Source organism: Pleurodeles waltl, chromosome 8, assembly GCF_031143425.1.
Source record: "Pleurodeles waltl isolate 20211129_DDA chromosome 8, aPleWal1.hap1.20221129, whole genome shotgun sequence".
Lineage (NCBI taxonomy): Eukaryota > Metazoa > Chordata > Amphibia > Caudata > Salamandridae > Pleurodeles > Pleurodeles waltl.
This window is the reverse complement of record NC_090447.1, coordinates 294,947,615-295,019,703: the sequence shown is the minus strand read 5'-3', so window position 1 is coordinate 295,019,703 and position 72,089 is coordinate 294,947,615.

Genomic DNA, 72,089 nt, shown 5'->3' with positions numbered 1-72,089 from the left:
CTCATATGCAGAAACGCTTCTAGGTATGTCATCTACCACCATGTAATTGGTCATTAGGTCTGGTGGGATATAGACCCTCATCTCTCCAGTAAACATTAGGGTAACAGTGCCACCATTTCCGCTGGGTTCTATGGTGTGTTTTTGCTATGCATCCAGCTCCTTCAGTTTCCACTCCTTCAGGGCTAGTAGTTTCTCCTGCAGGGCTAAGTCTGTCTCCACCTCCACCCTTGCTATTTGTATATCCAGTTTCAGCTTGGCCAGTTATAATTGGCTCACCCTTCAGCTCTCCAGTTCTCTAGGTCCTTAGTGGACATGGATGGGGAATGCACACTGCTTCACGTGTTGGGCCCAGTGGGAGACCTCATTCCTGGGGGTTTCCCACTCTCTTCTGGTTCTGGGGCCAAGAGAAAAAGAAGCTGCTCTATCTCCAACACTTGAGCTATTGCAAAGTAACCCTCCTTAGCCTCTATTTCGTCCTCTTCATCCAGTACATTTTCTGAATCATCACCGTCCTGTGTTACAGCTTGTATTCAGCAGACCTCCTCCCAAGCTCTAAGGGCTATCTGGTACTCAAAATTTGGAGTGCCCTTAGGTGGTCTCAGTCCCCTGTCCCTGCAAAACCTCTTCAGCTCAGTCATGCTGTAGCTTTCAATTACATTGATATCCAACGCCATCTTGGCAGGCAAGAGTCAGAGGCACAAAAAAATGTGAAGCATGATTCAAACTTGAAGAGAAAAGAAAAATAAGGACAATCAAACATAATTTAAAAAGAGGTCATCTCTGATGTCAGGCCTGTGAGGGTTCAAGGAAGGCTGCGGGCAGCAAAGCAATCCTTTCAAGTGCATCAAAGCAGTCTTCTGGTTTATAAACCAGGCACAACAGCAGGCAGTCCTCTGAGAGTCCTTCTGCAGGTCCAGACATTTAACTGAAGAGTAGGTCTGAGGGCCCTATTTTTATACATGGTGCCCCTTTGAAGTTGGGAGACATTACTAGAGGTTTGTCTTTGAAGTGCATGGAATTCCTGAGTCCCCTGACTCTAAGCTGGCTGCAGCAACAATGTGGAGGTGACAAGCTCTTCGTGGGAAGGCAGAGTACAGCTGATTCAGTTGTAAGTAGGGCTGTGTTCAGCTCTGCCCCCCATCCTGCTAGAGGATGGTCTGATCAGGCACACCTAATGAGAAGATTTTTTATTACAATTTTATAGATAACAAATATGAAATGCTTATCTGCTTTCAATCAAAAGTTATCATTTTGTATTGTAATAAGGCAACCCAATGTTATCCTATGGGACAGGTAGACCTCACATTAGTGAAAAAAGGAATTCAACAGTTTTTCACTATGAGGACATGTAAACCTTAAAAAAAATATGCCCACACAGTTAACTTCACTGAATCCTGCTCTGTGGGCTTTCTTGGGCCTACCTTAGGAGTGACATATGAAATAAATGGGAGTGTAAGGCTCAGAAAGGGGTTTATATTGCAAAGTCATATGGGCAGTTTAATTCTGCATTCAGGTGCACTGGCAGGTCTTGGACATGTTTTAAGTGTCTAATTAAGTGGGCGGCACAATAAGTGCTGCAGGCCCACTAGTAGCATTTAATTTATAGCCTCTGAGTATATGGTATACCACTCTACAAGGGACATATAAGTAAATGCAACATACCAATAAAGTGTAAACTATCTGTACCATGTTTAGCGAACAGAGCACAAGCACTTTATTGCTTGTTAGCAGTGCTAAAGTGCACAGAGTCATAAGGCCAACAAAAACTAATTTCAAAACGTTTGGGGGTGACCCTGCAGAGAGGGTCTGGCCCAACATCCATTAATAGTCCTGTAAACCAGAAAAAAAGAGTGTGAACGTTAATGAGATGTGAGAGAGCATAATATGATTTGAGAGTAAAAATGCAATACTGCAGACTTTCTATCATTAAAACAGTTCAACGTAAGTCAATTGGTTCTTCTGCAAATGGGAAAACACAAGATATCCTCCAATATTTCTCCTTTAAAATTAAATATGTGCTGTAAAAAAAAAATCACTGCAAAATACATTTTTAAACACTGGAAATAAGTTTTTGTCTATTTTGGGGATTAGGCAGCAGAATAAACTTTAATACGTGCTGATTTGAAATGGTTTGGAAAACAGCAAGAAAACACCACTAATATTCACAAAAACATACACAGTACGTTGATCGTCTGTTAAGTGAGGGGGTGGGGGGGTTGTGTGTTGTTTGCGTGCATGGGCGTGTGAGTATGTAGAGGGGGTGTGTGAGTGCGTGTATGCATGCGGGCATGTGTATGGGAAATGTGTGCGTATATGTCTGTGTGTATGTGTGCGGGTATGTGTGCGGGTATGTGTTGTGGTAGTGTATGTGTGCATGTAAGGGTGTGTGTATGTGCATGTTGGGGTGGTGGGGGGAGGGGGTGTGTGCATGTGCATGGTGGAGGTGGGTCCTGCCACCTTTGGGGGTTTCAGGGGGGTGGGAGGTGTGGGGGGAGGGCTTGTGGGTGGTGGAGGGGGGTGGGGGATACCCCTATCAGTGTCAGGGAAGGAATTGCCTCAGTGCCTTACTGAGGCCAAGGGAACGTTTAGGGATAAGACGTGGTGGGCCTGTGGGTTCAAATAGGTCAACACAGGAGAGGAAAAGTTTTCTAGGTGCAGCAGGAGGGGTTTTGGAGACAGGTTTGGGAGTGGAGGTAAAGGGAGTGCTGGTACGAGGTGTAGGTGTTCTGGACATGGATGCTAGTGACTGTTTAGTATGCTTATATGTGGTGGATGTATGTGGAGTGGATGAATGTGAGTTGGTTTTGAAAGGAGGGTGGGTGAACACAGTGGGGGAGGTGGATGTTGGTGTGTCTCTTTGATATGTTGGGTGTGTGCGTGCATGTGGTGGGACGTGTGGTGCTTGTGTTTTTTCTGTGTGCTTCATATGTGTTGATTTGGGTGCATGGCTGTCTGTATGTGTGCTTAGGATGGGTGAAAAGAGTGGAGTGCTGGAAGGGGTAGAGGTGGTGGGAGGGTGGATGGAAAGACCAGGGACACTTGCTGCCGTCAAAGAGGAGGCCAGAGCCTGAAAAGATCTTTGTAGGCCAGACATGGAACCGTGAATGCCTTCCAGGAATGCATTGCATTGCTGCATATGGGATGCCAGCCCCTGGATGGCATTCACAATGGTTGTCTACCCTACATAGATGGTTCTCAGAAGGTCACTAGTCTCCTCAGTGAGGGCAGCAGGGCTGACTAAGGCAGGAGAAGAGGTGCCTGGGGCAAAGAAGATGCCCACCCTCCTGGGTGAGCGGGCACAAGCAACTCGGTGGGGAGCTACTGGGAGGATGGTGATGGTATGGAGGTGGCGGAAGGTGGCAAAGAATGGGTGGGCCCAGTAGGGTCCACCACCACCAAGGAGCTGCCAACGGAGGAGGTGTCGGAGTCTCTACCTTCAGTGGTAGTTGCTTCTCCTGTGGTACTCTCCTCACTCTCCAACCCACTGGTCCCCTTGGCGTTGGTGGATTCTGCCTCCTGGGTGCCATGGGGTGCAGTATCCCCACTCACCAGTGCCACAGCTTCCTCGCCAGATGATGCTAAAGCACACAAGAGCACAGAGGGCAGGGGTGACAAAAGAAGAAAGACGTACACTACATTACCATCCTGGCCCTCCATTCTGCTACACTTTGCAATGGGATACAATGAGAGACAATGCCAAGACTACAAATCTGCAAATCCATGAGGCCACATTAAAACAATAGCCCAAACAGGGGACCCCTCAAAGGCCTACATTCCCAGCCATATGCACCTAAGGACACTATTCCACGGATGTAGAGAGGGGCAGGACTGCATGAACACACCTGTCTATGGGCCTGGCACTACGGTGCATGCACCCCTTAGCACCTAACTACACTCATCATAGTACCATCACAACAGTGTTGTTACTTACCCCATTGTGGCTGCTGTACTGCCTTCAAGTGCCCATCCAAATCCAGACAGGCCACTGCCAGTATGCAGGCCTTTAGGGGGGGTCAGGGTCCGATGGGAACCTCTCGCACGTTGGGAGGTCGTCCCAACCTGGGCCTCTCCGTCTTCTGGGCCAGCGCCGCAGGTCCTCGCACGGCTTCCTGCAGTCGGTGCTCTGCAGGTTGTAGACTTCCAGGGTCCGTACTTCCTTGGCGATGGCTTGCCACAATCATTTCTTCTGATGGGCGCTGACTTGCATGGGACACACAGAGTAAAGAACCAGATGTCAGTTTGGGTACCCCATACACAAATGCCATGTCAGTCCAACCTGACAATAGCCAAGCCCAAAATTGCCAGACACACAGCAGGTAAGCATTCACACAATCAACAAAAATGCCTACAAGCATCTGCCACATTCACACAGTTTCATGGAGGACATATAGTAACTCACCTGTTTCTCTGCTCACCCATATAGCTTTGCATACAAGGGTAGGACCCCATCCACCAGCTTCTCCAGCTCCTCCTTGATGAAGGCCTGGGCCCGTTCCCCTGTACCACGTGCCATCTTAAGGAACAGAGTCAGGACACAGCAGCACACACAGTGGAATTCTTCCCTACTCGAGGTGCAGGAGTAAAGTGGCAAGGGAATGGCAAAATGGCGGTTCATATCATGGCGGTGTGCACTGTCACTGCTAGCGGTGATCATGATTGGCCCTGCTTCCCCATTGTTATCTAATGATAAGGTGCATTGTGGTGTACAACGCCTACCGCCATGACAACCAACACAAGCGGAATGAGGTAACTTCCTACACTACACTACCTGTAGGGCAGAGGGCTGCCATTTTGCATCTACCATGCCTTCATAGTCTGCCCGGGGTCCTAGGCCATGGCTCCATTCCATCTCCCCTTCATCGAGTACTGTTATGATGACTGCTCCTCCTCATGGAATCATGTTGGGAATTGTGCCTACACTGTGATGCAAAAGAAAATACACACTTCCCCACACATTGCCCTGAAAGGATTAAAACGTTCTTTGTGTCAGTGTGAGGGACAATTGTGTTGCATGTCCAACATGACTAGTGGGACCTTGTTCTGGAAGTGTATGGACCAACTCAATGTGTCTCTCTTCCTCCCCCATAAGTACAGACCCATGTGGAGAGGGAGGATCCCATCTGTTTACGGACCCCTGGTAGATCTGGCCACCATGGAGGAACATCACATCATTATCACTTACTGCCTGAATCAAGCCACAATCCTGGAACTCTGTGCACAAATGGAGCCTGTTCTGATCCCAGCGATTAAGAACCCCCATGCCATTCCTACAACTGTGCAGGTACTATCTCTGCTACATTTTTTGCCACAGGCTCATTCCAAGTGACAGTGGACATGGCAGCCTGTGTTTCTGAGCCAATGTTTAGCCACATCCTGTACACATTTTTGAATGCATTTGTGCAACACCTGCAAAGTTATTTCAGTTCCTCCAAAAGGCTGATCTCACCACCATCAAATCATAATTCTATGCACTTGCAAATATCCCCCATGTGATAGGTGTCATTGATGGTACCCACATAGCCCTCAAACCCCCAAGAGTAAATGAACAGGTGTTCAGAGTTCGTAAAAACTTTCACTCCATGAATGTCCAATTGGTGTGTTCTGCTGATCAGTACATTTCTCGTGTCAGTGCAAGGATCCCTGGATTAGTCCATGATTCCTGTGTCCTGAGAAACAGCAGTGTGCCACACATGATGGGACAACTACAGGGGGACAGAGCTTGGCTCATAGGTGAGTGTGTATGACACTGTACTAGTGACATACCTGACAGGCAGGCTGCATGCAAGTAGTAAGTGTGTGTATTAACCCTCTTTCACCCACTTTTCCAGGGGATTGTGGCTACCCAAACGTGTAAAAGCTCCTGACACCTGTGAGAAATCCCAGGACAGATGCTGAACTCAATTACAATGAAGCACATGGTCACACTAGGAGGGTGATAGAGCAGACCATAGGACTCCTGAAGGCAAGATTTTGTTGCCTGCATCTCTCTGGAGGATCCCTGTGCAAGGGCCCTGACAAGGTGTGTCAGATAGTGGTGGCCTGCTGCATGCTACACAACTTGGCTGTGAAGAGAGCTATCCCACTTCTGGAATAGGAGGATGCTGTCCAACCACCCCTGCCACCTCAGAGGATGGATGTGAGTGATGAAGAAGAAGAGGGGGAAGACATCACCTCCCGAACCCAGCTAATCTGGCTATATTTCCAATGACTCTGAGGTACATTTCCTATTCTGCAAGTGGGTTTCCTGCATTGTTTCTGGGAGACTTATGCACTAAGTGCTGTGGTGTCCCTTACCAGTGAATGACTAAACAGATGTGTGTTACAGCAATGGAATGCACAGTATGACATACTTCAAACAAAACAGTCTGTCAGACCCCCTCCTGCAATTAAAGCGGCATTATGATGGAAACTGGCTAATATATACACATTATCATTCAAGGAGGCCAGATTTTTTGTGTGTACAAGTGTATATATTTGAAGATAAAACATACATGAGTAATGGGTCAGTGGAAGGAAGTGGCCACATGGTGAACAATGTCCTCAGGTACATTTCCACAGCTGTTGGTAGCACAGGGGCAAAGTCCATGGGGCCATTGGAAGATGGTGAAATGGCAGTGGCATGTCAACAAGGTAGCTCAGTGGCACACAAGGGAAACAGTTCAGGGCAGAGTCACTTCCTGGCGGTGAGCTTGATTTTGGCTGATGTTTCACTGGTGTGTCTGGTCTGAGGCCATGTTTGTGAGGGGGTACCTGGGCTGCAGGGGAAGGAGTGCTGGTGTCCTGTGAGTCCTCTGGCAGCACCACCACTCCAGTGGCTGCTGCAGATGTTGAAGGCAGGACAATGTCCTGGCTAGTGGAAGGGGCCTGCAGGTGGGTGGAGGACTCAGGCTGGTTGTTGATCTGGTGCTGCAGCACCCTTGCAATGGAGGCCATGGTGGCATTGAGCTGTTTCCATTGTCCAAAGCCTCCTGGTGGTGTGCTACCTACAGCCTCTGATTCTGCTTAAAAGTGTCCAGGATCTGGCCCATCCTGTCCTGGGAATGGTGGTATGCACTCAGGATCTCAACAATGACCTCCTGGCCAGCAGTATCCCTCCTTGGACCACCCCCTGTGCCACTTATACTCTCCGACTGGCCCTATCCCCCAGTGCCTGTGTCTCATGCACAGGACTGGCAGTCCCACTTGCACTGGGCCCTTCATTTTCCTGCCTGGTGGTGGGTGGAGACTCAGGCCTCTGTACATGTGGGCAGCCAGTCTGTGGCCTGGAGACACTGCTGTGGGGGTGTTGGGCCAGACCTGTGGTGGTGGGTGAGTGGTAGTGGTATCAGTGGTGTCCAGGTTGGGGCTTCTGGAAGGTGACTGTCCAGGACTGTGTGATGGGCCATGTCCAGATATCCCTCTGTACTCTCCTGAGTGGGGCCTTTGTCTTCAAGTGGGGGACTGGCACTCTTTGACGTCTCAATCCAGGGTCCATGTGTGGTGGTAACTGTGTGAGAGAACAGAGATGTGGGTGTCCTGCACTTTCTTGTCCCTTGCATCACTGGTCAGCAGTAATTGGTGGTTACATTCCCATGTCATAGCATGCAGGGTCCCTTCGTGTTCTTTTTGATGCATTTAGTGAGGGGGTGGTGGTTCATTTTGGGTTTTGTAGTGCTCCTGACATTACATGCATTGGTTGGTGACTGTGCACATGGGACTCAATAGTGATTTGTATGGGGGGTTGTGGGTATGCTGGAAACATGGATAGGAATGTCTGGGTTTTGTGGGCTGGGTAGGGGATGGGGGCATGGTGGTAGTGAGAGGGATGGGCTAATACATGCATTACAAGTGTGGTGACTGTCAGGGTTTTGTCGTTGACTTACCCGAGTCCAGTTCTCCAGGGAGACCAGTGAGGCCCTCTGGGTGCAGGATAGCCAAGACCTTCTCCTCCCAGTCAGTGTACTTGGGGGGAGAAGGTGAGAGACCACCGCCAGTCTTCTGTACCGCAATGTTGTGTCATGATGCCATGGAGTGCACCTTCCCCCGCAGTTCATTCCATCACCTCCTGATTTCAACCCTTGTACGTGGATGGGTTCCCACTGTGTTTACCTTGTTGAGGATCCTCTGCCACAGCTCCATCTTCCTGGCCCAGGGCGTCTGCTGCATCTGTGCCCCGAATAGCTGTGGCTCGACCCTGAGTATTGTGTCCACCATGGTCCTTAGTTACCCGTTGGGGAAGCGGGGGTGCTTAGGGAGTGCCATGGGTGTTGTGGGTGGTGTGTTGTAGGTGAGTTGGTGACGGTGCTGTTGTGTGGTTTGTGATGGTGATTGTGCAGTGTTTTAGTGGTGAATTTGTGTGTGTGACTTGCGCAATGGTTTGGTCAGTGTATGCGTGCTGGGGTGTCAATATGTGTTGTGCTATTAGCGTAGAAACGGACTGTGGGGTGTGTATGTGTGTTTTATGGTGGTGTGGATGTGTGTCAGGTGTGTGCTTTTCAAATCGGCCAATGTGTTGGCAGTTCCCATTGCTGACCACGGCGGTCGGATCCACCAATGGTCGTTCTGCTTTCACTGTCCGCCAAGCTGATTTGTGCATCAATATTTGGTGGGCGGAGGGTTTGGATCCGTGGCAGTGTGTGGGTGAGGTGTCCTGCGTTTCCGCCATTGTTGTCCTTGGCGTAGGTGGAAGTTGAGAATTGTTTTGCGATTTTCATTTTTGACATCTGTAAATGGCGGTATGCCATTCACCGCCACTGTTGGTCTTTTGTTAGCCATCAGCACGGCGGTCGGTGGTGTTTACCGCCAAGTTCATAATGATGGCCTAAGTCTGGCATATTCAATCTATGATCCCATGTTTGGGTTTAGTCCTGGGTGTTAGTGAGTATAGATCTAGGGCTTGCTGGTTTCCTGGACTCATGCATCCTTCTTATCCCATATATGAAATGGCACATGAGGACCCTGTGTGGACAGTCAGGTCTAAGGGGGCTCACCATCAGGATCAACATCATACTAATCTTACAGGAGAAGGCTCAAAATCCACACACTCGGCAGGCTGACATACATCTGATCTGTGGTCATGCACTATCACCTTCCTACCGCCCAGAGCTCACAGTGATGAAAAATGTCCCACTGCTGGTTTGGGGGTGTATTCTAGGGTGGTAGTGAATATCAATGAATGCTACTTCTATATCAACCTGTTGAAGCTGGGGGTGAGCTATTTGTCTCTAATAGCATTAATGCTGTCTCTCACAAGAAGACTGGTGCATGTTCTCTCAGACAACACCACTGCTGGGTGTAATAAGTAGAGCAGAGTGAGGTCACGGGCCCTGTGCCAGGAGACTCTATGCCTCTGGAAGAGGCTAAAGCAACAAAATGTGCTCATTGTAGCTAACCACTCCATAGTGTTCCTGAATCGTCGAGTGGGCAAACTGAGCAGAACCATCTGGTAGACAACAAATGGTGTTTCCAATCCAAGATGGTGCAAGGCATCTTCAGTGAGTGGGGAGCGCCCTAGTAAGATCGATTCATCACTGCTTAGAATGTACAGTGTTGTCAGTTATGTGTCCTTGAGTTTACACCAAGGTAGTTGCTTGTAGATGCATTCCCACTAGAACTGAAGAAAGGAGTATTTTTAAGACATTCCCACTGCTACCTCTCCTGCATTGAGTAAGAAGGAAAACCACGAAGGACCAGATACAGGTTGGACATTTTGGTTATCCCCCAATGGGTCAGAAGAATGTGATACCCAGAGCTTCTGAGCCTGAACATTTGCCCTTTTATATGACTACCACTTCGGATAGACCTCATGTCACAGCAGCAAGTCACGGTCGGGAAACAGTCATTACTGCGCGGCTTGTCCCCGACTAGCCTTTAACAAGCATGTGTTACCATGCGTGCATCATTACAACGAATAGCCTTTACCACAAATACTATTACAACAATTGTAATGGTATGCAAGATAAGGGCTATGCGCTGTAGTGATGGTGACGGCCATGGACATTGTTAGAGGAAACGGGGAGATTATTTAATTTCCTCAGACCAAGCTGCAACGCACCTTTGGTAGTAAGGTAAGGGGGATTTGGTCTGGGGTGGGGGTACTGTTTTAGGGAGGGGGCAGGGTGTGGGAGGGTTAGGTTCTAGGGTGTGGGTAGGAGTAAGGTAAGGGGGATTCGGCCTGGGGGTGGGGGGCACTTTTATAGGGAGGTGACGGGGTTAGGTTTTAGGGCAGGAGTAGGTTTTCAGTTTTAGGGTGGGGGTGTTGGGCTGGGGTGGGAGTACTGTTTTAAGGAGGGGCAGTGGTTGGAGTCAGGTTTTAGTGTGGGGGTGGTTTTTGGCCTTGTGGGGTATTGGACCTGGGGGGTACTGTTTTAGGGAGGGGCGGAGGGTTATGTTTTAGAGCGGGCGGTTTTCAGGTTAAGTGCAGAGGGTTGGTTGGGCTTGGGGGTGGGGGACTGTTTCAGGGAGGGGGCAGGGAGTTAGGTTTTAGGGCCGGGGGTTTGAGTCTGGGGTGGGAGTACTGTTTTAGGGAGGGGTGGGGGTAGGGGGTAAGGTTTTAGGGAGGGGTGGTCTTCAGGCTTGGGGGTATTGGGCCTGTGGGTGTACTGTTTTATGGGAAGGGCCAGGGTTATGTTTTAGGGCGTGCGGTTTTCAGGTTAAGTGCAGAGGAGGGGTTGGGGTGGGTGGGCTGTTTTAGGGAGGGGGTTTGGGGTGGGGGTTAAGTTTAGGGAAGGGATAAGTTTTTGGGGTTAAAGCGGGATATTGTGTCTAGGGTGAGGGTATTGTTTTAGGTCGGTGTGGAGGGGTTCGGTTTTAGGGCTGGGTGGTAGATTTTGGCCTTGGGTGGGTATTGGGCCCGGGGGGACCTTTACCATGCATATGCCTTTAAAGTACATGCTTTTACAACATCATTTATTGTAAAGGAATGTGTGGTAAGGCATATGCATAGCAATGGCATTCTCATTGTAACACATGTGTGGTAACAATGTGCATTGCAACAGCATGCATGGCTCTGACATGCAACTCTCACAGTCCTATGCCTATATTTCAACAAGTTGAACCTTCAAACTTGGAGATTGCATGGTAGCAGATAAATATGTTTGATTTTCAGAGTGAAAACGTGGATGTCACCCTTGCTGCTAGACTCCCTTTCAGAAAGTCAACTACACTGGGAGCTATTATAAATACTGTTAACTGGTGTGATGTCCAGACTACTGATTTTTTACATTCCAAACTTTACTTTTTGATCTTCCTGTGTTTGTCCTTTAATTGGCCCAGCAAGGCCTTGTGGTTGATACAGTGAAAAACTACTTGTCGACCCACTCAGCCTCTTTGTGTTTATTGGGCCAACCACCCTTGTTTAATTTACCAGCTGTTTGACATGTTTCCTTCCATCCCCGTTTGTGATGCCATAAAGGGGCCACAACTAGGTTCTGACATTTTTTATATGCATGCCTTTGGAGCATATGAACAGCAGATCCGTAGGCTCTAGATGTTGAGAATAGTGTCTGTCATCTCTATTTTGTTAATACGCCTTGTGAGTCTTCTACAGGTGCTATTAGTTCAACCCACTTTGCTTTCATAACTAAGACTCTGAACCAAACTTAAAGGGCACACACCTGAAGGCATTCATTTCAGCAGTTGCAGAATCTCCTTTCAAATATTCCCATTATTTTCTCCACATACCCTCTGAATTTGAGAGTAACCTAAACCTCTTGATATTTCCCTAAATTTGCATTCAGACATTACTCTATGCTTTCAGTCATTGAGCTGACCACAACTGTTCTTGCTGAAGTGATGGTCTAACCACAGCATTCAGGAGGTGATAGTGCTTGGCAAAAGTAACTAAAATAGCACTGTCCCACATTCAAATAATGTTGTTTCTTTATATTGTCTATATACTCATATTTCATGCAGTTTCAAAAAAGTCTCCTCTGTATTCCCATGGAAATTGATCTTGACTTCAAACTTTGAGTTATTGTCTCTCCCTCCTTTTCTTCAAAATGAACATCTCCTTACTGGCCATCCTCTGCTTGCCTTCTTTTATTGGGCACAGCCTACTATAAGTCACATGCATGTTTTCCTTAATCCCTATTACTCATTTAAAAAAATCACTTCTGTTCCTTTAAAGGTCCCATAGGCAAAAGCAGCTGGCAGCGGGACGCGATCCCTTTTTACTGCAAGCTAATCATGGTGTGCATTCCTGCTAATGAAACTACAGCAGCTAAACCTCCACACCAGAGTTGTCAGATTGGGAGGGATAAAAGTACAAAACTCACTTTTTTTCTACTTTTCCCATTTGCTGCTGCTATGAATCCACCAGTACAAGTCCTGGCACTGCTACTGCTACTGCTCCTGGACCAAGATGAAAATCAATCCTTTTATCGCCAGAACAGAAGGTAAGTCACTGTTTCATCTGTCATCCTCCGAATTTTCGGTCTACAGTAGCACTAGACTTGAGCATGTTTAACAAATATTTGTAACCAACACTATAATACCGTGCAATGCATATGTGTGTAATGTAATCCTTGGAAAATTGTACCATAACATACCTTGAGATATTAGTAGCACCGACTAATCTGGTACTAACAGCCTTCATGGCACAATACACCCACACAAAAAGTCATAGCAACCACAAATAGAAATGTGTGTGCAATAATTTCCCAAAAATTTCATATCATAACCATAAACAGGAACACTCAATCCCATGATAATGTAGCAATTTCATAACAACATGCTACAAGAGTGTGCATACAGAATGTACAGACAATCTTACCTCTGAGCTGCAAACATGACAGAGATGTATGAAGGTCACATGTCCCCTCAGTTTGTGCAATATATGACCAACATTAGATGTAATTTAACTGTAAAGGGCCTGGTTTCCTGATGAATGCATACATGCATATTATTTAATCAATCAGGATTTATAAAGTGTGGCTAATCACCTGACAGGTTATTCAGGTAGTTGCAGGTCCCAGAGGCTTATTCGAACAGCCAAGTCTTGAGGACCAGACCTTTGACACATCATATTAAAATAAAAACACATGCATTCTCTAGTTAAAAAAACAGAGACACATATAATTTTATTGTGAGTGGCGATTAACATGATGAATGCTTGCACTAAAATTAACATGTCCATCACAAATGTACAACACTCATGTATGTGTTAAAAAATAACTAAAATATAGAACCAGTGCTTGTCACTGTCACAAATGAGAGTAAGTGCATGAAGAAATTACATCATCAGAAAACAATTAGCATCAATCCAAAAATAAGGCCAGAGTAAAGGTATTCACAAATCAATGTTTTTATTAGTATGAGATAACTCTCTCATATTTCCTGCAAGCTTAACTCTAAAAAAATGTACATCAAAGGCACTAGACCAGAAAATTCAGTAGGGGTTGCATGGCCGTGACTTGCCTCCTATTTACACTGCCAAAATAAACTTCCTCTGGTAGGGGCATCTATGGGTCATAAAGCCGGCACCTCAATTATGTTACTGTAAGTGTCCTTGGGTTAAAGAAGGATGGGTTTTGGATTTAGAAGTGGTGGTTAGGGTTTGGGAAGGGTAGGTGTCTTTTGGAAGGGGATGTTGGGATGTGGAAGGGATGGGTTGTGATGTGGAAGGGGTGGGTTGGGGTATGAAAGGGGTGGCAAGATGTTTGGGTAGGGGGACTTACATTTGGGAGGGATGGTCTGGGATGAAGCAGGGGTCAGAGACAGGGCAACATTAGGTTCCCCTTCTGGAAACAGGTAGGGTGTTCAGAAGGGATTTGGGCTTGGGAGGTAGACGAAGTGGTGGTGTCTGTTGTGCATGTGTCTGTTGGTGCTGTGGGTGCCTGAGGGTCTGGTGTATGTGGTGTATGTTTTCCTTTGTGTTTTTTACTGGGTGTCTGTTGGGAAGGTGAGTATGGGTGTTTGTGTACAGTATGGCTGTGTGTGGATGTGTCTGCTGTGGAGGTGCTGTGTGTGGTGCCTGTGGATGTGCATGTCTGTGTTGTGGTGGGTGAGGTGTCTGTGGGTGGGCTGGTGGTGAGTGTTGGTGCTTGTGTTGTGAAGGGTGTGGTAAATGTGAGTCTGCTGGTGGTGAGTGTGGGTGCTTGTGTTGTGGTGGATATTGTGTCTGTGGGTATGTTTGTCATTGTAGTAGTGGTGTAGTGTGTGGTATATGCATTTGTCTGTCTGTGTTTCTTTCTGTGTCAATGTGCAGCTTGTATGTCTTGGAGTGGGTGCATGTACAGGTGTGCATTTGCTCTGGATAGGGTTCGGACAAGATGATGTGTCACTCATGGCCTCCATCCTACTTCCCTCATCTTCCATGGTACTGGGTCGCTCGTTATCAGTGGTGTCTGTACCAGGACCACAGTGTCCAGCTTTTTCCCTACCAACATGGCCACTGTCACCTTTCTCTTGCCCTGATGATGTTGTAAAAACAGATACAACATTTTTGCTCACAAAAAAATTGGCAAGTCTACATATTAGACTAGCTTCAAGATACTCAAACCTGGCTTCTTAATCATCAGTATCTTATGCCTGTAGGGAAGAATTCCACAAACTATTCACTTATAGTCTAGAAATTCTATGTCTATGCATGACAAATGGCTTGGACAGCTTTAGTAAATGCGTAGGCCTGAATACATTCCAAAACAACTGCAGCACAGAGCAAAACATTTTCAATGTATCAGAAAACATGCTTTGGGCCAAATGTTGATTAATCAAGATGCTATACTCCGACATCTATGTGATGGAACCTTTCATCTCCAATTGTCATTTCTTGTGTCACTTTTCTCTCCATCATTGCTTTCTTATATGGACATAACAAAGAATACTTACATGTCATTTGGAGTACCCTGCCACCAATATGTACACATTCTGTCCGTTTCACCCAATACATTCTGGCATGAAAAGTAATGTTGGTTGACACAGTCTGGCTCACATGCACATTTGAGAAAGACTGAAGATTCATGACAACCTGCTACTGCCTACATGAAATGAACTAATATTTGCCATTGAAACATTTCTCAAACAGTTTTCCCATAAAAATTCATGCCATTGTACATATGTTTCCAGTCCTCTTGATGCAGATGCTAATGATCCTATTTTCAGTGCACAAACTTGCCAATGTAAAGTCTAAAACAGTGACTGTCTCACTAGTGCTTACTATGCCATGCCACTAGTAATATGGCCTACATTGCCTACTCACATCTGTGTCTGAGCATCATGCCTGACCTAATCCTTAAATGGGACATTTTTGGTACAAATGCTCCTCTTTAAATGGAAAAATTGCAGGGACCCCTTTTTACGCATGCTGCCATGTGTCTGCTCTAAACAGTTCTTGGCCTGTATTGAGGAATCTAGGGCCAGATGTATCAAACTTTTTTGCATTCACAAACGGTGCGAATCGCAAGAATCGGCTGTTTGCAAATGAGAAAATGCCTTTTGCGATGTATGAAAGGCATTCGCAGTGCGAAAATAAGGAATTTTTGCGAATGAGACATGAATTTGCGTGTCACAAACAGCGTATCGCAAATAGCGATATGAATTACCGAATCGCTAATTGCGAAATGCAAATTGCGTCACTGATTAGCGAATCGCAGATAGCGATCCACTAAATCGGGACGCTATTTGCGATACACTGATTGTGACACGCAAAAAACGATTCGCAATGTGATGCATCAAAAAATCGCAAATTGTGATTATACGCAGAATGACCTTTTGCACATGCAATTTACCACGAACTGAAACCAGGTGGTAACCAGGTGCAATCCATATAAAAAGGGCCAGAATGCAACAGCTGCTCTTCCACAATGGCTGCACTCTACTTCATGGCGAGGAGAATGAGGATCTTGGCAGGTTTGAGGAGAGGGAGGAAGAGACAGGAGCACATTTTCAGAGTTCGCATTATCCTTTTTGACCAGACTGAGGAGGAAAATGATGAGAAGTACAAGTAAAGCTCAGCCATGATACTTGACCTGACAGCTGAGCTACAACCCATGCTGCAGCGCACAACACACAGGAGCAATAGCACACCCACCCTTGTGCAGGTATCATGCTCCCTGCACCTACTAACCTCAGGGAGCTATCAAGGGGTCATATCAGCAGCTAGAGGGGTATCACAGAGTGCCCTCTATAGATTTTTCAACGCATTCCTCAATGCCATGCTGAGAAGAATACAACTGTACATAAGATTTCCCAACACCCCATAGGCATTACAACAAACTAAAACTAATTTCTACCAGATAGCACAGCTCCCGCATGTCCTAGGTGCCATCGATGGGACACATGTAGCAATCTGTCCATCATTGGCCAGCGAGTATGTGTATCGCAAGCGTAAAAACAATCATTCTATGAACAAACAGGTGATATGCAATGCCTCCTACATCATTACCGATCTTGTGGGCAGATACCCACGGAGCACACATGACTCGTATATCTTTCGCCCACAGAAGACTGCTAGCTGGGGAGTTTGGTGAAGGATATCAACTAGGTAATTTGATAGTTTACAATGTTGCATTGATGTAAGTGTCTCGTCAGATATCACAAGTATTCATTTTAGTCTGCAATTGGGCCCTTAACTGCCCATCAAGCTCCAGGTAGGCCACTGTAAGGATGTGGGCTGGGGGGTCAGGTTGCAGCACACACACTTGCATCATTGGGAGGCCTACATAGCTTGACTTGGGCTTACTTCCTGGTCCAGCGTCAGAGATCCTACCACCTCTCCCTGCACCACTTAAAGACCCCCCGGGTCTGCACATTCTTCACAGTGGCCTTCCACAAATCATGCTTTAGATGCATGTTGATCTCTATGGATGAGAAGAAACAACAAAAGAGTTTTTGAGTGGTGTTGGTAGTTTGTAGTGCAGTCACACAATTTAGTAGCAGCTCTCACAGAATTTCCCAGAACAGACAGTACAGAGTGTCTACAAACATTTAAAAGTTCCTAAGAAATACTAATTTGCAGTAATTTGTGGAGTAGTCATCACATTTCTTTCGCACATGTTAGCCTATGGCAGGGTCTGTTGAGGACTGTTCCACCTACTATGCTGACAACTTATGCCGATGGCTATCGGTTGGCCAGCTAATCCTCCCGATTACTGAAGATCCCTCCACCACCACAACCAACTTTCATAATGCCATGACCACCATAGCCGACTGGATGAAAACTACCTGCCTGAAGCTCAACTCCTACTATATGAAAGTCATGATCTTTGGGAAAAACACCACCCTATGGGATTATAGATGGTGGCCAGCCAAACTCAGACACTCCCATGACTACAGACCACACTCGCAACCTTGCCATCATTCTTGATATTGAGCTGATCATGAAGCAGCAGATCAACACAGTCACCTTCTCCTGCTTTCACACCCTCCACATGTTCTGCAGAATCTTCAGATGGATCCCAGTAAATACCAGGAAAACTGTCACCCAGGCCCTCGTCACCAGTTGCCTTGACTATGGTAACGGTCCCTACACTGGCATGTCCTCCTAGCTCCTAAAGAGACTCCAGACAAAACAGAACATTACCCCCAGACTCAACCTGAACCTTCCCAGGAGAACCCACCTCAGAAACCTCCACAGGCTCCCCGTCCAGAAGAGATGTCATGTCAAGCTCCTCATGGCCACCTATTAAGCCCTACATGGTCTAGGACCAGACTACATCAACAACTGTCTACATTTCCACCAACCCATGAGACACCTGCGCTCTTCCTCTTTGACCCTCCCACACACAGACCCAGAATCTAGCGCAGCTGCAGCTGTGGCTGCTATTTTTTCTACATTGGTGCCGAGGCATGGAACGACATATCCCTCCCCCTCCGAACTGCACCCTCATTGGCAAACTTCAGGAAGAGACTTACCTTAGCACCCAGATACCCCCGGGGTAATAGTGACACGCATTACAAATGACTGACTGGTTGATTGATTGATTGATTGAACATGCTACCAATACAGGACACAAACACCATCTAGACCAGTGATAGGCAACTTGTCATGTAATGACCACCACTGCAGATTGTGTGCTACTAAAGGCTAAATAACCTGTCCATTATTTGGAGATAACCACACGCACAGCTGCATTTTCTTAATGCCTAACCTTCTAAGAGTCAGATACTATGGTTTGCACCACATACAGTGACTAAGGAGAGCATGGAGGGACTGCCCTGTGTCAGTGAGAGCATGGTTTTGGATGATGTATGAACAGCTTATGTTGCCACATGACATGTTTAAAACAAAATTTGATCCAAATCCCAAATGTGGCCTGTACATTCACTTGACAGAAACAGCATCGGACAACTCCATAACTTTGAAGATTCTACTAGGGATTTAGGGGCAGATGTATCATCAAGGCCATTTGTGATTCGGAAATAGCAATTTTTAAGAAATCGTTATTTCCGACTCGCAAAGTGCCATGTATCACATTTGCGAATCGGTGATAGCGATTTCTTAAAAATTGCAAATGCTATTACCGATTCGCAAATTGCGATACCGGCCCCATTCGCACCTATGGGCCTGTTGGCCAATATCTGCAATTTTTTTGCATTTCCAAAATTGCGATTTCTGAACCAGAAATCGCAATTTTGGAAATGCAAAACACCGGGGTGCTGGGGGCCTAAGGCCGCCTCTGCTGCACCCCCCAATTTTTTTGGGGACATGTAAGGTGCACACATGCCAAAAGGGCATGTGTGCTTTACATGCGCAATTTAAAAATGCATTTTAAATGCATTTTTAAATTTTACACATGGTTACCACAAGTTCAACTTGGTGGTAATTAGCGATTCCTAAATGCCAAAATCGCATTTAGGAATTGCTTCATAGATGTGCTAAGGAATCGCAAATAAGGAATCCTTATTTGCGATTTCTAATTTAGAAGTCGCAATTTGCGACTCTCTAAACAGGGTTGCAATTTTAAGGAATCGCTATTTTAACGATTCCTTAAAATTGAGTTCAGAATGTATTTCATACATTTTGAAATGGCATTTTGCATTCACAAATGGGCATTCGCACCGTTTGCGAATGCAAAATGTTTTAATACATCTGGCCCTTAGATTTCTATAATTTCGATCTGGGCTGAACATTTCCACTTAAACTAGTTAAACTAGTTAATGATTCTCCTGACCCTTCTGTGTTGGAAAGTTGACTATTGGTAAGGGCAGGTAACTACCTACACCTAGTAATAGGCCACTAACCCCGACTTAGGTCCCATTAGGTCTCAATAAATTAAACCCAGCTCAACCCTTGGTAGCTTGGCAATGAGCAACAAGGTTTAACTTGTGTGTAAACAAGTGTGTAAAGCATTTAAAAATCACAAAACAGTAAAGAAGTAAAACACAAAACACAATATAACACCAGTTTATAAAAATATATTATATATTCCCCATTAAAATGACACCAAAATGATTACAATCGGATAAGGAGAACCAGAGATATGAATTGTTAAAGAATTAATGTTTTCTAGCGCATAGAAGCAACTAGTGCTCAAAGGGTTAAAAAAGGTCACACTTGAGGGGGACAAAGTCCAGAGTTCAGGCCACCCACGAGGTAACACTGTTAAACTTACTTTCAGAAGTGTTTCTTGATTTAGGAAAGTGGTCCACCGCACCAGCCAAGGGTTCAGAGGCTCTGGTTTGCCTCGTGGGGTCTGGATCTACAACTACCACAATGCACCTTTTCAACCTTTGGAGTTACTCCAAACATCTCTAAACTTCTGGATCTTCTCCTAGAGGTCCTTTTTGGGTTCTTGAAGCGTCCACAACTTGATCCAAGGTTCTAGAAGCCCTGAGTTGCTCCTTGGGAGTTGGGACTACAATTCCCAGAGTTCACCTGGTCAGAATCCTCAAATGGCCACTGGACATTGGTCAGCTGGGTTCTGCTTGCAGGACTTGATGCAGGGGACTCTGGGTAGCTCCTTTATACCTGTAGCAAACAGGGAGTCCTTTCTTGAAGTTATTGAAGCAGTAGCAGACAGGCAAAGTCATTTTAGAGGTGAAGCCCAAGTGTGCAGCTGGTGCAATACTTCAAAGTGCAGTTCTAGGTGCAGGTCAAGGGTCCAGCAGGGCAGTCCATCTTCTATGTCTTGTTCTTTGTAGGGATCTGAGATATGTATGCAACTCTGTCATATTTATCCTTGCTCCTGGGTGAAAAGCAGGGGGTTTCTGGTTGTCCAATCACGAGCAGGCTCCTTCCCCCTTTGATGAGCACTTCCTGGGAAGTGTGGAAAAAACCAATCCCAGGGAGCAGCATTCTTCAAAAATACAACATGGCGGAAAGTGATTTTTGGATGTTACACCTGGCTGAACCCACCCACTGGTGTGGCTAAAAATCCTAAAAACACCCCTCTTGTGTCCTCTCCTAATCTAATCAAGAGGGCACCTAATTTTCCGGGGTTGTAGGAAATAGAGGAGGTCCTGAGCTGCTCCAATTGTCCTGCTCTGCTTTTGAAGACCAGTTGGCTGCTCTCCTCCATCCCTTTTCATCATCTGCTGAGGCAGATCTACTGCCCCAAGAACTTCCTTTGTGTTTAGCCCAGGCCACTTCACACCTCATCAAGGCAGCCTGGCCAGGCTGCCAGAGGCTGGCCAATCAGAGAAAGGCACTACAGAGATGAAGCTGCCAACATTTAGGTAAAGTTTTTAAACTGTTTACCAGCACTAGTTGTATTAAATCAAACAATGGCAAGTTGTGAGATGTATTGTAATTATTAGTTTGATACCAAACTCAGGGTGTCTTATGGGAACATTGTTAATTAAAATAAAGTCTCCCCATGTTAGAATGTGGAGGCCATTCACTACAGTGAGGGAAGAACAAATGTGTCTGTTTTACCTCACCACGACTTATTAAACAATTTTTAGAAGGTCCCTGCTTATAGTTGCATGGCATCCGACCCTAGGGGCACATGGGGCACACCTTCGGGGTGACTTATATGCAAAAATAAGGTAGTTTAAGACTTCAGAAGTATTTTTATTTCCAAGGTCGAATTTGCATACAATTTTAGTTTAAAAGCAGCCAGCAAGGCAGGCCTGTCTTTAAAATGACACTGGGTACCTCAGCAGTGCAATTATGAGTGCACTACCTTTGCTGGGGTCTCTACACCTACATATATACTAGACACTTACACGTAGGTTGATACTGCCAATTATAATTAGGCTACTTTGCATACTCATTTTACACGAAGCACAGGCCCTGAGACAGTTAACATTACCCAGGGCCCTATCAGAATCAGGAAAACACCAGCAAAAAAGTGAAAAATGTTGGCTAAATGTTAGGGGCCTCTGCAATCAGCTTAGTTTTCTCACATCCTGTCACAGCATGTCAATCATGAACAAAAAGGGACCAAATAGCCTGTGGACAAAGAGGGAACAAGTAACTTTGGCAAGCATTTTCTACTATAACATACCTGTCCCTCTGGGGTCCTATACGGCTAGGTGTACTGGGGCAGGACCTCCCTGGTGTAGAGGTCCTACTCCTAAGGGGAGATGGCAGGTGATCTGTCACCTGCTTTGCCCAGCATCCTGACTTCCAGAGGTCGGTAACAGCAGCAAAAAAAGAGGAGTTCCTTTTGGCTGCAATGTTGGGAGGCAAGTGAGCTTAATTTTGATATGCTGCATACAAGTACATAGTGGACGTGATCTGTAATGGAGACTGACATAGCCATTGGCTTTGGTGCACAGCAGTCACACATATTAGCCTATGGCAGGGTACATCACAGACTGTTTCACTGAATACACTGACAACTTCCACCGATGGCTGTGGGATAGCCAATGTCCTGATGGCAAGATCAGACAGCCACCATTTTAGGATGTGAAGCTGAGTACTTTTAAAATGTTAGTGCATCCCCAGCACTCAGAATTGAGGCGACTGTCTATACAAATGTCAGAAATGAATGACACTGTTTTTAGCAAGATATGGCACACTAAAAAGTAAACCGTGACTATGTTTGACATCGATAGTGCCGCAGAAGAAGTAATTCCTCAGTTGATGGTATTAGGATTTTTTTTTAATTATGTGCAAATAATACATGTCAAATATTTTATTCAGACAAAATTAAAAAAACAACTTACAAAAGAGTGATTTTGGAAGAAACAAATAATTTGATAACATTGTTTGTACAGATATGACACAATAAGATTCTTACCAAGAAATGAGATGCGTATTGATTATCAAAGTATGGTGTGACTATTTAAGCTGACATTTTTTTTTTTCATACATGCAGAAATTTGAACCCAGGCATGGGTAGGAGACAATGGCCTCAGGTCTTCAGGCCATTTCCAGGCCTTGACACCATGGAGAAAAGGGATGGTATTAAGAAGTTTTGGTTAAATAGGCAAACAATCCTGGATTTGTTTCACCAACTGGAGCCTGATCTCGTGCCTCGCAATATGAATACAACAGCAATTACACAAATAGTGAAACTCATGGCAGTACTTTATTTTGTGGCCACTGGCTTTTTTCAATACATTGTGCCAGTGTCTGGAGGCATGTCCCAACCAACTTTCAGTGGTGTGCTACAAGAAGTAATTTCTTCAATGCTGAGGCATATCAACAGTTATATCCAGTTCCCACAACAACAGAATTTGGCCATTGTGAAGGAAGAATTTTATACTTTGGGTGGCGTACCTTATGTGGTTGGAGGAATAGATGGCAGTCATTATGCCTTGGTTCCACAACTTGCAAGGGAACAGGTCTACCGCAATCGGAAGAACTTCTATTCCATTATTTTGCAAGTTGTTTGCTTACCCAATTTATACATCTCAATTGTGTGTGCCTGCTCTTTTGGGTCAGCACATGATTCCTTTATACTATAGTTATCTTGGTTTAGGAGGGTACAATGGCTTGATATGATAGAAACCAATGGTCCCTTGTTTGGAATCGACAAGAGCACGAAGATGCAATACATGCCTGTCCCGGGTGGCTCGTGGTGAGAACGCGAGCCGCGATCCCCAACAGCTGCAAAAGGATGCCAGGCGACACACCAGAGGCAGCAGCAGGCAGCTGCAGCAGCTGCGATGCCCAGACAGCCGTGACAGGACGCCCGGCGACACGCCAACGGCAGCAGCTGCAGCAGCGGCAGGAACTGGTGGCAGGAAAGGAGTTGGTGAAGGAGCTGGTGAACCACTGGTAAGCGCCGGCAAGCACTCCGATAAGGAGCGAGGGGGGGGCAAGGGGAAGCACTGCCACCTCTCTCCTCGCTGCATCATCCCCTCCTGCTGTGAACTCTTCACTTAGCACTCGGCTCTGGGCCCAGCTGACCTACCCTGCCCCTACCCCTCTGCCCCCTGCCCCGTGCTCTGCTGCAAATGCATACAGGTGCCGGATATGGGCACCGGGGGCCAGAGAAGAGAGGGATAGAGCCTAGGGAGTGCCCCCAGATGTTGCAGTTATACGTTATAAGTGGGGCTCACAGAAGCATGCAAGGCATATCCAGCTCCCAGGCCTCCAGTCACCTTTAGACCGCAGAGTGCGGAGACCCTGGGGCAAAGAATACAGAACATAGAACAAACATAGGGAAACTCAGAGACTGTGTAGTAAACTGACAAACTAGTGGCAAGCCAGGGAATGCCAACCACTCAGAGCACTTGGCTGTAGGCTGCCTTTGCAGCACAAAAGCACCCAGCAAATAGATCGACGTGACTTGAAAACACACAAGAATTGTACTAACCATCAGCCGAAATACTTAGATTTAGCTTGTCAATTCAGGGCTGGCAGCAAGTATGACACTAACAGGTGGAAGGAAAAGAGCAGCAAAGTGGCAAAGGCAAGGCTCCCCAGGGGAACATTGGCATGAGCCAAAAAGTGAATCCACAGAAAGGAAAATACCCCCAAATCCTGTGCAAACAACAAAATCACCTTATAAATCTCCAAGCCAGGGCAGAAAGGCAGGCTACAAAAATATTGACTTCTTGCTCACTAAGAAGGAGTCAAACTCCACCAGTGCTTTAAAAGGTATAGCTCTTGCCAATGACCCTGAAATAACAGGTGCGGTTGAAGTGAAGATGGCACAGGATGTTGAAAGGACTTGTGTTGACCTGGGAACAACAAACACACTTATCCCTCAGCCCAATAAAACAGGCATAACAATAAATGCAGAAATTCACAGATGTTACCAAAATTATGCTTTTTCCACTTTAATCTCAGTAACTGGAACAACTGGGGGGAGAGTCTGTGCTGCCCCTCATTTTCTAAACAAACCCCGCAAGAAGAGACCAACACTGGCTGTAATATAACAGAGGAATTTCCGCAGATAGATCTTTCAGATACTTGCTCAGACACACCTCAAGGCAATCAGATCACAAATAACAAAACAAAATTGAGATCCATCTGCAGTACAAGCTCACCAAGAAAAGATCGCTCATTTTGCAAAATAATAACCAAAACAACATACGACACGAATGTAACTTCAGCGGCCACAGCAACGGAGCAACTGGAGCAACAAGAGGCACCTGAAGACCCATTGGACCACACAACAGGGGCTGATTTAAATGTAGAACCATTAACATCTGGAGACTCGTAGAAGGCCTTGCTAGCAACAATGGACCTGATGTCAGGAGCAATTCAAGCATATAAGCAAGACACCCAGGTAGACTTTATTAACATCTTGCCATCCACATTGTAAGCTTCGACAACAAGCTACAATCTTTGAACAATCTGATAAAGAGGGCTCAAACCCACTCATACACCGAGCAGGTGACATGTCAGTGCACCACCATCGGCGACAACTCACAAAGAACCCTGGAAATCCTAAACGACATCTTGAAAGAGGTAAAAGTCCAGACCCTTAGAACTCAAGAGCACTTTAGTCGTAGTGGCAAGAAGACCCCCAAAAACCCAGAGAATAAGGAAAGCACACAAAACGTGGAGGAACCCCATCAGGAAAGCAATACTTTCATGGACAGGAAAGGTCTCAGAGCAACATAGAGGGCAGATCATACATTAGCACACAAGAAACAGGCTCTTCCATGGGCAGATCGAAGGAATCAGTTCCCAACAATTCAATAGTAGAGGAATCCTCCCTCGTGAAACAGGAAAAGAAACGACAAAGGAAAGCACAGAAAAAAATCTAAGGGGGTCCAGCAACACAGTATGGAAATAATCAGCTAAATTTAATGACTTGCAGTGTAGGGAACCAGGAAGAACAGAGGAACAGAAAACAGTAAAAAGACAGCAAGATGGGTTAAATCTAGCCAGAGGAGGGAAGAACAGCCAGCCAGTGAGGACAATTCCATGTGTTAACCAAGTGCTTTATGTAATCTATTCAAATCACAGCAACAGTCTCCTAAAACCCCTCTTTCCAGCAACAAGTGGGTGGCAGTCTCTTGCATGGTGAGACGGCCTTAAGAGAATTACAAGGAAAAAGAACAATCATCAGGCACTGCCCAGAACAGGGAACTCAGCAGGTTAGAAACCGCCAAACTCAGGAAATATAACCCTCAATGTGTAAGCTCCGTACACAACACGATCGCAAAAAATCAACCTGTGGGTCAAAACAAACAGATTTTAGATCACGGTTACTATCTGTGGTCAGACAACTGCACAAACAGCGCAGCACAAAAAAGAATTCCAGAACATCAGATATCACAGGATAAGGTGGCTTCAGAGGATAATAACTTACTTTTAATCCCTTGCTGAACTAGCCGAGGCTCTTGCACCTGTGAAACGTCATCCACCAGTATAGCATGGCTACAGTACGCATACGAAATAGTTTTACTCAGCAAAACACCAGTCGGACTGCAGCATAGCATCAACGCATTTCATACATATACAACAATGCAAGGTCTGTATTTGAATTTGAGTAAAACTAAGGTTGTCGCCTAGTAGATAAGAAGTATTAATCTGCTTCATGGTTCAGAAATGGAACCCGAGTGGAGGTTGCCCCCACATACAAATTTTTGGGATTCACCATGGATTGCCTCTTGACCTTCAAGCCACAGCTTGCTGTTGCTCAAGCTAAAGCCCTTCCATTGACCTATGGTTTCAAAGTACTAAAACAAAAACTGAGCTGCCTGTCATATATTCACCTGCTTTCTGTCATGGCAGTACAGCTAATGCCCACCGTCACCTATGGCGCCGAAATCATGCTGGGGAAGGCAACAGTTTTTCACATACCACAGCCAGCATCTCCAGCCCAGGTCCACCTAGAACTGGGACTGGAAAACTACGAATTTAAGAGTAAATGTGCTTTCACTAAATTATGCTGGAGGATGTGTGCAACAGAGATTGAGACCCTAAATAACCTATGTTGGATGGAAGTCGAGGAGCAACAGCGTCACAACGATAAAGGCACCTGGGGTCATCATTTAAACAACTGTATTAAAGTGCTAGGTCTGCCAGAAGCCTGGGAGCGGAACCTGGGCAAAAAGGAGTTTTATCGGAAGGCAAATGCTGTCACTAAGATTAAGGGGCATATTTATACTCCGTTTGCGCCGAATTTGCGTAAAGAGCCTCGAAGGACATGCGTTTTTTTCGACGCAAATTCGACACAAAACTAACTCCATATTTATACTTTGGCGTTAGACGCGTCTAGCGCCAAAGTTCATGGAGTTAGCGTCATTTTTTGGCGTGAACACCTTCCTTGCGTTAATTAGATGCAAGGTAGGCGTTCCCGTCTAAAAAAATGACTCCCAGGCATGTGCGTGGTATTTATACTCCCGGGCAAAAATGACGCCCGGGAGTGGGCGGGGCAAAAAACCCCGCATTTGCGCCTCTTTTTAACGCCTGGGTCAGGGCAGGCGTTAAGGGACCTGTGGGCTCAGAATGAGCCCAGAGGTGCCCTCCCCTGCCCCCAGGGACACCCCCTGCCACCCTTGCCCACCCCAGAAGGACACCCAAGGATGGAGGGACCCATCCAGGGAAGAAAAGGTAAGTTGTGGTAAGTATTTTTTTCAATTTTTTTTGTGGCATAGGGGGGCCTGATTTGTGCCCCCCTACATGCCACTATGCCCAATGACCATGCCCAGGGGACATAAGTCACCTGGGCATGGCCATTGGGCAAGGGGGCATGACTCCTGTCTTTGCTAAGACAGGAGTCATGTTAATGGCGTCTGGGCACCCAAAAAAAATGGCGCAAATCGGGTTAAGACGATTTTTTTGCCTCAGCCTGACTTGCCCCATTTTGGGACGCCCAAACGCCATTTTTCCCTACGCCGGCGCTGCCTGGTGTACGTCATTTTTTTTCACGCACACCTGGCAGCGCCGGTCGGCTAACGCCAGCTAACGCCATTCAATAAATACGGCGCCCGCATGGCGCTTCAGAATGGCGTTAGCCGGCGCTAATTTTTTGGGCGCAAAACTGCGTTAGCGCAGTTTTGCGTCAAAAAGTATAAATATGGCCCTAAGTCTTTAAATTCTGACAAACAAAAATTGGCAAGAAGACAGCATACCTGGATTGTAATAACATCATACAAAACTTTATGGGCACAGGAATATCTAGCAGCATCCTTCATCCAGTCGCTGAAACACCAGTTCAGGCTTTTTCGATTTGGGTTGATGGAAAAAAAAGATATGGTCCGTTCATGGAGACAAAGATCCAACACATCTCTGTTGACTGTGTGGGTACAGACAGGAGTTATTAGAACAATTTTTTTGTGTGTGCCCAGCGTTGCTAGGTCACAGGACATTGTATCTGAAAAAATATTTTTAGAACATTGAATGTACACTTATGCAGGCCGGCCATCATTAGTTGGATCAGCGGACTTTTAGTTCCGTTTTCTTGTCGAGTGACCAAATTTATGGTACAGGCCCAGAAAGAACTAGAGGATAAAGTCTAAGCAGAGTGCGCATGGGTTATCATTTAATTTTCGGAAAGCTCCCAATAGGTTAGCTGCAGCCTGAAATCAGTTTCACATATAACTTAGTGTTAATTACTTTAGGATATTCCCTGATCCTCACTCACCTACAATCACAGTTTTTGTACGGGAGCAAGAAAGTCCTAAATTTAAGATTAAGAGTAAGGTTGGAATCAGTGGAGAACATTTTAGCCATGCACAATTTATTACCATGATAAGTTTTAGTTTAAACAAGCATTATATGTTTTTATGAGTCATTATTTAATACTGTGAGTATGCTAACTATTTAAACAAGTATGTATGCCTGAATTGCGATGGTTTTAATTAACTGTGTCAATAAACTTTAACTTTGGATATTAACCAAATGATATATTGCTTCCCTGTAGTAGACTCAGCTTATCCTAACAGCTCATGGTTGTTAGAACCGCTGAGGAATCCAACAATGCCAGGGGAAGTCTGATTTAATGAGGCCCATGGAAGAACACGGAGGCCAGTGGAGCGGGCTTTTGGGCTCCTCAAGGCCAGGTTTAGGTGCCTGGACAAGACCAGTGGAGCCTTCCTCTACTCACCCGATAAGGTGGTCCAAATCACAGCTTCCTGCTGCATGTTGCACAACATTGCCCTGCAATGGAGCAACCCAATCACTGCAGAGGATGGAGACCTTGAAGAGCCACTGGGAGAAGATGTTGAAATGCCCAATGAAGATGTCAGTGGTGAAGAAAAAGGAATTGAAAAACGTCTAGATGTTATTGACCACTTCTTCACTTGAGTGTAAGTGTACCTTTACAAATTGTAATCTCCATGGTCAGGACAACTTGTGACAAAGGGAACATATCAGTCTGTGATGGTAATTTGGTAGGAATGGTCAGTTCATGAAAGTCCAAGGCAAAGATGTTTGTGAATCAGAGATTCCCTACATTGACACACATCAACTTTACTTGTGCTAAGTATATGTGTCCTCTTAACTTATCATTTGAGTCAAATTATATATGTGAAATCATTAGTTTCCCCTTGTTATTCTGTTTTAGAGACCTTCACCATGTCATCTTCATTTGGACATTTCAAAGTTATGACATTGGCAGCGACATGTTGCTGTTGGTAATACAAAGTGAAAATGCGTTGTCCTGGGACAGACACCCACTTGGGGTGGACAGATCTTGCACAGAGACAACTTGCACTGTGATTGTATGAACGTTCTTGGGATTGTATGAGACCTGTCTTCTGTGTGATGTTGCTATCAAGGAAATATTTGCTGCGTAACTTGCTCAAACCACATGTGTATGCCAAGCCATGTATACTGTTCTTCCTTCACATTGGCTAAATCTTCAATTTGTATTCAGTGCATGTAACTGTTGATGTGTCTCCTCATAGTTGATAGAGGTTCTTTTAGCACACCTCTGAATGGTAGTTGTGACAGTGCAGAAGACACTGCTATGGTATCCTGTAATGGTCATGTGGACTCAAATTGTTTTACTGCTATGATGTAGACTATTGGTGTTATTTGTGTAGGATTCCTATTGTGAGGGCAGGATGTCTGGCTCCAGATGAGGTTATGCATCAATGACAGTTTGCCTCTTTAATTTGATCCCATGCAATATTTCCTTTCTTCCATGGTAGCAAGTTTGTGAAGTGTCTACCTTTAAATGGCACGGCCAATTGTGGTTATGCATGGTTTGTGAAACTCAACTCTGATTTAGTCTAACGCTTGTTATCTACATAGATAGGCTCAAAAGCATTAAGAAAACTGTCATTAAGCTTAATAGAAACACTGGCATTCGTCATCATATGGACAGTCCAAAGAAAATTGTGTATGGATACTACTTCTATTCAGAATGCTACCTTACATGGCAGGAGATCTTGGATTCAACAGGCTGAATTATGTGAGCATTTACATCAATTCAATGCAGCTATGAGAAGGTGTCAACATTCTTGAGGAACACAACAACTTAAATGTGCATACATAGCATTACATGGGGACTGTCAATTGCACAAGTTTGTGAGATTTGTGTCCATATGGAAGTGATAACGCGTCCCTTAATGACTAATTTACTCACTTTGGGACTCGTTTTAGGCCAATGAATCTTTTGACCCTGATTGAAGACACCTTAGGACAAGATAACTAATCAGCATGTCAATCAATATGTCAATGACGTCATCAAGGTTCACAGTAATAAGACAATTCAAATTAGTCAAAGACATTTAATAAAACTCAGAAACCACCATGATTTTGCAGTCATGAATAACCACACCAGTTTAGTACTATTATTTAAAGTTTATTCCCTATTGATTACAATTCTACTAGCAAATTTATTAGTCTCAAAACCAAGAAAGACATTAGCATAGTCACAATATGGCAACTCTGATAAGATGTCATCAAAGCAAGAATCACTAATATTAGAACATAGCACGGCGTCAACATAGGTTATCCTTAGCAGAGCATCATCATCACTGTTATTCAACAAAGCATAGATTCAGCCATTTGTCTATTTGAGTCAGTTTAGTGAACCCCTCACCTCACCTCAAATTAGCATTGGCATGTTGGGCTTCATTCAAAACAATTTAGGTACACCAATTTGGAAAACATCTAACTATGGTCTCTGTCAAAAGAAGCAGTTGGTACCTAGAAAGGAAAAGCAAACATACAACTACAATTTCAATGTCATAGAGTTACCCTCCGTATTGGGTCAGCACTCAGGTTCAGTCTTCGTCCTCAGGACATCAGTTGATTCGCCATCAAGAATTCTGCAATCAGGTAAAAGAGGGAACTTCCCTCATAAGGAGGTAAAGTGTAAATGGGCAATTATAAGGCAAGGATGGTTTTAAGAACCAAGCAGCAAAGTCTCTATGCAGAGGGACAAAGTGTCTGGGTCATAGCAAATCGCATCAGCATCTCCCTAACTCTCTCTCCCATTCTCTCCTGTTCTCTCTAGTTCTAATCTACTTCCTTTTGTCAAGGGTTTTTATCCTTTTTCTGTTGTACAGTCCCCTAATTCTTCATTGGTTGAGGAGTTGCACCCCACTACCTCCCTCCAATAGAGTTTCAATTACTTCATTGAATTTGTCACCCCATAACTGTTCTCACTTAGTTTATTGGTCCTTATGATTGACGTCTTCAGCGGGTAGAATGTCCGGTGTGATTTCATACTCTCCTGGTCTTCTTTGCATCTTTAGTCAGTGGCTCCATTGTCCGTACCGGTTCAGGCGGCCTTGTACCTGCAAGTAGTCTACATTGTTGCGTTCAGCAAGAATGTTTCACTAAGCCAGTTGAATTTCATAGGAACGGATCTACTACAGTTACATTCATCTTCTAGTTTGGAGAAAAACAAGAGTTTATGTCATGTCCTTCAGCAAGTCAGCACACTGCACGTTAGAAAAACACATTTAATATCAAACCGGGCAGCTAGGCCTCGACTCATGCTAACTAAGGCCTAAGTATTTATTAGCAGAACCTTTACATATAACCTTTTATTATTAGCGCAAAATAATATTCTAACATAGCATTTCAACATTATTAATCAGTTTTCATTAGTCATTGTATATATTGGCGGCCACTCCCCGTGGTCACATTTCAAGTGCACGTTTTAGTAAAATACATTAATACATTTTCTATGCAGCATTATTACACGTTAGTTCATAAACATTACATATTAATATAGAATATATAAGCTAAGCTCTCCCAGAAGTAAAGGAAGGTGGAGCAAATTAAATTTCACTTTTGTTTATAGATACAAAAATAGGTAGTTGTAGTCATCTGTTGACACCATAGACAATAGTTGTTGAGAAGTGAGCTACACATATCTATTTCAATAACTATAGAGAAGACAACACACATTTACAATGTGTACACATATATGCATATCATGGGAATAGGTGAAAATGCCACTTACAAGCAGTACACCTTCATGTGCAAATGGATGGAGTTTTCAACCTGTTTTTGAAGAACAACAACATTCATTGATAGAAAGCAAGGGAATAAGCAAATGCAAGGGATGTTCCATGGGAAACAACACACAATCTGAATAAAATTATTGCACATTGTTAAAAACAGAGATACAACAATGATGCTAGTAATTGGGATGAAACAAGCCATATTGTGTAGTAAGGTTTAAGTATATCTGTTTTGGTAAGGGTGTTGAACCATTCTAAATGACTAACTTAAGCGCAGAACTCCATCTGTGATTGTCGAGACATTGATAAGTACAACTTACCACTCTCCACTCCACCATGGATTCCAGCAAAGCCTTCAGGATGTATGACCAGCAAAACCTTTCCCCAGGGAAAGAGTTCTAAAGGGGTACTGGGAGAACCACTACCAGTCCTCTGGACCTCCAGGTAGTGCTTGCAAGCCAGTGAGCACACTCTCCACTGCAGGTTGTTCCACCTCTTCCTAATTTCTTCCTGTGTGTGCAGATTGTTAGATACCTCATTTACTCTGTCCAATATTCTGGACCACATTTGCCTTTTCTGAGAAATGGGTGTGCTTTGTACTTGTGCTTCATATAATTGTGGCTCTACCACCATGACAGACAACTCGCCCTCTGTGAAACGTGGATTTCTCCACCCTGCCATTATGATTATTTGTGAAAAAGATTAGTGCCCAAAAACATGAAGGCTAACCAAAAAAGTACTATTAACAAACACACAGAGGAAGAGAAGCACAGAAAAAACCTGACTCCTGTGTTGCAATTTCTGCCGGAAAATGGTCTGCTGCAGTGTGATGGCAAAGGATCGTGGTTTGAAATGGAGTGTTTAGTAGGTGTTCACAATTGTCCAAAATACAGCAGGTGTGGGCTGCTAGCATCCAATCAAGATCCACAGCCATAGTACTGTACTGAACGGGTTCCGCAAAGGGCTCCCACCGCCATGAGACCAACGTTGATAAACTGCCAGCAAAACTGTGTTATCTAAATAAGTTTGGGAGGCTTCCCGAGTTCAAGACAGTGAGGGTGTGCAAATCATCTGCACTGTAGTGTGCTGCATTGGCTGTGGTATGCAGCTGGCCCAACATAATACACTTCACCATGGAGGTCTGCAGCTCAGCCGTAATACATCTAAATATGGTGGACGGCCCACTGTCGACTTGACAGTCTTTTTGGGTCTTCCCCCGCCGTGGATTAGCAATAAAACCATGAAGATCTAAATCAGGCCCTATATTCTTAATTCATTATTTATGTGGAATATTCTACGATTGTGGATTTGTGCTTGATCATGATAGATTTTCATTGCTTCTTACTGAGACAATTAAGAAGCTTGACCCATGATCAATAATACTTAAAAATTATACAAACCGCCTATAAACGTCTGTTTTACCTGCCTCTTTATTTCCGACTTTGCATTACAGGAAAGTGTGCATCACAGCCCACTAATCATGAATTAATTAGCTTGAATGCCATTATGCAGAGACGCGTCTTTGGATATTTTTAGAAATAGATGTGCATCACAAATAGCAAGAGAAAGAAAATCAGGGATTTGAGACACTCCTCTTTACGTGTGAGTAAGAATTTTTGACTGTGAGGATATGTTTAGTGTACCTTCGTGCACGCCTGTTAGTGTATATATGTTTATAACCGTTTTTGTGTGTTTTTATTTTTGTGTGTACGAATGTCTTTGCTTATGCATATTTTGTGTTTTCGTATTTGATTTTGTGTGCGCATATTTGATTGTTGGGCATGTATGTGTAGTTGTGTGTGGTTGTGGATTGTATTCCTGTGTGCTTGCCTGTATGTTTATGTCTTAGCGCATCGATCTGTGTGTTTTTGTAGACATGCTTGTGTATGTATCTAACGTTCTGTGTGCTGTTTAGGTCTTCGGTATTTAGATTTTGTGTGCATAAATGTGTATGATTTGTGTGCATTTGCTGTGAGTATGCACTCGTACATTTATGTGCGTGTGTGTTTGCATGTGCCAGTGTACATCTCTGTTTGTAATTGTGTTGTGGGTTTGTCTAAATGTGTTGGTGAGTATTCATCGGTGTGCTTGGGAATATATGTTTTGTGTGCATGGGAAGCTCTATGCACTTGTCTGTGTGCGTGCACTGTTTTTCAATTGAATGAGAACTAGGTTTTCAGGGTTGTGACGCCTAGAATTAACCTTATTACAATATAAAGAAAGAACACAATTCAACACACAGAACAAACCAGTCTGAGGCTTTCATTACGTGGCTACAATTTCCTCATCTTTCATTGAGATGTAATATTAATTTCATTCTGAAGAAAATGTTGAAATGCCCCACTTATAACTTCGCGGCTTGTATTTATCCGTTCTTCTATCGCTTTTCGTGTTATTATGGTGTTTAGTATATCAGAATCATGAATTATGCATGCTTTTTTTTATACCAATGCATTTATGGAAAGGCAAAAATATGTATTTTTGTGATTTAGCGAGATATTATGTTACTAATGGAAAACAACATGCAAACGATCATGGTGTTAAACGAAATTATTTCTTGGAAGTCTGTTCCCCTTACGTTGTGCTTTAGTTCAATTTGAAAGGCATCATATCTTAACAAAAAAATAAAGTTTAGACCGTGAGTGAATTTTCATTTCACGGATGTGTTTGTTTAGCGTACGTGCGATGTTCTTGCTGGCCCTCTTACAAAGTGAGTTGATTTTAGTTGTATATACACTACTCCGGACAAACCTGTTTTGTAATGACTAGACTGTTGATGTCTATCCTCTGGGAATTGCTAGCAATTAGGCACAAAAAACGCTCAGCCACAGCTGGTTCCAGCTCCATCAGCTATTTGCCACTCAAATATGTTTCCAAGCATAGCAGCTTTCTCACAAATGTACCCAGAGCGCGCATTGTTCACAAACACAAACAGCTTGGGCATCTTGCCTATCTCTGAAGCAACCAGAACAATTGGTTTTAACAAGTTTAGCATCTTACAGAGAGGGAGGGAGCAGCATAGAGCAAGCAAACTCGAAGAATTTGGTGAAATAAGTCAGAAATATTACAAAGGAACAAGGTAATGCTTCTGTGCATTGCATAACAGTTCAGGATAACTCAAACACATATTGCAAACACCAATAACTTTAAATAAAGAGCCTCGAAGGACATCGGATAGCCCTTGTAATATTGTTGATAATTTTTAGGTACTTACCGGTCTATTTCGTAAGTTATTTTCCTAGCTTTTCATTTAGAGTATTCTATTGGTGGACTTTGTTCAATCAATTGTGAATGATAACGACAACGGAGTTAGGGTTGTTCACCTAGATCACAAAATTAGGTGAGTAGGAGAAACCGACTTCGGAAATCAGTAATTATGGTCCAGGAGAAGGATTTGGTCCTGAAAAGCTCATTGTCTTCACTCCATAATACAGTGACTGGTCAGTGCTTGCAGATCAGAGGTAAGCTTTTGCTTGGATTTGAAGATTAACCCCTTTGCTGCCAGGCCTTTTCCCCGTCAGGTGGCAGGCCTTTTTTTGGCTTTTTTGGGGCAGTTCGGGCTTAGCCCCTCATAGCTTTTTGTACACATAAGCTACCCATGCCAAATGGTGTGTCCCTTTTTTCCAACATCCTAGGGATTGTAGAGGTAGCCAGAGTTTGTGGGTTCCATGAATGAGATCAAGAAATTAGCAAAAATATAGTGAATATTTCCTTTTTTTTTTAAATGTGAAGAAAGGTCTGCAGAAGAAGGCCTGTGATTTTTTCCCTAAAAATGGCATCAACAAGGGTTTGCGGTGCTAAAATCACCATCTTCCCAGCTTTCAGGAATAGTCAGACTTGAATCAGAAAACCACATTTTTCAAAACAAGTTTGGCATTTTGCTGGGACATACCCCATTTTTACTATTTTTGTTGCTTTTAGCCTCCTTCCAGTTAGTGACAGAAATGGTATGAAACCAATGCTGGATCCCAGAGAGCTAAACATTTCTAAAAAAGTAGACAACATTCTGAATTTAGCAAGGGGTCATTTTTGTAGATCCTACAAGGTTGTCCTACAGAAAATAATAGCTGAAATAAAAAATATTTAAATTGAGCTGAAAAAACAACAATTCTTCTCCATGGTTTACTCTGTAATTTGTCCCTGCGATGCCAGATTTGTGAAAGCAATTTACCATTGCATCTGTTGGAATCCTCTGGTTGCGGGTATATATAGGGCTTGTAGGTTTATCAAGAACCCTAGGTTTCCAGTGCCAATAAAGGAGCTGCACCTTGCAATAGGTTTTCCTTGTATACCTGGTATACAGCAATTCATTTGGTGAAATATAAAGACAGAAAAATAGGTATCAAGGAAACTTTTGTATTTCCAAAATGGGCACAAGATAAGGTGTTGAGAAGCAGTGGTTATTTGCACACATCTCTGAATACCAGGGTCTCCATTCTAGCATGTGAATTATAGGGCATTTCTCAAATAGTCTTCTTTTTTACACACTGTCTTACATTTGGAAGGAAAAAATTTAGAGAAAGACAAGGGGCAATACCACTTCTTCTGCTCTTCTTTTTCCCCCAAGTCTCCCGATAACAATGGTACCTCACTTGCATGAGTAGGCCAAATGCCGGCAACAGGAAATGCAACATGGACACATCACATTTTTACATTGAAAACGGACGTGTTTTTTGGAAAGTGCCTAACTATGGATTTTTATCTCTAGCTAAGCTGGCACCTAGGAAAACCTACCAAACCTGTGCATTTTTTAAAACTGGACACCTAGGGGAATCCACGATGGGGTGACCTGTGCGGCTCTCACCAGGTTCTGTTACCCAGAATCCTTTGAAAACCTCAAAATTTGGCCAAACAAATACTTTTCCCCCACATTTCGGTGACAGAAAGTTCTGGAATCTGAGAGGACCAAAAATGTTCTTCCATCCAGCGTTCCCCCAAGTATCCTGATAAAAATGGTACCTCACTTGTGTGGGTAGACCTAGTGCCCTCAACAGGAAATGCCCCAAAACACTACATGGACACATCACATTTTCCCAAAGAAACCAGAGCTGTTTTGTGCAAAGTGCCTAGCTGTGGAGTTTGGCCTCTAGCTTAGCCGGCACCTAGGGAAACCTACCAAGCAGGTGCATTTTAAAAAACTGGACACCTAGAGGAATCCAGGATGGGGTGACTTGTGGGGCTCTCACAAGGTTCTGTTACCCAGAATCCTTTGCAAACCTTGTAATTTGGTCAGAAACACACTTTTTCCTCACATTTCGGTGACAGAAAGTTCTGGAATCTGAGAGGAGCCACAAATTTCCTTCCACCCAGCGTTTCCCCAAGTCTTCCGATAAAAATGGTATCTCACTTGTGTGGGTAGGCCTAGTGCTCACGAAAGAAAATGCCCCAAAACACTATTTGGACACATCAAAATCATCAAATACTAAACTTCCTGTTTTTGTGGGGGGCCCCTGTGTTTTTAGTGCTGGGCTAAACAGCCATATAGGGAAACCTATTAAACCCAAACATTTCTAAAAACTAGACACCTGAGGGAATCCAGGGAGTTGTGACTTGCATGGATCTCCCAGCGTTTTCTTACCCAGAATCCCCAGCAAACCTAAAATTTAGCTAAAAAACACATTTTTCCTTCATTTCTGTGTGGGATTATCGCACCGGGACAAATTTCTTCCACCCAACGTTTCCCTCAGTCTCCCGGTAAAAATGATACCTCACTTGTGTAGGTGGGCCAAGTGCCTGTGACAGGGAAGAGCCAAAAATATATCGAAATTGAGGAGAACCAAAGCGGGTCCAAAAGGGCAGTTTGAAAAAAAAAAAATAATAATTTAGGCTGACAAGTGGGGCATAATTTTTATCAGTATCGATGTGACAATGGTGGGGCAGGAATGTTGTGAATTCCTGCAGATTCTGGAAGGTTCCATCACAAAAATGTGGGGAAAATGTGTGATTTCCAGCAACGTTGGAGGTTTGCAGGGCATTATGGGTAAGAAAATGTTGCTGGGTGCATGTGAAGCACACCACCCTGGGCTCACCCAGATGATTAGTTTTCAGATGTGTCTAGGTCTTGTGTATTTTTCTACATGGCAGCATTCCAAAGTCTGAACTGTGCAGCCCTCACCATTCAAAGTGGGACGATTTTGAGAGTTAGACAAGCTCTCATGGCCCAAATGTAAAGCCAAAATCCAAAATATTTAAGGGGGTCATTACAACCCTGGCGGTCGGTGGTAAAGCGGCGGTAAGACCGCAAACAGGCCAGCGGAAAAAAAATGGAATTATGAACGCAGCGGTCACCGCTGCGGTTATCCGCCACTTCACCATTCCGACCGCCATGGCAGTGATGACCACTGGGCTGGAGATTTCGGTCTCCAGCCCGGCGGCCATCACTAGACCGCCAACGGTATCAGGACCCTGCATACCGCCAGGGATTTCAGGTGATTTGGAACCGCCATGAGATCCATGGCGGTAGGCACTATCAGTGCCAGGGAACTCCTTCCCTGGCACTGAAAGGGGTCTCCCCCACCCCCAGCTCCTCCTCACCAGTCCTCCCCCCACACCCCTGCCCCCCTGCCACCCCCCAAAGGTGGCACAACCCCCCTCCCCACCCTCACCCCAACATGCACATATACACACCTACACGCACACACCCCCAACATGCACATACATGCACCCCTACACGCACACATACATCACAACAACACATACCCGCACACATACAAACAGACATGCACACCGACCGACCTGGACACATTTCCCATACACACAGCACCCCGCACACGCATACACGCACTCACACACCCCCTCTACACACTCACACGCATACCCCCATGCACGCACACAACACACATCATCCCCCCCACCGCCCTCCCCTAATGGACGATCAACTTACCTTGTCCGTTGGCCCTCCGGGAGGGGACGGGATCCATGGGGGCAGCTCCGCCACCAGCACACCGTCACCAGAACAACACCACACCGAATCATGGGAGCTGATTCTGTTGGCGGTGTTCTGTTGACATGGTGGTGGAGGTTGAGCAACCTCCACTTCCCCGCAGACCGCCAGTATGGCTGCTGGAGGCTTTCCGTACGGAGACAGACGGAGGGCTGCCAGCGGTCATAATACGCGGCGCGGAAGACCGCCACCACTGGCGGTCTTCAGCACGGCGGTACCTCGGGGTTCTTGCGTAAAGACCGCCGAGGTCATAATGAGGGCCTAAATGTCCTCTTGCTTGCCATGGGATAAGATGTCTTAGTTTGCGTAGAGAGCTGAAAGACTATTACCCCGTTCAGTTGGGGTGGGGCATAATCATTCCCATAAAGGTTGGGAGCCACAAGCCCACTATTTTTATTTTTATTCCCTGACATCTAGTAGTCTTTCTGCCCCGCCGGGAGTGGGTTGGGGGTAATTGCCCTATCTGCCCATTGCTGGGCAGAACAACTTTGGCCCCATTTATTTGGGGTGGGGGTATGGCCATACCCCTACCCTCTTTTAAAAAAAAAAAAAAAAAAATCTTCCCTGGTCTCTGGTGGGCTTTCTGCCCCCCAGGGAGACAGATGGCCCTTCCAAAAATAGGCTGATCTGCTTTCATGGCCAACATTAATGTGCCCCCATGGGGAGCGACCATTGCCCAAGGGGCCCTGGTGTCTGGTGGGCTTTCTGCCCCCCCGGGGGACAGATGGACCTTTCAAAAATAGCCTGATCTGCCTTTATGGTGAACATTAATGTGCCCCCATGGTGAGCGACCATTGCCCAAGGGGCTGCCCCCCCAAACAAAACACATACATATACACACACCAATCCCTGGTGCCTAACTGGTTTCTGCCCCCACCCCGGGCCCATCGGCCTATTAGAAATAGGCCAATCTGCCCCCAAAGGGGGGGTACAAATGGCCTAAAACAAATCCTGCCCCCCCCCCCAGAGGAGCGACCCTTGCCTAAGGGGTCACTCCCCTCATGTGAAACTGACAAAAAAAAATCCCTGGTGTCTAGTTGGCATTTCTTCTGCCTGATCGGAAATGCTGAGAGAGACATGAAAGGAGAGGAAAGGTCTTTCGTCTCCTTTCATGCCTCTCTCGACCCCTCCATGTGATCGGAAGAGAAATGCTTTTGCATTTGTCCTCCGATCCGTGCTGGAGGGTAGGTCTCTGATGAGGTCATCAGACACCACAGGGGGTCAGGGGGTGGCAGGTCCTTGGGGGAGTGTTAGCGCTCCCCCGAGGGCCCTTAGCAGGACGAGCTGGTCTTGTCCATGGCACTGGAGCGCCATGGTCGAGGGTGAGCCCAGCTCGTCCTGGGCACCTGAGGGGTTAAATGGACAGCACGTCCCTTTTGTCCTATGGGTGAGATCTATATGTTCATGTATGACCCGGTGGGGGTGGATGACACGGGGGTCCATACAGAAAGGAGATGTATTTACCAGGAGTAAAGTCCATGATCAGTTAGATTCAGCCTATCACTGTATCAGTTTTTAACCAGCAATTATGAAACTTGGAACAGCATTCTTTTGGGCGCAGCATGAGTTTGTTGAGATGTTTGTCTTTTTTATATATGTTTGTAAACTACAGATTGTTTATTATATAGAACCATAAGTTAATAGTGCTCTAGCCAAAGCCCACACTTGACAGAAAATGGCTTAATATTTTGGGGGTTGGTAATGCCAACTTAACATACACTATCCGATCAGGCAAAAACTGAGCTCTAAGAGAAAATCTGCTCCATCCCTGGTAGCTATGGCACAAATAGAAGGCCATCCTTAGAAATATGTACATTATGGCCCGTATTTATACTTTTTGACGCTAAACTGCGCTAACGCAGTTTAGCGTCAAAAAATTTTGCGCCGGCTAACGTCATTCTGAAGCGCCATGCGGGCGCCGTATTTATTGAATGGCGTTAGCCGGCGCAAGCAGACCGGCGCTGCCTGGTGTGCGTGGAAAAAAAACACGGACACCAGGCAGCGCCGGCGTTGGGAAAAGTGGCGCTAGGGCGTCTTAAAAATGGTGCAAGTCAGGTTGACGCAAAAAATCGCCTCCACCCGATTTGCGCCATTTTTAACGACGCCCAGACACCATTAACATGACTCCTGTCTTAGTAAAGACAGGAGTCATGCCCCCTTGCCCAATGGCCATGCCCAGGGGACTTATGTCCCCTGGGCATGGTCATTGGGCATAGTGGCATGTAGGGGGGCACAAATAAGGCCCCCCTATGCCACCCAAAAAAAAAAATTTATACTTACCTGAACTTACCTGAATGTCCCTGGGATGGGTCCCTCCATCCTTGGGTGTCCTCCTGGGGTGGTCAAGGGTGGCAGGGGGGGTCCCTGGGGGCAGGGGAGGGCACCTGTGGGCTCATTTTGAGCCCACAGGCCCCTTAACGCCTACCCTGACCCAGGCGTTAAAAAGTGGCGCAAATGCTGGGTTTTTTGCCCCGCCCACTCCCGGGCGTGATTTTTGCCCGGGAGTATAAATACGACGCATTTGCGTCGCCGTCATTTTTTTAGACGGGAACGCCTTCCTTGCATCTCATTAACGCAAGGAAGGCGTTCACGCAAAAAAATGATGCTATTTGCCCATACTTTGGCGCTAGACGCGTCTAACGCCAAAGTATAAATATGGCGTTAGTTTTGCACCGAATTTGCGTCGAAAAAAACGACGCACATTCGGCGCAAACGGAATATAAATATGCCCCTATGTTTTAAAATTGTAGGGTGAAAAGCACAATAAAATTAAGAAATCACTTTAGAAACATAGAGAAAACAATGAGCAAAAAGACAACTAGATCATTGAAACAAAATAAAGGAAACAACAGATATGAATTTTTAATTTGTGAATGACAAAGTTCTTGGAAAAAGTAAAGTCTCATTGAAAAACAACAGTTCATGGTTGACCAGGACCTAAGCATGATTTCAGGCCAACTGCTACAGAGAAGGGGTCAAACACACAAGAGGGGTACTCCTGAGAAAAATGTTTTTTCTTCTGTGAGAAAACAGGTCTGATTGCAGAGGCCCCCTAACTTTTTGCCCCCATTTTCCACTTTTTGCTGGTGTTTTCCTGACTCTGATGGTACTCTGGGTACTGCTAACCAGTCCCAGGGCCTGTGCTCTGTGTAAAATGGATATGCAAATTAGGCTAATAATAATTGGCTAAGATAACCTACCTATAAGTCCCTAGTATATGGTAGGGCATGTAGGTTTAGGGACCACAGCATAGGTGGTGCACCCATAGGTCCACTGCTGAGGTGCCCAGTGTCATTGTAAAGGCAGGCCTGCCTTGCTGGATGCTTTTAAATTAAAGTTATGTGCAATTTCGACTTTGGAATTAAAAATAGTTCCAAAGTCTCAAACTGCCTTATTTTTACATATAAGTCACCCCTAAGATGTGCCCTATGTGCCCCTAGGGCTGGGTGCCATGTAACTATAAGCAGGGACTTTATAAAAAAAAAAATTATAAGCCCTGGTGAGGTAAAAACAGCCACATTTGTTTTTCCCTCATTGTAGTAAATGGCCTTCATAGGCTAGAATGGGGAGACTTTATTTTAATTTTTCAAGTCTCCTTAAATGATGCATACCAAGAATTTGGTATCAAATTAATTGTTGTAATACATCCCACAACTTCCAGTTGTGGGATTTAATATAACTTGTTCAGGTAAAGAGTTTTAAACTTTACCTGAAAAGTTGCCCATTTCAGCCCTGCATTGTTTTTGCTGCTGTGCTCTGATTGGCCAGCTCTAGTAGCTTGGCCAAGCTGCCTTGATGAGGTGTGCAGTGGCCTGGCTTCACACAAAGGAATGTGCCTGTGGGAGGGAATCTCCCCTCAGCAGATGGTGAGGCAGGAAGGGGGAGGGCTGCCAAACTGGTCTTCAAATGCTGAGGAGGACATTTGGAGCATCCAGCAACACCCCCACATCCTGCAACCCCAGACAACTAGGTGCCCCCTTGATTAGATTAGGAGAGGGCAGGAGAGGGGTGTGTTTATGATTTTTAGCCATACCAGTGGGTGGGCTCAGCCAGATGTAACCTCCAAAAATCAGATTCAGCTATGATGGATTTTTAGAGAATGTTGCCTCCTGGGATTGATTTTTGCCACACTTCCCAGGAAGTGGACATCACAGGGGGAAGGACCCTGCACCTGATTGGAGAACCAGGACCCCCCCGCTTTTCACCCAGGAGCAAGGATAAAACTGGCAGACCTGCACCCACACCTCAGTTCCCTACCACATCCAACAAGGAAGAACAACAGAAGAAGAAGGACTGCCCTGCTGGACCCCTAGCCTGCACCTGGAACCTGCTCTCAGAAGGACTGCACCAGCTGCACACTTGGGCTTCACCACAAGAAGGACTTTGCCTGGCTTCAACTGGTTCAAGGAGGGACTCCCTGTTTGCTACAGGTGAAAAATTGCTAACCAGAGTCCCCTGCACCAACTCCTGAAGAAAGCGACCAGCTGACCACTGGCCAGTGGCCAAAAAGGAGTTTGCGCCCGGTGCATTCTGGGAGTTGTAGTCTGCACCCTCCAAGGACCATCTCAGAACTTCTGGACCCTTGGGGTGAGCTGTGGACCCCAAAAGAACCTTAAAAGGACATCTGGGAAAAGCCCCAGAAGTTTGGAGAAGTTTGGACAACTTTTGAAAAAAAGCTCCATAGAGGGACCGACCAGCCGCGGCAACTCTAGCCGGCTTGCCTCAACCGCGACCCGGCCTGATTTGCTGGTTCGTCCCGGTAAAGAAAAATCTCCGAAAAAGAGACTAAGTCCGAAAGTAAAAAGTTAACCGGGACCTCCCAGCCAGCGTATCCGAGGAGGGCTCCATGGACGTCGGATCAAGATCCAGGTTTACCCCGGTCGAAGGATTTTCACCTAAAAAAAAAGACTAAGTCCGAAGGTAAAAATCTTCACAGAGGATTCCAGCATTGCGTATCCGGAGAAGGGCTCCAGGAGGTCGGATTGGACTGGCAGGTTCGTCCCGCTGAAGAAAATCTTCGAAAAAAGACTAAAGGGCATATTTATACTCTGTTTGCGCCGGATTTGCGTCGTTTTTTTTTTACACAAATCCGACACAAAACTAACTCCATATTTATATTTTGGCGTTAGACCCGTCTAGCGCCAAAGATCTTGGAGTTTGCGTCATTTTTTAGCGTGGACACCTTCCTTGCGTTAATGATATGCAAGGTAGGCATTCCCTTCTAAAAAATGACTCCGAGGCATGTGCGCCGTATTTACACCCGGGAGTGGGCGGATAAAAAAAAAAGACATCCAGCCGCTTTAGCGTCATTTTTTAACGCCTGGTCAGGGCAGGCGTTAAGGGACCTGTGGGCTCGGAAGGAGCCCAGAGGTGCCCTCCCATGCCCCCAGGGACACCCCCTGCCACCCTTTCCCATCCCAGGAGGACGCCCAAGGATGGAGGGACCCATCCCAGGGAACTTAAGGTGAGTTCAGGTAAGTATTTTTTTTTTTTGGGTGGCAAAGAGGGGCCTGATTTGTGCCCCCCTACATGCCACTATGCCCAATGACCATGCTCAGGGGACATAAGTCCCCTGGGCATGGCCATTGGGCAAGGGGGCATGACTCCTGTCTTTGCTAAGACAGGAGTCATTTAAATGGGGGTTGGGAGTAAAAAAAAATGGCGCAAATCAGGTTGAGGCGAAAATTTTGCCTCAGCCTGACTTGCCCCATTTTTTGACGCCCAAGCTCCATTTTCCCCTACGCCGGCGCTGCCTGGTGTAAGTCATGTTTTTGACGCACACCAGGCAGCTCTGCCGGCTAATGTCATTCCATAAATAAGGCGCCCGCATGGCGCTTTGGAATGGCGTTAGCCGGCGTTAAATTTTTTGACGCACAACTGCGTTGGCGCAGTTGTGCGCCAAAAAGTATAAATACGGCCCTAAGTGTGAAGGTAAACTTTTAACCGAGGCCTCCCGCGGCCTGTAGCCGAGCAGGGCTCCATCGCGGTCGGCCTTAAACTTTGACTTTGCCCCGGTCGAGGTGCAACCAGATGACCCGATTGGTGCTTTTTGTTTCTAGGCGCTAAAAAAAAAAATCTTTAAAAATTCATATCTCCGGTTCCCCTTATCCGATTATATTCGTTTTGGTGTCATTTTAAAGATAAAAATGTAATCTATTTTATACATTGGTTTTGGATTTTTAAACTGTTTCCTGTGTTTTATTTAATTACTGTTTTGTGATATTTGAATGCTTTACACTCTGTCTCTTAAGTTAAGCCTTGACGCTCGTTGCCAAGCTACCAAGAGTTGAGCTGGGTTTAATTTACTGAGACCTAACTGGACCTTAGTGGAGGTTAGTGGCCTATTGCTAAGTGTAGGTACCTACCTGCCCTTACCAATAACCCATTTTCCAACATCTTCCTTATTCTCTAAAGTTAAAACCCTACAGTAAGGGAAAGATTTAAACTTGAGGTCGGTGAGGGCCCCTAAAAGTCAGATAGGTCATCATCAAACCAGCAGTTCATGATGGACTGTTCCAGTGGGGAGCAGAGTCAAGACTGATTTGCATATGGCTCGTTCCAAACTGGGTGACGTGGTGAGCAAAATAACCATGGATTAAACAGAAATTTGTGAATTACGGTGAGTGTTAATAAAGTTTCAGTACTCCATCCATCATTTTATTTTGTGGTATTGCTCTGTGCGCGCTACTTGTGTATGGTATGCCCAAACGTGGGTCCCTTGCTCACTGTGCCACTGGGATTCAAGCTGGCCTGGCTGACGAGGGGTGATACCCTGAAACCAGTCCCAGGATGCTTGTTTCTACTCCAGGAAGGACCTGGCTTTGTAGTTCAGGATAGACTGATCCCATGGGGAGCAGAGTTGTAGGAGGCTGGCCTGACTTATAGTGGGTACCCGATGGTACTTACGCCTTGTTCCAGGTCCAGTTATCCCTTATTAGTAGATTAGTAGTGTTCTAGAAGCTTAGGCTGATAGAGTTAGCTATAGCATAGCAGCTTAGGCTGAACTAGGAGACATGCAAAGCTCCCAATATACCACTTATATCATATAGGTACTATATAATATGAAACATAATACTCAAGGTTTACTAAAAATAAAGGTACTTTATTTTATTGACAATGTGTCAAAACTATCTCAGAGGATATACTCCCTTAGGAGGTAAGTAAAATACACAAAATATACACACAAACCAAAATCAGGTAAGTAACACAGTTAGAAAATAGTGCAAACACTGTAGAATACAATAAGATGCAATAGGCCTGGGGCAACACAAACCATATACTATGAAAGTGGAATGCAAACCACGAATGGACCCCTAGGCTAGTATAGTGTGTAGAGTTTCACTGGGAGGGTAAGAAAACACTAAGGGTGTCCAAGATACCCCTCCCCAAGACCATGGAAAGGAGGAGTGAAGTACTACTATTTCCCCAGAAACACACTGGAGTTGTGATAGAGGATTTTGCAAAGACCACAACAGACTGCAAAGCACTGAAGACGGATTCCTGGACCTCAGGACCTGCAAAGGAAGGGGTCCAAGTCCAAGAGTCGCGAAAGTGTCCAGGGGGGCCGCAGCCCACTAAACCCCAGATGAAGGTGCAAAATGGCTGCCTCTGGATGTTAGAAGCTGAAGATTCTGCAACAATGGAAGGTGCTAGGAACTTCTCCTTCGTACACAAGATGTCCCACGGAGTGCTGAAGGATACAAAGTTGTTTCTTTCACAAAAAAACACAACCAAGTCTTGCTAGCTGCAAGAGTTGCAGTTGAAGAAAAAGGGTGCTGTCTTGGCCCAGGAAGGACCAGGATGTCGCCACTTGGGAGAGGAGACAGAGGGGGCACTCAGCAATGTAGAGACACCACACACAAGAAGGTAGCACCCGCAGAATTCCTTGAACAAGGGTTCAAGAATTCTGAACATGGTTGTTGTCTCTACACTGCAAAAGAGGGTCCCACGAAGCTGGAGATCAACTCTGGGAGCTGAGCATTGCAGGACAGAGTGCAGGGGACCTAGGCTTGGCTATACATGAAGAATTTCATGGAAATATGCATAGAAGACCTAGCAGCTTCAGTTCACACGGTGCACAGGATTACTGTCTGGAGAGGGGAGGCAAGGACTTACCTCCTACAAATTTGGACAGTTGGACCACTGGGCAGTCTGGGTCACTTGGGTCCACCACCTGTGTTCCAGAGACCACGCTCATTAGGATGAGAGGGGTCCCAGAGTACTGGTGACGCTGAAGTTTGGTGCCTGCTGAAGCAGGGGGAAGATTCCGTCGACCCACTGGAGATTTCTTTGTGGCTTCAAGTGCAGGATGAAGGCAGGCAACCCCCAAAGCATGCACCGCCAGGAAACAGTCGAGAAAGCCGGCAGGATTAGGTGCTACAATGTCGCTGGTAGTCTTCTTGCTACTTTGTTGCAGTTTTGCAGACGTCCTGGAGCAGTCAGCACTCAGTCCTTGGCAGAAGTTGAAGAGAGAGGTGCAGAGGAACTCTGGTGAATTCTTTCAAATCGTTATCTGTGGAAAGACCCACTGGAGAGACCCTAAATAGCCCCCAGAGGAGGATTGGCCACCTAGTCAGGTAAGCACCTATCAGGAGGGGTCTCTGACGTCACCTGCTGGCAATGGCCACTCAGAGGCCTCCAGAGTGCCTTCACACCTCTGGATCCAATATGGCAAAGGTCTGGGACACACTGGAGGAACTCTGGGCACAACAACTGGGGTGGTGATGGACAGGGGAGTGGTCACTCCCCTTTCCTTTGTCCAGTTTCACACCAGAGCAGGGACTGGGGGTTCCCTGAACCGGTATAGACTGGCTTATGCAAGGATGGCACCAGCTGTGCCCTTCAAAGCATTTACCGAGGCTGGGAGACGCTACCCCTCCCCAGCCATTAACACCTATTTCCAGAGGGAAAGGGTGTAACATCCTCTCTCAGAGGAAATGCTTTGTTCTGCCTTCCTGGGACTGGGCTGCCCGGACCCCAGGAGGGGAGAACCCTGTCTGTGGGGTGGCAGCAGTGGTAGCTGCAGAGAAAACCCCAGAGAGCTGGTTTGGCTGTACCCGGGGTCCATAGTGGAGCCTCGGGGATGCATGGGATTGGCACCCCAATACCAGATTTGGCATGGGGGGACAATTCCATGATCTTAGACACGTTACATGGCCATAATCGGAGTTACCATTGTGAAGCTACATATAGGTATTGACCTATATGTAGTACACACGTGTAGTGGCGTCTCCGCACTCACAAAGTCCGGGGAAATTTCCCTGAACTATGTAGGGGCACCTTTGCTAGTGCAAGTGTGCCTTCACACTTAGTAACTTTGCACCTAACCTTCAGCAAGTGAAGGTTAGACATTTAGGTGACTTATAAGTTACTGAAGTGCAGTGAAAATGGCTGTGAAATAACGTGTGCGTTATTTCACTAAGGCTGCAGTTGGAGTCATGTGTAAAAGTTTGTCTGAGCTCCCTATGGGTGGCAAAAGAAATGCTGCAGCCCATAGGGATATCCTGGAACCCCAATACCCTGGGTACCTAGGTACCATATACCAGGGAATTAAAAGGGTGTTCTAGTGTGCCAATTGTAATTGGTAAAAGTGGTCACTAGCCTATAGTGACAAATTTAAAGGCAGAGAGAGCATAAGCACAGAGGTTCTGGTTAGCAGAGCCTCAGTGACACAGTTAGTCACTACACAGGAACACACATTCAGGCCACAAACTATGAGCATTGGGGTCCTGGCTAGCAGGATCCCAGTGAGAAAGGCAAACAAACTTACATACATGTAAAAATGCGGGTAACATGCCAGGCAAGATGGTACTGTCCTACAAGGGTCAAGACTGATTTGCACACGGCTGGGTTCGAACTGGGGTGATGTGGCGAGCAAAATAGCAATGGATTATACCCAGAACTGAGATGGAGGTGAGTTTTTGAAAAGTTTCAGCAATCTGTCCGTCATGTTATTTTGTGATTTTGCTCTGTGCACATTAAATGGCTAGAAAATGCCCAAACGTGGTCCCTTGCTTGCTGTGCCACATGGATTCAAGCTAGCCTGGCTAATGAGGTGTGATACCCTGAAACCGGTCCCGGGTTCCTCATTTCTGGTTGAGGGAGTACCTGTTTTGGCAGTTAGGAATGGACTGTTCCCAAGGGGAGCAAGGTCAAGACGGATTTGCATTTGGCTGGGTACAAACTGTGGTGGCGTGGCAAACAAAATAACCAAGGATTAAACCCAGATCTGTGACTGTGGGTGAGTGTTTGAAAAGTTTTGACACTCCGTCCATCATTTTATTTTGTGGTGTTGCTATGTGGCTCCTGAGTGGCTAGATGAGCCCAGACGTTGGTCCCTTGATGGCTTCGTGACTTGGATTCAAGAGGTGATACCCCAAAACCGGTCCCAGGATGCTGGTTTCCGGTCCATGGAGAACCTGGCTTAGCTGTTCGGGATGGACTGTTACCATGGGGATCAGGGTCAAGACTAATTTGCATATGGCTGGGTCGAAACTGAGGTGATATGAATGGATTAAACCAAGATCTGTGACTAGAGCTGAGTGTTTGAATTGTTTCAACACTCTATCCATCATTTTATTTTTTTATTTTTGCTATGCGTCCCATAAGTGGCTAGTGTTTCCCAGATGTGGGTCCCTTGCTCGCTGCACCATTTGGATTCAAGTTAGACTGGCTGATGAGGGAAGATACCTCAATACTGGATAGCTGTTTCGTCCAGCGAGGGTCGGTATTGGCAATTTAGGATGGACTGTTCCTATAGGGAGCAGGATCAAAACTTATTTGCATATGGCTGGGCCAAACTGGGGTGACGTGGATGGATTAAACCCAGATCTGTGATTGGGGGTGAGTGTTTGAAAAGCTTCAACACTCTGTCCATCATTTTATTTGTGTTCCCTTAGTGGCTAGGGTATTTCCAGATATGGGTTCCTTGCTCGCCTTGCCACTTAGATTCAGGCTAACCTAGCTGATGAGGGGTGATAACCTGAAACCAGTCCCAGGATGCTTTTTTCCAGTCCAGGAAGAACCTGGCTTTGCAGTTCAGGATAGACTGTTCCCACGGGGAGCAGGATCAAGACTGATTTCCAGAGGACTTGGTCCAAACTGGGGTGATGGGAGAGCAAAATAATGAGGTATTAAACCCAGATCTGTGACTGTGGATTAGTATTTGATAAGTTTCAACATTCTGTTCATCATTTTAGTTTGTGGTGTTGCTATGTGTGCCCTTATTGGCTAGGGTATGCCAAAACATGGTTTCCCTCCTCTCTGCCCCACCTGGATTCAAGCTAATCTGGCTGATGAGGGGTGATATCCTGATGCCAATTCCAGGATGCTTGTTTCTGGGCCAGAGAGGACCTGGCTTGGCTGTTTGGGATGGAATGTTCCCATGGGAAGGAATGTCAAAACTGATTTGTATATGGCTGGGCCAAAACTGGGATGATGTGGCAAGCAAAATAATGAGGAAATATACCCAAAACTGTGACTGGGGGTGAGTGTTTGAAAATGTTTCAACACTCTGTCCATCATCTTATTTTGTGGTGCTGCTGCTGAGGGTACATCACCAGTTTGATATATTTTCAGCCTTACCACAGTCTAAGGTTTTACCTTCAGACATAGTCACTTTTTTGGAGGTCTATGTCCTGCAGCAGGGCAAGGTTGGATGTTGTAGCCAGACAGGACTCCAATAGGCCCTTAACTTTTACTGTGAGATCCAATTAAACTTATTTGAAGCAGCGTAAAAGGGTCTGAGTAAAACAAATTTGTTTTCTTTGCCCCCATGAGTGTATCCTCTAAGGCTAGCCCCAGCACCCTGTCCTAATCCTTCACAGGTGGAAAAAAGTGCTGTGGTCCCCTTTTCCCCACCTTCTGATCAGTCTTTCAGGCCAACGCCCCTCTGGGCAGACTTCGATTCACAAGGTGTCTACCCAGGCAGGACTTTTGCAGGATCTCATCCTTTGTGGTCAGTTGGGTCATTTTGGAGTCTTGAGCCCTTCTGTTTTTTTTGTAGCCCTGAAGAAAGAAAACAAGAGAACAACAACGTGACTCTTTAAGAGCAGTCTTGGTTTGCCAGACAGACATGTAAATTCTTCAGTGAGTCCCCTTCTTCAAACAGGCATCAGGAGTATGTTTTCAGCAGGACCTTCTTCTTCAGATGAAGTCATTGCATGGCAAGAAATCTTCTGAGGAGGTGTTTGTTGAGGTATCAGATTTATCTTGTGCACTACCCACTGAATGAAGATTTTCTGCTTCCCATTACTAACTAGTTTCTAGCTGTTAGTCACCTCTTTCTGCAGCATGTTCTCTTTGACCTAAAGTGAAATTACCCAGGAGTGTCTATTTCAATATCGGAGAACCCTTCTGCCAATGAGACAGGTCTATATTCAGCTTCTTAACCACTCCCCTATTTTGATACGTTCACCTGTGTGGGTTTTAAAATGGTTCTCGCTGAGGGTCTTTGGAATGAATAGTAGAAAGCTCCCTGGCGTCTCCAGTCATAAAGTCAACAGGAATAGTGCTAAGGTAACCCTTTAATCTCCTAGCAGCTCATGACTTCCTCTAAATGGCTAATCCCTTCTAAGTGGCCAGAGTTTTAAAACCTTCATATCTATCATAATCTCAGAAGCAGTTTCTCATCTTCTGAGCCAGGGTTGCTTACTGTTAGACCTAACATCCTTGGCATGGTTTTCTATCAGATTTTGCTTTCAATCCTCCTGTTTTTGCTAATTTCATTTTTCCTGGTTCTAGAACTCTCTACACTTTACCAATGCTAATCAGTGCTAAAGTGATTGTACTCTCTCCTTTAAACATGATAAAATTGTCTTACTCCCAATTTGCTTATTTAATTTACCTGCAAACCCCTAGTAAAGTGGTACCAAATGTACCCATGATATGTAAATTAAATGCTACCAGTGGACCTGCAGAACTGATTGTGCCACACACTTAAATAGTCTTTTAAACATTTCTCAGACCTGCCATTGTAGCCCGTATGTTCAGGTTTACACTGACATTTTGGACTGGCAAGATAAACCTCTTGTCATGCCTAAATGTCAATTTTTAACACATTAGAGATACCCCTACGCATCCCAGGGGGTGGGGAGCAGTGTATTAAAAAAGTTAGACTTGTACTTTTAAGTTTTACATGTTCTAGTAGTGAAAAAATCCTGTATTCATTTTTTTTCCTACTGTGAGACCTACCCAGGGGCGGCTCCTTTACAATGGCAAAAGAGCGTCACCCCACTGGCTAAGAACCAACAGCTGCAAAATAAAACAATATCTTACTATTGTTTTGTTTTTCAGCTGCTGGCTCAGTCAGCATGTGCAGGGAGGGGTGGGGCTGGGCCATGGGAGAGGGGAGGAGGAGTGAAGTGAGTGCACTAAGTGCACATGTCAATCACAACCTTTTAATTCTGGGAATGTTTAAAAATCCCTGGGTATAGCATGGGAACACCCATGCAATACCCATGAAAACGCCTCTGCAACGCAAAGTAAGACTACATAGCGACTTGCACTGCGTTGCCTTACTCCATATCTACAAGGCTATGTAAAGCCACGCAAAGTGGCTTTGCGTGGCCTTGTAGATGTGGGTCAGCAGCCTGTGCTGCTAATGCTTCAAAAAAAGTGATGAAACGGTGGCGCAAGCCACTTGTAAATCTGGGCCTTTGTCTTGTATGCGTCCCACTCTCTGTCACAGTTGTCCTGAACTTGTGACTTAGACGTACTCTACCATGAACATATAACCGTGTTTGGCATTTTCTGCATCTTAGAGCTTGATTTTCACAAAACCTTTAAAATTGCATATATCTGGTTCTACTAATTTAATTTGGGTTGTTTTAGTCTCAATGTATTACGCTGTAATCTATGTTTGCAAACTGGTGTGGGATTTTTCTTGTATAGTGTTTTCACTTTACAACTGTTTGAGTGCAGCATAAATACTTTACACATTACCGCTAAGTTAAGCCTGACTGCTTTTCTGTCAAGCTACCAGAGGTTAATTTGAGGTTTACTTGTGTTTCACACCAACAAATATTTTAGATGCTGCTTGAATAGGTTTCACCCCCTCAACCAGTAACCCAATTTACTACATTTGCTTCCAAGACAAGGATGTGTATTCCAGCTCTGTGAATGTGATGAGTAGAAGACCTTGTTTTATGCCAGTTCTGGCTCAGGCAGCTCAAAGTATAATTTTACAAAGGTACTTTTTATTTACATTTTCAAAAGTTTGATGTTATCATTAAATCTGATTTGTAGCTTTGAGGGACTATGCTAGCATTTTTCCTTATGAAGATAGAAAATTGAATATTTTAGCCAGGCCTGTACTATAGCATTAAATAGAGCAGAACTAGCTTTTAAGCCTCCAGTCACTGTGGACTGTGCATATATTTCTATATTAAACGTCCTACCTTGTTGCTTATAAGGTACACTTTAGGGGTGATTTATTAATATATAGAATTAGGTTTTCCTATATATAGATACTTTTGCTTTACACCTATGTGCAAGTTTACGTCTATGGCCTTCTATAATACACAAGCAATCCCCAGAATACATATTGAAAGTTATGTCAGACACAAATTTCATACATATCCTGGGAAAGTCATTTGGCATTCTTAGCAGGAGAAATTAAAAGGTAGAAGTACCACAGCCTGCTACAACAAGCAGTTGTGTCTGATTTAGGAGCTGTCTGGTAACAGCTATAGGTGCTGCAGCAAAACTTGTGTTTGACTTGTGGTCCTTTAGCAATCGTTTAAGGTACTGCAGGGTCCATCAAGAGAGTGCTGATTGCAAATAATGCAATGGCATGCAAATATGCTCTTTGAATCTGGCTTTGACAGTGCTTGCTTGTTCTTGTGTTATTAGCTGTTTTAATTCTGCTCCAAAATCAGCCTTAATAAGATTCAAAGGTTTCACACTAGGATTAACCAAGATTTGCAAATATTAGCATTGATGTGCATTAATATGGGTATAATGCCATATTTATTTTGCTTCACCTGCTGGTGTCAACTGTCAAGTCTAAATTAAATATGCTTTATTTAAACAATGCAAAATATGATTTAACTTTGCACCACGATGAAAAGGTGTCTTTAGTGAGAGTTGCACTTGATACACTTCCTCTAGAACAAATCTCTGTGAAATCCAGCCATGGATGAATTATGCATTATATGTCATTTTGAAGTGTCACATATCAAACATAGAAATACCATGTGAGTTATATTTTTGCCCAATTTCTGGGGCTGTTTCCTTCTACATAACTTAAGATTCCGTTAGGTGGTCTAACATCAGCTCATTTGGAATAATAGGGTTGTTCACACTGTTGCTGCACATATACAGACACACTGCATAGATTTTTAGGGCATTTGCAGTGTATGTCACAATGCTGTTTCTTTGCTGTGGTCACTTTAACCTTTGGTGCAAAAATCCTTTACATGCAAAAGATGAATGACACCTTTGAAGCAATTCATTGCACACAGGAGAGCTACTGGTTGTAGAAGCCTGGTTTAGTCAGTCTGGGACGTCAGCTCCTATTTGAGTAGCACCGTGGGTTAAGACATTATTTGCTTAGTTTGTGTTGAATAACTATTCTAGTGACTTTGGCCCCTGCCAGTGGTGCACTAGAATAAATTGGTTCTTGAAAGAATTTACAAGCACACATTTCTAAAACTTCTTACCTTGTATGAGTCACATCTACGCCTCTATCCATTCTGTGAACAACAGTCTAGTGAATCCAGAACATACCCAACATTTTGAGATAAGTACAAATTTATGTGGCATATTTGTGAAAAGTGGTGCTGCATCTAGTTCAGCGCTACTTTTCTAGAGCTCCCCTATTGCCAAAATGTGTGTGCCATATTTGATATATGGTGCACTGTAGCGGTAGTTTGGGAACTAGCATCATAACTTTTGACGCTAGTTCGGTGCTTTGCAGGATTAGAGTAAAAAATGTCATTGCTAATCCTGCAAAACACCCAGAGGCCCATTGTAAAAGATGGGTGCTTCCTTTTAATACCTGCTCAGAGAAGGCATTAAAAGTGCCAAAAACAATGGCACAAAGAAATCTCTTTGATTTCTTTGCGTCAATTTGTAGGCTTCCTGGCCAGGCATAATGTAGCACAAAGGGTTACAAAGTGGCGCAAAGCATGCATTGCACCACGTTGTCAATATGACACTGCGTTTTTTGGCATTCTAATGCCACATTAGCATAAAAAAAGGATGCTATTGTGTCATTAGAGTGGCGCGAGGCTCTCTTCAATGTGGACCTTAGTCCCTTAGGTTCACTTAGGTTCACTTCTGCATTTTTAATACATTTCAGATAGTTTTCAAACACAAAAAATGCATGAGTGCTCCCGATATTATTTAAGGGAGTCTTGATTAAACATGAACATTTTAATCATTGAGGATTTCTTCCCACAGAATTGTAAGAGATAAACAGTTCTGTATGCGCACAAATGATGCATACATGCATTTGGAATTACATTTTTTTTCTCCATTAAGATAATATGTTTTTGTCAATAAAAACACCTACTCAAGCATCCATAAATTTCAACATTTGAGAATTTTCCCTCTCTTTTTGAACAACAGAAACTTACCAAGTCCTGTCTTTGACAGAGATGGGTGGCCCTTTGTGCACAAAAACAATTCTAGGAGCCATATTCCTCTTTCTATGCATGTTCCAGAATGCAGCCCATATAGAAAGATTAAGAAACAAGGAGAAATATAAATATGTTTCCTTGTTATGCCTCCCATGGGAAGTTGGAAGATTTTGGTGCATTCCCAGGAATACAAGTTCTTGTAAATATAAGAATGCATCAAAAACAATTGGAGTTCTATGGGAACACGCATGCAACACCCATGGAATGCCTTCGAAGTGCAGAGTAATGCAGCACAGTGCTACATTGCTTTACTCCAGATTTTTGGAACCTCTTAGGCCCATATTTATACTTTTTTAGCGCCGCATTTGCACCGCTTTTTGATGCAAAAGCGGCGCAAACTTACAAAATAGAATTGTATTTTGTAAGTTTACGCCATTTTTGCGTCATAAAGAGGCGCAAATGCGGTGCTAAAAAAGTATAAATATGGGCCTTAAAGTCTTGCAAAGAAGACTTGCGTGACTTGAAAATTCTGACTTAAGGTTTGTGTCACTCTTGCTCCATGTTGTGTGGTGCAAGAGCGACACAAACACTCAGTTCACTGACCTAGGTAGGTCAGAAGATTGCATTTGATATGTGAATATTCAAACTGATGACCTCCAGAATACAGCATTTTTAGTGGTGAAGTTCAACTTACTGAACCATCCTGTTTTTAGTGGCAAAAGTTCAGCTCACTGAAACATCCTTCTGGATAATTCAAGACCAGATTTACACACAAAATGAGGGTGCAATAAAGATATTTTCATCAACAAAATATATTTAGTAGGGGGTAAAATCTGTCAGTACGTTGGCCTTTCTGAAACAGCACTTTTATGATTTATGTTGGATATATGGATATTCAATAACATATCTTTCATAACCATGAAGTTGTAAATTTGCAGGTAAACAGGAGAAATGTGACATTACCACCTGGGAAACACACATATATGTATTCCTACTACATGAACAAGACTGTTTACAAAGTTGGAAAGGTTAAACTATGCCCTCATACTTGATGGAATGTTTTGCAGTATGTTCGCCTGTGGGCGATCCGCAGAAATCTAAGTGTAGGTCAATAGGCCATGCATGGCATTCAATGGATTATGAATATATGCATGTGTAATCCTGATGAATTGCGATGCATGAGTCTCCAATATGATAAGGCATATTTTAAATGGGTAACTCGGTAGAAGGACTAGAGAAACTAGTGGTAGGATCAACTTAACAAATATAGTCAAAGTTACTTTCTACATTAGAAGTACACATCGGACTACTGTAGAAATTACAAAGTATACCGTAGTTATTTTGTGGGAATCTAGGACAGTTGTAGTTTACCAAAGCAGATGTGACATTATTTTGTTTTTTAATGCTCATGCAGAGTCTTTCTCCCTACGTACAACAGCACATATTAAAGTAATATTCCATCCAGTATCCACGTCGGATACTCAGTGATAAGTGTAAGGCTACCATCATATATAGAGTAGGGAGTGCTTTGAAAGTATTTGTAAATACAGAGCGCAGGGTGAAAAAACTACGAGTCGTACCTATACTGTAGCAGTGTTTAGAATCAGACAAACCTACTCCCAGAAACGAATAAGGGCCTTGCGCCAAAATCTAATAATCAGTGCAAACTTTTGTATTTTTACAGCAATCAGTACTCATTGTGTGTCATTGTTCTATAAATCATCTGAGTAAGAATCACAAAAAAAGATAAAAAGGTGAATTAAAGATGAGCAAAACTTTGTCTACCACAAATCTCTAACCGTTTAGAGGAAAGCTCCCAATTCCAATTAACATTATTTTGATCCTGCATCATATAGTCGCCCCAGATACCTGTGAGGGATAAGGTCTTCAGCTTTTCAATTGGCAGCATGTTTCCTGGAAACACATATCTTTGCCCTTTTTAATTCGAAAGAGTGTGAATACCTTTTCCTTCTTTATATTTCAATGGAGCAGGCCAGTGTCCAGTGCTTAATTGAAAGTATTGGGGAAAAATTCGTTCATTAAATGTACACTATTAGAGATGGGAACTGAAACCTGTTACAAGGTCATCCTGCAAGGTGCAGCTACTGGTCATTTTTAGTTAATACATATGTGTTTTTCCTTTAGCTGAAACAGTGCAATTTAGAAGAGGCAGCCATTTTGTACTACACTAATGCCAACACCTTGACCGAAGTGTAGCAAAACTGTTTTTTTTATTCTGAAGCCCGAGTTTCGGCCTACTACAGGTAGGGTGAGCGAACACACAGAAAATGCACGGTGTGATCATGCATTTGGGTCGGTGAAACATACTTAATGTTGCTAACATAAATGAAAGAGTGCTGCAAGCACAGGATGTTCGCCAACACTTAAATACATCAATACTGAGTAATTTACCTTTCCTCTCCTGCGAACAGATACGGAAACATCCTTTTTTACGAATTTTTTATTACGAAAGTCGTGGTTAACGAAAGCGTAACAACGCTTTTTTTAACCACGACTTCGTATTTTTGTGCCTTAACTACGTATGTTCTGAACAACAAACATGCGTGGTTAAGGTACAAAGAAGGGAGTTGGCGAAGGTAAGTGGTGGGTTTAGGTTTTGGGGTGGGGGGTCAGGGGGTTTTAGGTTTTGGTGTGGGGTTGGGGGGGGTGGGGCGTTTTTGGTTTCGGGGAGGGGGTGGGGTTTAGGGAGTTTTAGGTTTTGGGGTGGGGTTGGGGGTGGGGCGTTTTTGGTTTTGGGGAGGGGGTGGGGGGTTTTAGGTTTTAGGGTGGGGTTGAGGGGGTGGGGCATTTTTGGTTTTGGGGAGGGGGTGGGGGTTTGGGGGTTTTAGGTTTTGGGGTGGGGCGTTTTTGGTTTTGGGGAGGGGTGGGGGGTTAGGGGGTTTTAGGTTTTGGGGTGGGGTTGGGGGGTGGGGCGTTTTTGGTTTTGGGGAGGGGGGTCAGGGGTTTTTAGGTTTTGGGGTGGGGTTGGGGGGGTGGGGCATTTTTGGTTTTGGGGAGTGGGTGGGGGTCAGGGGGTTTTAGGTTTTGGGGTGGGGTTGGGGGGGTGGGGCGTTTTTGGTTTTGGGGAGTGGGTGGGGGGTCAGGGGGTTTTAGGTTTTAGGGTGGGGTAGGGGGGGTGGGGCGTTTTTGGTTTTGTAGAGTGGGTGGGTGGTCCGGGGGTTTTAGGTTTTAGGGTGGGGTTGGGGGGTGGGGCGTTTTTGGTTTTGGGGAGTGGGTGGGGGGTCAGCGGGTTTTAGGTTTTGGGGTGGGGTTGAGGGGGTGGGGTGAGGTGAGGGATGTAGGGTGAATGGTGCCTATTGCTAATGATTTTATCAGGAATGCCTTTACAACGAAATTTTGTTGTTAAGGCATTCGTGGTAAAATCATTAGTAGTAAGGACGAGGTCGGTGTTCCGACCTCGTTGTTAAGGTTAGTAGTTGTTTTTAATTCGGTGTTCCGTAATATAATCGAACAGATAAGCTCCCTAATCAAATTACACTATACTTGTTTAAGAGTACTGTTAGTACATTTCGTTGAAAGAGAAAAATCAAGTTTTGCCTAAGTTCGGTGTGTAAATTGCTTTAGGATTCTGGTCCCTAGATAATTTGGGGCTTGTTTACAGAATCTTGGTGCAGGGCAGCACCACAAGACTTTTTGCTGTGCTGCCCTGCGTCAAAAGAAAAGGGCAGGAATGAGCCATATACATGTGCTCTTCCACTGCACTGGTGCACAAATGACTGCCATTCAGAATGCAGCACACATACAAAGAAGAAAAATGAAGAGAAATACAATTATTTTTCCGCGTTATGCCTCCCTTGGGGAGGTGTAGGCCTTTGAAGCATTCACAGGTTTACAAATCCTTGTAAATCTGGGAATGCGTCAAAATCCATAGATGTTACGCATTGCAACACTCATGGAATGCCTCCTTGAGGCCATTGAAAGCCATGCAAAGTGGCTTCACATGGCCTTGTAGATATGGGACTGCAGCCTGCGCTGTTGGTGCATCACAACAAGTGATTCACAGGCAACACAAGCCACTTGTAAATATGCCCATTTGTTTCTATTAGGGCAATGCTACATTAAAACACAATCCATCATTTATATTTTCTCAGTTGATCATAAAATTTGGCCATCTGCATTAAAGTAATATGGTTTTATCATTGAATTATCCATACTGATATCCCCACACTTTAAAATAATTATACCACACTTATTCCTTGCATGGCTTTTTTGTAACTTGAATACTGTGCTTAATATATTAGCAGGTGTGTTTGAGACACCTACACCTAACTCTAAATTGGTATCTCTACATCAGTTTGAGATTAAGACACCTTCTGATCGAAAGTTCAGAGTTTGCAGCTAAATGCCTAATCTGGACTATTTTACACTGAAAATGATATAACTATTTGTTAAATTTAGGGCATTTCTGCTGCCCTTGCACATATAACTAGAGATAGAGCACTTTGAAAGTCATAAGCAGTCATCTTAAGCACCTCCTGCTGATCTGATGATTTTGACATTTCATGTGAACTTACACAAAACATTTTACTTAAGTAATTAGGGAAAAAAGAAAGTAATCATTTGAACCTTGAAAAAAATGCAACCTTGAGTTGTGAAAATGCAATTCAGAAGGTACAAATGAGATGAAATAAAAATATTTAGTTTTCTGTAAGACTCCTTATTACCTTTGCAAATAAGACCTGTATCACGAAAGGTCTCTCCAGATACATCTTTGGAAACAATTGTTTGAATCTGCATGGTGCTGAAACATCTTGTTGAAGAGCAGTACTGTGTAGGTGTATGTTAGTGGGCATAAACACTAAACACAGCACACATGACAGCTGTGACACATACACATTACTTCAAATTATCCTTGGATTCATGATTCCTCTCTCTTCATCAAAATACAGAGAAATTGCTTCTTGTCATTGCTTGCGTGGACAACCTCCATGTTTAACTATTGAAAATGTTTTGCAATCGTTAACATTCTCATAGGATTAACACATTTATACATATATTTCCTTTTTAATTAATCATTTTACCAGCTTTTAAATACATACACTCGTAAATCATGACACTAGTGGCTGCATTAAAAAAGTGCTTGAGGGCGTATGTGCCTCATTTTTGTACTCCTGCAACGTTTGTAAAACTTATTAAGGAAGATGCTGTAGGTACTTGTGCAAAACCTTCCACAATAGTGATTGTGCAGTATATTGAGTTAGTACAATAAAAAGAGCATGTTCCCTCATTTGTTTGGGGTATGGTTCCATGCAAATATGGAAAATTTTTAGCTGTGCACCTACGTCACATTACAGATACTATTGTTGAGGTGAACTAGCAGTCGGGAGCCACACTCACTGAGGCCCATATTTATACTTTTTTTGCGCTGCATTTGCGCTGCTTTTTGATGCAAAAGCGGCGCAAACTTACAAAATACAATTGTATTTTGTAAGTTTGCGCCGTTTTTGCGTCAAAAAGCAGCGCAAATGCGGCGCTAAAAAAGTACAAATATGGTCCTCAATGTGGTGCATGTGCTAAGAGCCCCTGGGCAAACCCCAAGATAGGTAACAAACTGCAAATACCTGAAGGCTCATGATTTCCCCCTATTTAAACAGAGGCTGATCTGCGGTTTCAAATCACTGCCATGTCTTCCACTAATGCACTAACCTTAGCGCAGATGCAAACTGTCAAACTTTGCACCTGCAATGAGAAGAGCACACTGCATTGGGTTGTACCAGGTGCACTGAGTTAAGGGGCACGCCAGCCCAAATTGGGACAGTGCACCTGATGCATAATTTGGGCTCAGACACCAATACAAAGGCAAGAAGGGAGCCACGATAGGTTGCTGATTTATGCTGTTTCCTGATGTCAACATTACCCATTACTTCAAATAACTGCAAAATCTCTAGGAGAGAGTTGGAATTCTGTACAATTATTAAAGACAGATCCAACCCAATCAGTACATCCAAACTGACAGTTCTCATTAGGCAGGCATTAGGAAAGGCCATGTTCAACTTTTAAAGTTGGACTGTATCCAATATAGGACTTGTTGAGAAGCAATCCTAAACACATTCGGATGGAGACTGGTTATTAGTAGGGGTAAGTACGCATCTACCACTAGCAATAATTGCCCCCAAGCCAATGTTAGGTTGAGTCAAGATCTCAAAACATTAGCCCCCGGCTCAAACCTTGGTAGCTTGGCAACGAGCAAGCAGACATAACTTAGGAGACAGGTATGTAAGAATTAAATACACCAATACAGTAAATAAGTAGGCCACAATTACATTTAAATAATTTAATTTAATTCATTTAAGGCGGGAGCCACCAGGAGTTTGGTGATACCTCAAAAGTATAGCAAATTCCTCCTCACATTGAGCCATGACATCCCCTTGGCAGGTCATTTGGATCGGAATTAAACTTATAACTGTTTGGTGAGCCATTTCTATTGGCCGACATGTCTGCCAAAGTGAAGGAGGTCTGAAACTCCTGTGCAACCTGTCATGACAGTGGCAAGACAGGGGCCAAACCAAAGGCTCCCTTGATACCGCTGCCAGTGTTTGGGTCTCCCTTTGAGAGGGTGGGGGTAGACAATGCTGGTCCCCTAGCTCCACCAACTTCATCTGGGAAAAGGTATACCTTGGTGGTAGTTGGCCATTCCACAAAGTACCCTGAGGCAATTCCCCTCAGAACAGTCAGTGCTCCTTCAGTGGCTAGGGCCCTACTTGGTAGGTTCACCAGAGTGAGCTTCACAAAGGAGGTTGTTTCTGATAGGAGCACACATTTCATGTCCAACTATCTTTAGGTGATGTTGGGAGAATGTGATGTCACCTACAAGTTCACCACCCGGATCATCCCCAGGCTAATGGTCTGGTGGAAAGGTTTGCTAAGACCCCGAAGGGCATGTTCAATGGGTTGTCTGATAAACTCAGGAGGAGATGGGATGTTCTCCTACCATACATATTGTTTGCGTACAAGGGGATTCCACAAAAAGGCGTTTACTTTAGTCCCTTTTAATTGTTGTTTGTGCACCCTATAAGAGGCACATTGTGCCTGATGAAAAGAGGCATTTGAAAAGCCTCTTAAGGAAGCAAAGACAGCGTGCTAGACAATGTACTAGGAATAAGATCTTGTATGGCAGAGTACATGTAAAGAGCAAGCAGGAACCTGGAGGCCACCCAAGAGCTCATGAAGCTCAGGGATGACCAGAAGACTACTATGCCTGAGTACAAACTAGGACAATTGGTGTGGGTGTTGGAGCCTGAGGCTCCTAGAGCCTTCTGGGACAAGTGGACTAGACCCTATCCAATCCTAGCGAAGAAAAAGGGTGTAGTCACCTATCTGATAGACTTTAACACCCCCAGGAACCCTCACAGGGCTTTGCATGTCAATAGGTTGAAACCCCACCAATACAGGACAGACATGACCATGCCCATGATCACAGATGAAGAAGGAGAAGAGTAAAACAAGCCACCGCCAGACCTCTTCTTCCACAATGTGCAAGATGGGCTACTGGAGGGAGTTGTGCTATCTCCCAAATTAACAGACCAACAGCACAGACACTGCAAGTAGGTGCTGGAGCAGCTTGCTGGGCTGTTCTTCCTGGCCCCTGGACTCACCACTTGGTGTCTCCATGACATTGACACTAGTGACAGCCTACCAGTCAAAAGCAAGCTATACAGGTTGTCTGACTAGACCAGATACAGTATCGAGGCTGTTGTAGCTAAGATGCTGGAATTGGGGGTAAATTAGCTTTCTGACAGTCCATGGGTCAGTCTAGTGGTGCTGATGCCCAAACCTAATCCCGAGAGGGAAAAGAAAGAGTTGAGGTTCTTTGTAGACTAGAGAGTACTGAATGCAGTCACAAAGACTGATGCTCACCCTATAACTAGAGCCATTGAGCTCATTGATAGGTTAGGGGCTGCTACGTACCTGAATAGATTTGCTCTGACCTTAGGCTACTGGTAGATTGCCCTCAGTGAAGGAGCAAAGTAGAGGTCAGCATTTGCCACACCAGAGGGACATTAAAAATGTAAAGTAATGCCCTTTGGCTTAAAAAATGCCCATGTCAACTTTCGAAGGTTGGTGAACAGGGTCCTGTCTGGGCTGGAGCAGTTAAGTGCAGCTTATCTGGATGGTATAGCTGAGTATAGTTGCACCTGTTAGGATTGTTTAAACCATCTAAAGGAAGTGCTCCAGGCCGTGATGCAGGCAGGCCTGACTACCAAGATCAGCAAGTGTCAAATAGGGCAGAGTTCAGTTGTGTACCTGGGATGCTATGTACAACCTCACCAGGCTAAAATCCAAACTATATTGATTTGGACTGCTCCTACAACCCAGACACAGGTCAGGGCTTTCCTTGGTCTGCTGGGTCTTATAGAAGATTTGTTCAGAACTATGATTCCATTGTGGCTGCACTGACAGAACTTACTTCTAAAAAGAGGCCAAAGTCAAGCAGACCTCAGTGTGTCAGAAGACCTTTGACACTCTGAAAAAGGCTATGTGTTCAGCACCAGTGTTGCTGGACCCTGGCTACACAAAAGAATTTGGTGTTCAGACAGATGCTTCAGAGCATGGGTTTGGGGGCAGTTTTGACACAAGTAAATTATCAGCCAGTTCCATTTATTAGTAGGCAACTGCTACCCAGAAATCAACGTTGGAGTGCCATTGCTGTGGTTTGGGCCCTGAAAAAGCTGAGACAATACTTGTTTGGTAGTGATGTTTGGAGTCTAACTGACCACAGACCTCCCAGATGGCTCATGCAGATGAGGGTAGTGAATCCTAAATTGTTGAGGTGGTCCATTTCCCTACAGGGGATGGACTTCACAGTGGAACACAGACCAGGGGTGGCTCATGCCAATGGGGATGGACATTCTAAGTTTTCCTACTTAGCTGATGAGAGCTACAAGGTTGTAGGTTAGTTACCCATCACCTTTCGTTTGGGAGGGGCCATGTGAGAAAGTCACCCTTTTAGCATACTCACTCCCATTTTCTCTCAATTATACTGTTGGTAAATGACACTGACTGTGCCCTGGGTTCTGCTAACCAGGCCCAGGGCCAGTGCTCTGAACAAAATGTATATGCTAAAGTGGTACAAATACAACTGGAAATGACAGACTCACGTATTTCCCTAATATATATTTGGGCAAGGGGGATTCAAACTACCTAAAAGTCCCTAGTATATAATAGGCCAGGGAGGTATGGAGGCACAGTAGATTTCCAGCACTGGAGTGTGAACTGCTGTGTTGCCTCCTCTCATTTCTAAAGGCAGTCTGCCTTGCAGACTACCTTTAAAAAGTCAAATGTGTGTAAATTTGACCTTGGAATTAAAGACACTTCCAAAGTAATAATCTACCTTATTTTTACATATAGATCACCCCTAAGGTCCCCTCTAGGTCTCCCAAGGGTAGGGTGAAATGTAACTATAATCAGTGGCATTATAAAATATGTTTTATTTGCCCCGGTGAGGGAAAAACTGTCCATTTAATTTTTCCTCATTGTAGATACTTAGGCCCATATTTATACTTTTTGACGCACAACTGCGCCAACGCACTTGTGCGTCAAAAATTTTACCGCCGGCTAACACCATTCCAAAGCGCCATGCGGGCGCCTTATTTATGGAATGACGTTAGCCGGCGCTGCAGACTGTTGTGCGTCAAAATAAATGACTCACACCAGGCAGCGCCGGCGTAGGGGAAAATGGAGCTTGGGCGTCAAAAAATGGGGCAAGTCAGGTCTGAGGCAATATTTTGGCCTCAACCCGATTTGCGCCATTTTTTTGGGCGCCCAACCCCCATTGAAATTACTCCTGTCTTAGCAAAGACAGGAGTCATTCCCCCATGCCCAATGGTCATGCCCAGGGGACTCTTGTCCCCTGGGCATGGTCATTGGGAATAGCGCATGTAGGGGGGCACAAATCAGGCCCCCCTATGCCACAAAAGAAATACGAAAAAAATACTTACCTGAACTTACCTTAACTTCCCTGGGATGGGTCCCTCCATCCTTGGGTGTCCTGTTGGGGTGGGCAAGGGTGGCAGGGGGTGTCTCTGGGGGCATGGGAGGGCACCTCGGGGCTCCTTCTGAGCCCACAGGTGCCTTAACGCCTGCCCTGACCCAGGCGTTAAAAAACGGTGCCCATCAGGCTGGGCGCCGTTTTTTAAGGCCTGCCCCCTCCTGTGCGTCAAAATTACGTCACAGTATAAATATGGGGCACAGGCCTTTAAGTCATTTTTTGGAAGGGAACGCCTACCTTGCATATAATTAACGCAAGGCTGGTTCCCCCTTCTAAAAAATGACGCACATGGTGGAACTTTGACACCCGCGGGGTCGGACGTCAAAGTATAAATATGGGGCAGTGTGTGCGCCGAATGTGCGTCAAAAATGTTGATGCACATTCGGCGCAAACAGAGTATAAATATGCCCCTTAGCTCTATAGGATAACATGAGAGTATTTTTTCACATAAGCATAAGTAATGCTAGAAGGAGCTAAATGTGTCACAAAAGGACTGAAAAGTATGGTAATGATCAATCCAAGAACTTTCCACTGTTGAATTTATCATAACTAATACAGAATCTAAGTTCTAAGACTTTCTTTTCTGTAATCCAAAATCCAGCCTGCTAGTGACCTCTCCTGATTGGTCAGCCTTAGCAGGATTATCCAGGCTGATTTGATGAGGTGATAAATGGCTTGCACTGAACAGAGGTTATCTGATGAGGGAGAATGACAGGTGCAGAGGCCAGGCCAAGAAGGGGGCTGGGTAAATCAAACTGACCTTCAAAGGAAGCAGGACAGAAAAGAATATCAACTAGGTCAGGACTTAGGATCAACATTGGCTTGCTGGAGAGGTCAGTACAATGTCAAGAGAGAAAAGCTCCAGAAACGTTTCTAAGTGCGAAGGTGAAATGTTTTCAGAGGCTTCCCACTCAGTGCATCCGGGAAGACTCCATCACCGTTGGCCTCAAATTTTGACTTTCCCCCCGGTCAAGTGCAACCAGATGTTTCTGGTTGGGGCTATTGCTTTATGATCACTAGAAAGCATTTTTTTTTTTAACTTTAATCTTTAAAAATTCACAACTCCAGTTCATAACTCCAGTCCCCTATATTGGATTTTTGCCATTTTGTCATTTTGGTGTCATTTTAAAGATAAGAATATGTTATATTTCTACAAATTGGTGTGGAATGTTTATTTTGTGTTGTGTCTTATGTATTTCCTGTATTGTTGTATTTAAATGCTTTACATACCTGTCTCCTAAGTTAAGCCTGCCTGCTCATTGTGAAGCTAACAGAGGCTAATGTTTTGAGGACTTGACCTGAACTAACATTGGCTTGGGTGCAATCTTGCTAGAGGTAGCTCTGTACTTACCCCTACTAAAAAGCAGCCTTCATCAGACTGTGCTTGAGATTGCTTCTCAACTAACAAGTACTATATTTGACGCAAAACATAATGACTGGGAAGAAAAATGTAGGATCTAGATGAGACCGTAGCTGTGTCTGTGAGCAGGTACCTGTTGAAACTTGACACATGAATCTTCTCCTCGTCATTTGTTTGGAATAAGGTAATTGTACTTTTTTATTTTATAACCAATTTTTATTGTTTTCAGAAAACTGTGTTCGGGATAGTTGGAACACTGTCTAGAGCTCCTGAAATTATTTTAGTGTTTCTCCCTTCCAGATGTCGCCCACTAGTGAGATCCCTAATAGGTCCCATTCTGCAAATCCCTCTAGTGCGGTGGTGGATCTCAACCACCTCCTTCTCCACAACGGAGTCTGTAGGGTGATTATAGCGTTCCACTGGGTGTGTCTCAGTGCAGCCCTCCACGCCAGGAGGACAGCTCTTGTTGTCTCACCCATGCCATGGGGGAGGGGTGCACCATATAGCGCATCTAGGATACATGGGAAGCCTAGAGTGTTCAGCTCCACCTGACATGCCGGGTCCGTCCACCCTCCATTAAACCAGTCATGTACCATTAGGGTCTGAGTCACCAAGTAGTATAGGTATGGATCAGACATCCCCAGGCCTCCCTCGTGTGTTCCTCTCCTGCAGTATTTTACGGCTACCCTGTGTCTGGTTCCTCCCCACAGGAATTGTGTTGTGACTGTTTCTAGGGTCTGTAACCATGAGCGTGGGATGGGGAGGGGGAAGTTCTGGAAGGCATATAGTACCCTGGGTAGGATCATCATTTTATACAAGGCCGCCAGTCCCATTATGTTCAGTGGTAGAGCCTGCCATCTTTTTAGGTCTATCTTGACTCGTGTTAGCAGCGAGTCTACGTTCTTTGCCCAGGTCAGTTCCGGCATGAGGGTCACCCAGACGCCCAGGTATTTAAAGCTCAGCCTGCAGGGGGGTATTGTGTCTTGCCAGTCAAAACAGTCTCAGGTGTTCACCAAGGGTACTAGTACTGATTTGGCTTGGTTCATTTTCAGGCCCGAAGCCACTGCAAAGCTCTTAAGGAGCTGGAGGCTGCGTGGACCAGACACGCTTGGGGTGCCCATGTAAAGAAGTACGTCGTCTGCATATAGGGCTATTCTATCTTCTGTAGCATTTTCCCATTTCCAGCCACAATATTCCGGATCTATTCGGAACATCTGGGCCAAAGGCTCAATAGGTAGGGCAAAGAGGAGGGGGGACAGCAGACATCTCTGTCTCGTTCCCCTTCTGACTTCAAAGAGTTTGATAGAGTTCTATTAATTTGTACCCGGGCGGAGGGGTCTGCGTATAGCGCTCGGGTCAGCTGACAGAACCTGGGTCCCAGTCCCGCTTTCTGCAGCACCATAAATAGAAAATTCCAGTCTACAGCGTCCAAAGCCTTCTCGAAGTCAATGAAGAGCAGTGCTAAGTCTCGGGGTAGTTTATGTCTTTCGTCAAGGGCTGCATGAAGGCTGCGGATACAGTGACGGGTGCCACGGGCTGCCATGAATCCACATCAATCTATATGACCCAACTGTGGTAACACTCTTTTGAGACGAGTTGCTAGTATATTGGCAAGGATTTTGACCTCACAGTTGATCAATGAGATCGGTCTATAGTCTGCACACTGCATTGACGGAGGGTAGGATTTGGGAATCACCACTATGGTGGCCTCATCCAGCCCTTCCGGGAGACGCCCTTGTTGTTCCACTTCTGTGAAAAGGGCCATCAGGTGTGGTATTAGCTCCTTCCTATATTTCTTGTAGTATTCTGACGGGAAGCCGTCTGGACCTGGGGTCTTCCCAGTTCCCAGTCTCGAGATGGCATTGTTTATCTCTTCCTCTGTCAAAGGCTCATCTAGGATCTGCATCTCCGAAGGAGGCAGTCGGGGCAGGGGAATTGTGTTAAGTAGTCTACGGTCGTGGGCTGAGTCGACTGCGTCCGAGGCCCTGTATAGTGTTTTGTAATAGCGGGCAAAGGCCTCTGCTATGTCTTGGTGTTTCTCGACCTTGCCCTGATCTCCGTTCCATATTTCAGAGATAATGGAAGAGGACCTGTGGCGGGAGATCAACCAGTGTAGTAATTTCCCTGTTTTGTCCCCCCATCCATATATTCTTGCTGTGCTCGTTCGCCAGAGAGCTTTTTGATGCTTCCAGGGACAGGTCTCTGATTTCCTCCCTTATCAGGAATAAATGTCCTGCCCCTCTCTTGTTGGGGTTCCTTTCTTGTGCCTGTTCTTGCTCTGCCACTTGTTTCTCTAGTGATTCAATATTTTGAGTTTTTAGACTTTCTAGCTTTCTTATCAGGCCTCTAGCTGACCCTCTCAGGACTGCCTTGCCCGCGGCCCACAAGACACCAGGAGAAGACACTGATCCCTCGTTCAGGCTAAAGTAGTCGGTCTGCGCCTTTTGTAGCTGTTCTACAAATTCTTCATCCTGTAGGTACCAGGCGTTTAGCCTCCACATGGGACGGTTCATCTGTCGGGCCCAGCCTATAACTAGTCGGAGTGGTGCGTGATCAGATATGTCTCTTGCTAGTATTTCAATATGTGATAGGTTATTGCAGTCTATGCTGGGTAGTAGTATTAGGTCAATTCGGGACTGTGAGCCGTGTGCCGCCGAGGTGTGAGTGTACTGCTTTTGTCGTGGGTATCGCAGATGCCATATATCACTGAGTCCCATTGCTGTCATCCAGTTCGTAAGGCCCGTCGCCATATCTCGTCTGTGAGTGGTTATTGGGCCTTCCATGTCTAGTCTTGGGTCCGGGACTGCATTAAAGTCACCCCCTATCACTGTCAGACCTGAGGGCAGGTCCAACGGAAGCTGAGTCAGTTCTTTAGTGGTTCCTCGTTGTATCGTTGGGGGAATATATATACTGACTCTATTGATTGTCAACCCCTCTACTGTACCTGTAATGCCCACAAATCGGCCTTGCTTGTCCTTCCATGTCTGCATTACCTTCAAAGGGAAGGAGCGGTGCAGAAGGATCGCGACCCCTTTCGAGCCCCGCATGAACCCAGCATGATAGATTCTATCAAATCCTCTTCTCGCAAGGAAGGGGCAGTGCTCTCCAGCAAGGTGTGTTTCCTGCAGGAGTATCTCGGGTCGGTGTCTGTGTATGAAGGTAAATACTGAGGTGCGTTTAATTTTATCTAGCAATCCATTTACGTTCCATGAGATGGTCTGTGTTGGATACATTAGGGTCTGTGTGTAAGATTGTCTTGGATCTACCCCATGAGTATGTCTGCTTTAGATTTGGGGTGTCCTTCTCCCCGGTCTCTCGGTATATCTTCAAGGGCTTTATTATGTTATTATGGTTCGTCTGTCGGTTGTCCTGTATTTTGGCCAAACTTAAAAACAATAAACCTGTCAACATGACAGTGAACAGTGTCTTTTGGAACCCCCAACTCCCTCCCCACCCCATACTTCCCCCAGAAGCATCTGTCTCCCTTACCCATGAACCTCGCGCCTTGAACCAGGCAAGGTAGTAACCAAAACTAACTGGTTGAGCAGTGGTGGACCCCTCCATAATGTTGGATCAATGAATTGAAGGCATTTAACGGTATTATTTGTCATCGACATCCTTATTTTGGCATGTTTTGCCCTCCCTCCCCCTCTCTCCCCGTTAAGAAAATCCCTTCTAGTCTCAAAGTTATATTATCGGGCTGCAGGATAAGTCTGTGGTTCCTGGCGAGTCAGCTCCAGCACGGGACGGACTCTGTTGTTCCAAGTCTCTTTCATTCTCTTCCAATCTCCGTGGTGATCTCTGGTCTTTCGGGTTGTTAGATATGGGAGTGGCAGCCACCAGTGGGGAGTTTGAGTGGGAGCTCCGTCCCCCTCTGCGTCTTCTCGACCATGTGCGGTGACCCTTGGTGATTGTTCGCTTTGGCCGGTAGTTGGTTTTGTTTCCACTCAGAGACCATTCGGTTTGTTCGCCAGTCGGTTTAAGCGGTAGTTCTTCCATTAGCCATGTCCACACCACAGTTGGCTGTTCGAAGAGGTGGGTCTTGTTTCCATGGACTACCCGTAGCTTCGCAGGGAACAGCAGTCGGTATTGAATGTTCATTGCCCTTAGCTTTTGCTTGACTTCCAGGAAGGAGCGTCTCATTTGTTGCACATCTCGAGTGTAGTCAGGGAAGAGGAGGACTCTACCTCCATTGCAGAGGAGGTCTCCTTTGGCGTGGGCCTCCTGTAGAATCATGTCCCTGTCTCTGAAATTAAAGAGGCAGAGGATTACCGGTGTCGGCGGGGTCCCCGGCGGAGACCTCATTTGTAGGGCTCTATGGGCTTACTCAATGGCAAACCACGGGGTGAGGCGGCCTTTCGGGATCCAAGAGCGAAACCATTTCTCCAGAAATGTAGTGAGTGATGCCGTGGCTATGTCTTCCGGGAGTCCAACCAGTCAAAAATTGTTACGTCTTGAACTGTTTTCAGCATCTTCTGCTCTTCTGTGCAGCTCTGATGTTCAAGATGTGAGTATGGACACCTGTGTTCTAAGGGCCTCTATTTTGTCCTCTACTGTGGATATTCTGGTTTCCGCCTCTGTGATTCAGGTCGTGGCATTGCGAAGATCTTGGCGCACTAGAGTCACCTCCTCCCTGACCTCTCCAACCATGGCCTCTACCGCGGCCTGGGACGTGGGATGGCTTGGAGGATTGTTTCTAGGTCTCTAGAGGTCGGCATTTGGTCTTCTTTTCTGCTCGGGGAATGGGTCTCCGCCCCGGTCCCCGCTGCGTTTGTAGCATATTGTTCTATATGTGTTTGGGCTGTTGATTGTCTTGCCGCTTTGTCTTTGCCCATGATTATTATTGAGTTTTCAATGTCAGAATCGGGAGCAGTATTCACTTAGGATCTTGTTGTCCTTTACAGCCCCGGTCTCAGACGCCTAGTGTTTCTCTCCGTTCAGTAGATTGTGGCGGCTTTCCACCTCTGTCTCCCCCCGTCCTTGGCGGTTTGCTGCTCGGGACCGGGATGGGTCCACCTGTGTTAGATTTCAAGTCAATCACACCCTAGGGGCCTTTGGCTCCTCATCTCCAGTCCATCGCCCAGGGGGTTCTTGTTGTAGGGGTGAGCCGCAGCTGGGTTCGCGTGGTCTCCTCGTTGTGGCCCCGGTCCAGAAATTGCAACGCAATGGAGCCGGGGGGCCAGATGAGTGGCCCCTGACATCGGGTGTTCCTCTCCCCCCACTTCCGGGGGGGGAAGGAGGCGGTGGGGGCGGAGGGTGTGTCCGCAGAGAGGGGCCCCCCACTGGGGTACCTGTGTTCTTCCCACCACCCCTTTGTAGTCCCAGGGGGCCCCAGTTCCAATACCTTTGCCTGTGGCTGTTTTGGCGGTGGATCGCTCCCTTCTATGGTCGTTCGTTCATTTCTGGTTGGCCCGGCTATTCCTCTCCACAGCCGCGATCTGGGCCCGCCTCTGCCCCGACTCGCGCCTCTACAGCCGGGGCTCAGCCGCTCCCGGTGCCGACCCCGGGCCACCTCTCCAGCCGCCGGGGGAAGCAGGAAGAAGGGCAGGCGACGTC